The sequence below is a fragment of the Canis lupus genome, chromosome 10 (assembly GCF_003254725.2).
Source record: "Canis lupus dingo isolate Sandy chromosome 10, ASM325472v2, whole genome shotgun sequence".
In the NCBI taxonomy this organism is placed as follows: domain Eukaryota; kingdom Metazoa; phylum Chordata; class Mammalia; order Carnivora; family Canidae; genus Canis; species Canis lupus.
Window position 1 is genome coordinate 27,998,101 of NC_064252.1, and position 69,124 is coordinate 28,067,224.

The window sequence follows — 69,124 nt, forward strand, 5'->3', positions numbered from 1 at the left end:
TGTCTCTTATGAATAAATAAATAAAATCTTTAAAAAATAAAAAAGGGAAACCTTCATAAATACTGCCTTCAAGGGCAAAAGTGACAGAGGCCTTAGCTCCTGCCTGGCCCCGTGGGTGCAGAAGTCTGTCAAGCTTCTTTGCTCTCTCCGCCCCACCCCTACCCCTGCTGCTCCTGTCCAGCCTCTGTGGGTCCCTTCCCCTCTGCTCCAGCCCCCTGCTGCCCTGTGCCTCCTTAGTCCCCTGTAAACAGCCAGAGGGACCTCCCATTAATAGCCTCCAGCCACTTGTGGGAGCCCTTCCCTGGCTCCAGGCGCCCAGTGGTCTGCCCTCTGGGTACATCTCTCCTCTGTGCCCACTGAGCGCTTTGGGGGGGCTCCCCAACAGGCCACGCCTCTGTGCTGGGGCTCCGAGCATTTCCCGGAGTGGCCCTGTCTGGCAGGTGTCCTTCCCTTCCTCCTCTCAGGCCCCCTTCCCACACCCCCCCACACACCCTCCCCTTCCCTTCCCACACCCCCTTGCCGCCCCAGTGCTTTGCCCCTTGAGAAGGTCATTTGTCCCTCCCTCTTCTTTCTTCCCTGCCTCTGGCCTCAGACTCCATAGATGCATCGTGTTTGTCCTGGAGCCCAGTGCTGGCCTGGAACCAGGTACCGGAAGAGCATATTCTCCCCCAGGGAGGCCCTGTGGAATCTGGCTTTTCTCCTGGAGGGAAGTTGGATTTTCGGAAGAGGAGGCTGTGCTCACAGCTGCCTAGAGGAAGCTGAGTGGAGTGGGGTGGGAACGATACCGCCAGACGGGGGTGGGGGGTGGGGGGGGAGGAAGGGCTGCTGGTGGGGCCTGGTCGTCTCTGGTGGATGTGGGTCCAGAGAGGGTCAGCCACTTGTCCAAGATCACTCAGCAATTTGGGGCAAGGCCAGGGCTTTGACCTAGATGTGTCTTACTTCTTTAGCCATCCTGGGGGGATGTCTGGCAGGGTTGGGGAGGGGCATGCAGGCTGGGTGGGATGGCTGGGTCTCTGCTGCCCTGTCAGGTCAGGGGACAGGGGAGGGGGGGCTTTCGTGGGTCGGGGGAAGGAGGGGCTCAAAGCCGGCTGCCAGGGTGGGAGGAGACCTGTCTCTGATTCTTTGATGTTCACACTTTGCCGACCCCTGGGGAACGCCTGAGTCATCGCTGAGCCGGCAAACATATTTAGCTCCTTTCATTGTCCCTAGTAAATCAATTTCTCCAGGTCTCTCACACCTGCCGGCTGGACTCCTGGCTGCCCGCCCCCCATCTTCCGCCTGCTGGCATCCGGGCCCAGGGACCCTGCGCCAGCTCCGGGTTACTGGGTGAGAGGCGCTCCCCCTCCCCAGGCAGGGGGCAGCCCGCCCCCTTGCTTCCCAGAGCCCCCTTGCTCTTTCCTACTCCGTCCCAGGGCATCCTGCGCCAAGCCTGTCCTCCCTTGTTCTGGGATGGCCTCTGTTCCACAGCCGGGTTGCTGGATCCCCAGTCAGAGCTTCATGACAAGGGGCACATGGGTCTCAGAGACTCGGGGATCACACCTTTATTCCTGCAGCTCAGCCGGCCCTCTGCTTAGCTCATCTTTCATGGACACCTCTTCCAAGAAGGCTTCCCAGATCTTTAACTCTCCTGCCCCCCTGAATCTTTCCTCCTCCGATGGGCCCAGCCTGTTTTGTACCATGAAAGCACGTGCAACAGTTTGCCTTGTAATAATGATAGCACTTAACATAACTCTGAGTAGGTACCCAACACTGTTCTAAGTATTTTGAACATATTGAATTATTCCCATTTTACTGATGGGAAGTCTGAGGCTCAGATGGCTTGGGAAGGTTGCTTAAGACACAGGGCAGAGCTAAGCCTTGAACCCAGGCCCTCTGTGTGGCTCTCACTACTGCCCCCCTGTGGCTCTTCACCGTGAGTGCCTTTCCTGGCACCTTCTCATCCGACCCCGCCCCCCCACACCCTCTTCCCCAAACAGTCTCAATTCCCCCCCCCCCCGCCCCCCCTCGCTCCCCGGGCAGGGGCAGGGGCAGGGGCTGCACTGTGCCCATGTCTGAGAGTCCCTTGCACAGGGAGGTCCTCACTGGAGGTTTGTGCCATGGAAGTCACCCGGCCCAACCCTTCACGGAGGAAGATGGCATCCGGAGGGGCTAGGCTGCCCGTGGGGGTCCCACAGCCAGGTGGCAGAGAGCCAGGGTATCTGACCCCTGGGCTGAGCTGGCGCCACGGTGCCGGTGCCAGGGGAGAACGCAGGCCCGTGCTCACCTGCGCCCGTGGGGGCTGCTGGAGCCGCAGATCCCAGCTGCTTCCCTTTCCAGGGTGCTCGGCCCACAGCTCTGCTCAGGGCGGAGCCCCCCTCCGGCCAAGGGCAGCCTCGGGTTTGGCTACAAGGTGGAACCTCTCATTCACGTGTGGTGGGAGCCCCCTGCTGCCCAGAGCGAGGAGTGGCGGACCTCGGGGGAGGTGGGCCGAGGCGGCCCCTGGCCCCAAGTCAGAGCCCTTGGTCCTTCCCGGATTGGGATGTGGGCCCTGCCTTGGCCACTCCCCGCACCCAGGGCAGCACCAACTTGCTCCCAGTACCCCTGCCCCTACACACCTGCTCCCGCGGAGGCTGAGGCCCAAGGGAGCCTTTTCAGTTGTTTCATTCTAAAAATTATTGTGCACCTACTGTGTGCCAGGCATGAAGCAGGGGTGGAGCAGGGACAGTCCAGGCCAGAGAGGAGGACGTTCACCGTCAGTGTGTGTGGGGGGGAGGTGCGGGCAGTGACCAGGTGAGCTCACCTCACCGCAAGATCAGGTGTGTGTCCTTCCCCCAACCTGGCTGCCAACAAGCACTCAGCACAGCTCCTCGGAGAAGCCTCTCTGCCCACCCTCTCTGGCCCCTGTGCCCCCCGTCTCTAACGGCACGGGCTGGTCTCGGCCATCCCTGCTCCTTCACGCTTGTCTCCCCCACCAGCACCGTGTCCCCCTGAGGGCGACCGCCGTATCTCCGTCATCCTTGCATGCCTGGTGCCGGGCATGGAGCCTGGTGCATGGAAGGTGTGTGGGCCAAAGGAGAGAATGCACGGAGAAATCCATCAGTTCGGCAGCTTCAGGTCTTCAAGGAGCAGCTCAACGGTGGAATTCCTAGCGGGACGCTGGCTTAGGGTGTGGGGCCCTCTTCCTCGCCCTGCACGTCCAGAGGGGGGCCTAGAATCCTGGAATTCAGGATCCTCAGATTGTGAACCACACGTGGGCTTGTCCCCCATGCAGCGCCTGGAACACTCTACCTACTTAATAAAAATTGTGGGAAGTACAAATAAATGAAGGTTACTGAATTCAAGCTCAGAGCCCTGCCAGTGACCACTGGTGCCAGCCGGCACTTGGGGCCTCGCAGAGGCAGGCTTGTTACCTCCCTCCCGAGGCAGCCGCTCACTCTCCCTGTGGCTGGAGCTGCCTGTTGGGAAGTTCTTCTGCCTTTCTCTGGCCTGGGCAGAGCCACTTGGGCCCTGGCCCTGCCCTGAAGGGACCTCTGTCACAAATGCAGCCTCTGGGGACATCTGTCTGGGGTGACAGCCCTGGAGCCCTGAGGATGAGGGCCCAGGGCCCTCCGAAGACCCACACTTTCCTGTCTGGCCTTCCAGCCTTCATCTGGGAAAGAAATGAGGATGAGTGGGGTGGGGTCAAGGATGGGAGATATGGTCACAGAGAGGAGAGACCCCTCTGGTGACATGAATCATGAGCTTTATTCTCTTTTCTGAGTGATTCCGAGAACAGGTGCTATGCCTGGAAAATCACTGCTTCCACCCTCTCAATGATGGGGGAGGCAGCTGAGGACCAGAGCGGGAACGGGGAGGCTGAGGCCACCCAGCCAGCCTATGCCAGCTGCGGGAGAGGACTCTGGAGCCCATGACCCTCAGCCCAGTGCTCCTTCCGTGGCCCCTGGCTGCCCTTTCAGGGGCCAGAGGCGGTGGCAGACGTGGCCCTCAGTCCCCAGGCTGATGTGGGGTCTGCGGAAGTCCTCAAAAGTCCTCCAAGGCCCCCTGCAGATGCCCAACCCGGGCCCTCTTCAGCACCATGTCCTTACCAGGCACTCGCACACCTCCAGTGACGGGGATCTCACCACTTGAAAGACAGCTACTCTACCCTGACTCCATGAAAGATGTGTGCGTGTCAGTGGGGGTGGAGGGGAGGAGAGCTCGCCTCCCGTGCCCTGGGGAATCCACCTTGCTCTGGCTCGCCCACGGGCTGGCGCTGGGGCAGAGGCAATCACGTATCCTGCTTTCCTGCTGGGGAACCGCCCTGCAGGGACTCCCCCAGGGCCTGTGCGATGGGGGGAGAAGGGCTTCTGGGAAGGCGCCTGTTCAAGGCGTCCTCCTCCTGGTTGGGGCCACCCTGGAGGCAGTGCCTGCTGGGAAGTCAGCTCAACTCTCAACGGCCCTACTGCGGGTCTCAGGATGCCGGGTCGCGGCTGGGGCAGCCCCTCACCTCCACAGGACCCCTGGTCAGCGCTCAGCCTGGAGGCTACGGCTGAGACTCTGCCACAAGCTCCTATGTCGCTCTGTGGCATGGGTGCTGCCTCCAGGCAGCCCTCCTGGTAACCACAGTTCATGAAGCTCTCTTTTCTGGGCTTCCTGGCCATACCACCAGCCCCGCATGAACATGTGTCTGGGATGCTCCCCTTTCTTCAAGAGTTCCACTTGCTCTTCCTCCAAAATGGACATCCTTGCGACTGGAGCCCACTCTGATCCTGGCTTCCCTGCAGCCTTGGGTGCGAGCCCCTCCCGGTGATCAGTCCACAAGCGCAAACACCTCCTGCCAGAAGCTTCTTGGGTGGATCCAGTACAATCTTGTGCTTACCGACAGGAAGTGGCCCGTGAGGAGGGAGGGGACGGCTTGGGCAGCACTGGGATCTGCCGTTGCTGGGGGCAGGGGGGACACGGAAGGGACCAGGACATTTCTATCCCAACCCCACAGTTTTCCAAGAACCAGAAGAGTGTGACCTGGCAGCAGGCACACATCAAGTTGGAGACCAGCTGCGACCAAGACCACGGGCACTGGGCTCCTGGCGTCTGCCAGCGGTTCCGTCCATGGGTCTGAGCTGTGTGTGTGTCCCTCAGGCAGGGACGGCTAAGCCCCTGCTGCAAACAGGGGAGGGGCTGGCTGAGAACCCCCTGAGCGGAAGGAAGAGGCATCACCACGGCCAAGGGCAGGAAGCACTCGGGATCCCCGTGGCCCCTCCTGCCTCAATGGCCCACAGCATTTCAGGTATAGGAGATGTTTAACAGAAGGGGAAACTGAGGCCCAAATGCAGGACAGGGTGCTGGGTGCTGGGGCTGGTTCCTATTCGGCTGTTTCCCTTGCTCCTTGCTGCAGTGACTCGGGGCAGGGAGTGGGGGCCTTTCCTAGCGGTGCCTGGGTGCCCAGCGCCAGGGGATCCGAGTGCCACCTCTGAGCCCTCGGGGTTTCCCACCCACCCTCTGGAACCCTGCCGCCCCTGCCATGCTCCTGTTAGCTTAAAGTAATGGGGACGGGGGTGATGTCTGTGACCCAGGAAAGGGTGCCCTGGGGTGGGACATGTGTCTCCCGGGACCACAGGTGGTAGGCTTCCCGTGAGGCCCCGCCCCTGGCCACCACCTCCAGGAAGCTCAGTGCTTGCTGGCAATCTTCTTCTTCCGAGCAGAGACCAGGTCATAGAAGGGGACACAGGTGATGCTGGCTCTGAAATGAGAGCAGGTGAAAAGATTGCAGGGCTGGGCTGGCTGCCAAGGGGGTGGGGATGGGGTGGGGGTGGGGGGCGGTCCTCAGCTCCCAAGGCTCGAATAGGGGCGTGGGTCTCCCAGGGAAGGGACGACCTGCCCTGCTGCAGGAGAAAGGCCAGATGGCCCCACCAAGGGCCAGGCTGCGGTGAGTCAGCCCCGCCCAAAGTCCCATGGGCGGGGGTAGAGGGTGAGGCTGAGAGCGGACAGCCTTCAGAACTCTGCCCCCAAAGTTCTGTGGACCCCTCTTCCGAATCCCGGGAGGAGGGTTGCCTGGGGGGCTCAGTGGTTGAGCGTCAGCCTTCAGCCCAGGGTGTGATCCCCGAGTCCGGGGATGGAGTCTCACATCCGGCTCCCTGCAGGGAGCCTGCTTCTCCCTCTGCCTGTGTCTCTGTCTCTCTCTGTGTCTCTCATGAATAAATAAATAAAATCTTTAAAAAAAAAAGAATCCCAGGAGGAGGTGGAAAGAGCCCTGGTGGAGCCAGCAGACCCCCTTGTGGGTCTGGCTCTGCCCCCACTGGCTGTGTGGTGGGGCAAGTCCCTCCCGTGGGGGGCTCAGGGCCTCGTCTGTGAAATGGAGCTAAGGGTGGGTTTGGCCTGGCAGCTTCACAGGACTCCTGCCAGGCTGGATGGGAAAGACCCCGCAAGTCCCTAGGACACAGCCCCTGGCCCAGTGACCGCTCCGGTGGCTTCCTCTGGCTGACAGGACCCACTGTCACCCATGTCTCCACATTGCTCCTGCCCCTCACCTGGCTCCTTTCAACCTGCCCCTTCACTGCCCATCTCTGAACCCCCGAATCAGTCCCAACACCGTGGCCTTCCTCACCTGGCCACACCCCTACTGTTTACCAGTCTCCCCAGTGCCCTCAGGAGAAACCCACACTAGCTGCCATGGTGGCGGAGTCCTTGCTATCCTGGGGGGCCTGGTCTCCCACTGCCCGATCCCTGCAGAGCCAGCTGCAACCCCCTCCCCCCGCCCCCTCCTACCCCTGCAATGCCCAGAGGCAATGCCCAGGCCTCTGGGGTGGTGTCCAGGGAGGCCACATGCTCACCTGCCCTCTTGTCTTTGCCAGTCCTGGTCCTCGCCCCTAGAAAGCCCTTCCCTCCATCTCTACTAGGTCTTTCCAGGGCCCCTTTGGATCCTGGTGCTAATGAGTGTGCCATTCACGGGCACTTACCACCGGGCAAAGAGCTTTATATGCAACATCTCTCGGGATCCTCCGGCCAGCCCATGATCTTGGGGCCTCACCTTCTTGTGTCCCCCGTGGGGCCTGGCCAGGGGCTGGCACCAGAGGAGGTGTTTACACCATATGGGCAGGAGGGATTTGCATCCCAGAAACGAGGGGGAGATTCTAGATTTAGCCCCTTTTACAGAGGAGGAGACAAGGCCCAGAGAGAAGCAGAGGCCTCCGGAAGGGCCAGGAGGCCCCGGCAGCCCCTACCTTATGGCCTCGATCCACTGGTCGCGCTCCTCGGCACTGGCGGCAGAGATTCGGTAAGACTCGTGCTTGCCCTCCACCACCTTGCCCTCACCGTCCGTCTTGCAGGCCTTGATCTTCTGGCCCCGGCAGCTGGGGTTGTAGAGCTCCAGGCAGAACTGTGGGGAGGCGGCGGGGTGAGGGCCGGGCAGGGGTGGCAGGAGGGGGCGGCGGGGCTGTGCTTTGCTGGGGGTTCAGTGAGGACCAGCCCCTTGGGGCTCGGACAAACAGCAAGACCCACCCCACCCCGGGCCTGCTTCCCCGGCTGGCAAAGGGGCAGGAGCTGCTCTTCCTCACACTGAGGGCTTCCTATGTGCAAGGCTCCTCCTAAGTCCATCGTTCCCCTAAGACCCCCGGCTGACGGCCGGGGAAACTGAGGCTCAGAAAGAGGCAGAGACTTACTCAAGGTCATTCACCAGTGTCAGAGGCAGGCTCTGAGAGACCATGAGATCGCGCCCCTTTGATGACAGTGACCCGCCCCCAGGGTCCATGGCCTCAGGAGGGAGACAGAGGCGACCCCCAGCCCGGTGGAGGACCTCCTGGAGGACCCAGGCCAGCTGCCCTCTCCTCCCACCCCATTTCAGAAATTTCCCTCCCACCTCCCCCACCGCCTCTCGGCTGGCTCTCAGGACCCCGCTGTGCCACCTACTGGCTTCTTGGGGTCGTCCACCTTCTGCACCGAGAGGTTCTCCAGGGGTATGATTCCCCGGGGCTCCTTGTCCTGCAGCGGTGGAGGGGGAAAGGATCAGCAAATGCAGCCTTGAGACCCAGGGCAGGGAGTGAACTCGAAGGGCCCCCCAAACCCACAGAGGAGTGCACGAATCGTCCCAGACTCTGTCCAGCCCTGGTGGGGGGTAGGGAGCAGGGCACAGCTCGGATCTGGGAGTCACCGGGCCAGGCTGCAAGCTTGACCCTGCCCCTCCTGCTCTCTGCTGCACAGTCTTCCCCTCTGTGAAATGGGTGCAGAGAGGGGCTGAATGATCTCGAAGGAGCCCCAAGCTCTGTTAGTGGACTGCTTGGTGGGAGTCTGGGAGGGGGCGGGGCTGGGGAGGGACCCCTTGCTCACAGTTGTGAACTCAAAGTAGTAGAGACAGTTGTCGGTCAGGATGAACCAGCGGCGCTTCCACGTCTTCACGCGGCCGCCTGCAGGAGCCAGCGGCACAGTCAGCGGACTTCTCCCTGGGCCACCAGCACTTCCTCCCAGGAGAGCAGGGCCTGGAGAGCCTTCCTCTGCCCCCTCCTCTCAAACCTCCCGACCCCTAGCCCACTACGCTTCCCCCCCAGATCCGTCCCTTGGTCACTCAAACACCCTGGTGGCACCCATCACCCCAGGCCTCCCCTGGCCACTTGACCTGGCATTCAAGGCTCCTTGGCAATCAGGCCCCAGGACCAGTGGCCGCCCATTCCCTGTGCTTTTCTGCCATCCTTCCCCCTCAGTTCATCCCTTGGCCTACTTCCCCACTGGCACCGTGCAAAGCATTTCATCTTTTGCCTGACAGGCAACATTCTAGAAGTTTTTAGAAAATGTTTGCTTATTAATCCCTAGAACTGCTTATGAGGAGGGGACCGTTATTAACCCCATTTTACAGATGAAGAGCCCGAGGCATAGGGAGGTACCATTGTCTGTGCATGGCCCTTCAGCAGAGCTCAGATTTGAGCCCGGTGTCCCAGCTCTTGAGCCTGGGTGCTTGGCTGCTGTGACACACACTGAACCCCCCCGGGGACTGTGATCTGACCCCTGGCACATGTGTGGAGGAGCTGGGATCCGCGATTCAGAGCCTCCCTGGGGCTGAGAATGGTCCAGAGGGCAAAAAAGGAGGCTGAGTGGTCCGCGCAAGGGTCAGACTGGGATACGGGCACAGAGATGTGGAGGGCTCTGGGGGCATGGGGATGTGGAGGGCTTGGGGTGGCACGGGGACAGGGAGGGCTCAGGGGGGCACAGGATGGGGAGGGCTGGGGGGCACGGGGACGTGGTGGGCTCAGGCAGGCACAGGGATGGGGAGGGCTCGGGGGGAACGGGGATGTGGAGGGCTCAGGGGGGCATGAGGACATGGAGGGCTCAGAGGGGCCACGGGGACGTGGTGGGCTCAGGCGGGCACCCCCAGCCCAGGTCTCTGCTCCAGCACGAGGTATCTGTCCTTGTCCTTACCTGTCTCCCAACACCCCAGTCCCTGGCTGGGCTGGCTCTGCAGGAGAGGCACCCAGGAGTGTGCTTGGGCAGGGCAGACAGGCCTGCAGCTCCCCTGCTGATTCTGCAGCCAGCCCGGGCACCCCAGCCCCCACCAGGCTCCTCTCTGCAGGCTGGAGGCCCTCCCCCACCATCATCATGCTGAAGGGAAGCTCCCCGGAACCACATCCTGTCCCACTCCCTCCCCCATCCTGCAGGGACACCCAACCCTCTGCCCACCCGCTTGTTGGCTGTGTGGCCTCAGATGGGCACCCCAACCTCTCTGGGCCTGGCTTCCTCAGAAACCTTCCAGGAAGAGACAGAGCTGTGGTTGAAGGCCCGTCAGCCTCTCAGCTCCTCTTCCTGCTTGTCCTCCCCTCCCCCACTGCCCCCTTCTCCCCCAGGACAGACAGATGGAGGGATGGGGCAGGCAGATGGCTGCACTGGGGTCAGGACAGCGGAGGGTTAGCCGGCTCCACCCCTGAGGCCCCATGTCCCGGTGTGCATGTGTCCCGGGCGTGCATGGGAGTCTGAGTGTGTCTGCCTCGTGCCCACGTGTGTGCCCATGTGCGCCTCACCCAGTTTCAGCAGCCAGCCCTCGCGGTCGGGGTTGAAGAAGGTGTGAGTGAGGTCGTTGCCGTCGTCCTCCGGGATGGAGAAGGGTTCGCTCTTGATGCTGTCGAAGAGGTTCTGTCCTCAGAGAAGGGAGGGAAAGGCCCGGCTGTGACATCCATCCCAGTTGGGAGCCTGGGCCTGTGTGGCAACGCTACCTGCTTCCCCCGGGCTGCTGGTCTGCACCTCCAGGCCCTCCGCAGGCCAGGCTCCCCAGCTCTGTGGCCAGAGCACGGTGAGTGGAGGCGGCATTGGCATTGTCTGTATGTCCGCTTGCTGGGGAGGCTCTCCCCCACTGGGCAGGGCGCTCCCCTAGGGCAGGCCTGGGTGTCACAAGCCCCAGGACTCCCCCAGGGGCTGGCCTAAAACAGACTAGCAACTCCTTAGGACCAGGTGGTTGATGCCCATCCTACCCCCCTCCTTGTCCCCCTGACACCCCACCCCCACCCCTGTTGCTGGAATTCCAGCCAGTGGCATGTCACAAGAGCGTAGGCTTGGGTGTCAGGCTCTCTAGGTTAAACTCGCGGCTTAGTCACTTGATGGCTGTGTGACCCTGGGCATGTGCCTCAACCTATCTGAGATGCTGGTCCTTTTTTTAAAAAAATTTTTTTTTAAATTTATTTATGATAGTCATACAGAGAGAGAGAGAGAGAGGCAGAGACATAGGCAGAGGGAGAAGCAGGCTCCATGCACCGGGAGCCTGACGTGGGATTCGATCCCAGGTCTCCAGGATCGCACCGTGGGCCAAAGGCAAGCGCCAAACTGCTGCGCCACCCAGGGATCCCTGAGATGCTGGTCCTTAACAGCAGAAAGGTGCTGATCCCTCAGAGTTCTGGGTGGGGGGCGCCCGCTAAACGGACTACACAGGGGTCAGAGCCCCTCTGTGCTCTAAGTCCAGGGGAAGGTAAAGAGGAGGGAGGAGTACAGCTCCTGCCTTCACCCACCCCCCAGCACCGCTCTTACAGGTCAGATGAGGGAGTCAGAGACAGTCACCCCTGTGTCTAGAGTGTTGCAGGCAAGGATGCTCACCTAGGACCTCTAGACCCCCACATGTTCACCTGTGTGTGTGCACACATAAAGGCTCAGACACACACATACACACACGCACTGGGTCATAGCAGCCAGGGTCAGGGCCTCCTTATGTAACATCCATGAGGGGTGGAGCCCCCTTTTGCCTCCTTGCAGTCACCTAGAGACTTCCAGGTGTACCTCAGGGAGGAGGACACAGAGGAGCGACTAAGGAGGTGGGGATTGACTGCCCATGTCGAGAGGCCCGGCCCAAGGAAAAGACTCAAGGTGGGATGGATGCCAAACTTGGCTCTCAAGGGCAAGGGGGACCTTTGCTGGGTGGACGGTGATCACAGGGGGAGAGTTCCCAGAAAATAGATTTCAGTTCTCCATGCAGGACCTTCTAGCAGTTAGAGCTGCTGGAATATGGATGGAGCAACCTGGTGTGGTAATGACTTCCTCGTCACCAGAGGTACACAAGCCAGGGCTGAGACCTCCCCGTGGGTGAGTTGTGGATGTCTGCAGCAGATCATCCCTGCATGTGCTGAACCCCCTGCCATGGGGCTCTGTGTTCTATGGCCAAACCTGCCCATATTTCCAAGTGTTTGGAAAAACATTCCAAACTGTCTCTGTTTATTAAAACCAATGCTGGATCTCCATCTCGAAGATAATTAAATCATTTCCTTCTGTTGCATTTGTGTATACTGCTGTTCAGATGGTTTCCTTGAGATTTTAAATGAACAATTTCACAAGCACTGTTTGATTCCCCCAAAGTTTTGGAAATGGTGTTTGCTGGCTTTTAAAGGCCTTTTCTGACCTGATAGCTCAGGGCCTGGGGGGTTGGTTACAATTCCACCACAAGCAGGTTTTCTTGGGCCTGAGGGAGGTGTGTTCTGCCCAATCCCAGAGTCCCTGGCTCAGCCTGGCTGTGCTGGGGTGGGTGTAGGCAGCAGCAGGGACCGCTTGCTCTTTTGGGGGAGCCCCTGCACCTCAAGCGCATCTGGGAAGCCCTGTTGCCCCTCCTGCCCAGGCCCAGCCGGGCTCTGGGAAGGCCTGAGATGTGCTGGCCTATCGAACAAAGGCCAGTGGCAGAAAGGCCTTGTCAGCAAACCTGTCAGCGCAAACATTTGGGAGGCCCAGGAGGCAAGCAGGGTGGCAGACAGGGGTGGGGGGCGGCCTCATCCTCCGTGGTACCCACAAGGGGCCCCCTGGCAGCTTCTGCGGGTGCCAGGAGCCGACCGGCTCGCACATTCTGCCCCTCACCCTCTCCGCAAAGGAAACGTCTGGGCTCTGTTCCTGCCCTTGTAAACACCAGCCCTCCCCCGCAGGTAAACACCCCTGCGGGTGGGCGGTGGGGCGGCCACCAAGCCTGGCTGGGTGCACTGTGATCAGAAAGACAAGGCCACCTTCCAACGGTTCTGCTGGTCTTGTATCCGGCTCTCTCGCTGTACCGCATCCCCCCCTCCGCCCCCTTCTCTGGGGACTCACCAGCCCAGACACTCTCTGTCCAGGTTTCTGGGGCGGGGGGGGGGTTGACACCTACTGCCTCTCCCCTAGGCTCCAGGAATGAGAGAACGACTCCCACCTGGGCAAGCAGGACATTTCCTCTTGCTGGCCACAGTGACTGGTGCAGGGAGGACATGTGACCCAAGCCAGCCAATACGCTTTAATTCTGGGACTTTAGTTTTAGCTGCTAAGCTGCCTGGACCATCTCTGCTGCAATTTGAAGACAGTCTGTTGAGGAGGAGAAGGTTGCTGAGAGCTGGAGACACTAGATTGAGTCCTGACTTCACTGAGCACCTGGATCTAGCTGAGCCTGAAGCCCAAAGATCTGAAGCCAAATGGATCCCTGATCTTTCCCATTACGTGAGTTGCGATTCCTTTGGCTAGAAAGCAACGGGTAGCTGGGATACATGGCCAAGTCCTCCATCACAAAACCTTGCCTCCTGGTCTCTGCAGGAGGAAGGGCCCTGGAGTCAGACAGACATGGGTTCGAATCCAGTGTCCTCACAAACTATGAGACCCCTGGCCAGCTACTGCTCTTGGAGGTAAGTTTTCTTTGCTGGAAACTGGGATTGGTACCCACTGCCTAAGGGGGTCAGGAGGACTTAGTGAGAACACGGAGTGCCACAGCTGGGCCCGGGACGTGGTCAGTGCTGACGGAGACGTTTGGACAAGGAGCCAGGAGGTCCAGGACTGCCCGCAGCAGAACATGCCCTGACCTGGGAGACTGTTCCCCTGCCTGAGCCTCAGTTTCTCCACCTGTAACACCAGATGCCAGAGAGCCCCACTTCTTGGCCTCCCCCTCTTCCCCTCTTCCACCGGGAGCTCCCTTTCCGGGCAGGGGAGTGGTTCCCTTCCTGGTGTTTCTTGGGCCCCTGCCATCTGCCGAGCGTCAGGAGCTTGCGCGCATTACCTCTGCTTCTCAGGAGAGCTGCCCAAGGGCGGCGGCACCTGCCCACTTGGCAGGTGAAGAAACCGAGGCTCATGCTCACAGTCACACAGCCAGAAAGGGCCGAGCCGGGATGCGATCTCCCATCCTGTGAGTCCACACCGCGTATACCCTGGCCCTGAGTCTCTCAGGCATTGGGCCTCATCCCTATCAGGACAGCCTGGGGAGGGGGGCTCAGCTCGCCGCCCCCTCCCTCCCGCAGCGCCCCCTCCCACTTGAAAGCATTATGATCCTCGGCAGGGCCCCAGCTCCAGGGCCAGCACGGGGAATCCTGCCACAGAGCGGCCCACTTTGAATACCTGGAGCTGCTTAAAGGTGAGTTCTTGCTTTACAAACAGGGAAGGTGAGGCCCTGAGAGAAGGCTGGCAGGTGCCCCCCATTCCACACAGCACCGGGGCATCCCGCCCCCCGCCCCAGACTTCTGCAGGAAAAGCCCTAAACAGCAAGAACCAGGCTTGTGTGGTTCTCTTTGCCCCTTGGGAAGCTTCTGGAATAATTAGCCACTCTAACGACACAGGCATTTTGCTCAACGCCTTACGGTTCTACACCAGTCCTAAGAGCTGGGAGCTCAGAGGTCAAGCCACTTACTAGAAGGCTCGCAACCAGAGAGGGGGCAAGCCAGGACTTGGATGTGGCTGTGACTCCCACGCTCTGTCCCCTCTCCCCCACCTCTGCGCCTGCTTCTCCGGCTGCCCGGCTGCCCGCTAGGATAATAAACCCTTCCCAGACCTCCCAGGCAGAGTGTGAGGCTAAATTGAGATTCTAGACCCTAAAGCCCTAGAAAGTTACAAGCTCTGTACAAATGTAGTGCATTGTTACTAACAAAAGGCTTGAATAGGAAAAAACCCTTGGGAGGGAGGTGCCCAGGGCTGGGGGGGGGGGGCGGGGGAGTGCTGAGCCCCAAATGCTGGTGTGTCATTAACTCATTATCTGCCAGACCAGGACAGCCTCCTGCCACCAGCACCATATGAGATGAGTTACCGACTCCCCAGTGCATTTTAGATTTGGGGCATTTTACTAAGCGCCAGGGTTTTTAAATTATTATTAATTATTCTTCATAGTGACATAAGCCACCATTTGGAGCCCGTGCTCTGTCCCTGGCATGGGCTATGCCCTTTACATTTTTACAAATTGCTGCTCCCGGCAGCTCCGTGACACAGGCGTCATTATCCTGGTTGAGAGAATGGTGGCTTGGAGAGGTGGGTGAGTCATTCCTCAAGGTCACGGGCTGGCAAAGGTGGGGGAGGGAGGGGAGACGGGATTTGACTCGAGCTCTAACCAGCTCTCAAGCCTTCATTCGGTGTTGTGGTTCCCCCCACCCCATGATAAACTTTCCCCTCTGGGGACCAAGGAGGGTGGTGGGCTGAGGGCGTGGCAGTTCTCAAGCACGGAGGGGGGACACCGAGTGCTTCCAGACCCAGGCTTCCCGCAGACCTCGCAGGGTGCTCAGCCGGGAGGGTGGGGTTCCCACCTTCTCCTCCCTTCCTCTGGCGCAGCTGTCAGTTCATTTCTGCTGCACCAGGCTCTGAATCTCACTCCTGTGTTTGCAAAACTGTTCCTATCTCCGTGTTGCCCGTGGTTAACCACGCAAGCTCCTGAGGCTGTCATTGGAAGCCCTGGATGCTCTGGCTCCACTGTGCCCCCTGTCCCTGGCCACACACCCCACAACCTCAGCCAGCCACTCTGGACGCTTCTCCTTTTCCAGCCAGGCGAGGCCTGGGTTCTGGCTATTTCCCCCCTTCTGGAATGTCCTTTCTCTGTTTCACTCTGTGAAAACTCCCATTCAACCTTTAAGGCCCGGTTCAAAAGTCACCTCCTCTGTGAAGTCTTCCAGGATGGCACCCTTCCTCTGCCCCCAGGAGAGTGATAGTAGTGCCCTCTGCGTCTCTGTAGCTATGTTCTGTAGCTAGCACCACATGAATCACACAGGGCTATAACTCACATGTGCATCATCTTCCCGCCAGACCCTGAACTCGGCCTGGACAGGGCCCTGGTTGACTCATCCCAGGGTGCCCCTCACCGGCACAGGGCCTAGTGCAGTGTGGCAGCAGTGGGGGCTGTTTGAGGAAGAGATGGGAGGTGTGTGTTCTGCTTGGCTCACGAGCTGCCTTGTGGAAGGCCTCAGTTTCCCCCTCTCTGAAGGAGGGAAGGCTTTTAGCAGACCCTGAGGACTTTCACCTCTGACATGCTGACGGGGTGTAAGAACCTGGGATTCCAAGCAGTATACCTGAGTTGGGTGAAGCACCCCTTCTGGAAGGTGCGAATGATGGGTGCCCAGAGTCCCCCCAAAGGGTGAAGGCGGAGAGGACCTCCTGGGTGGACTACGATGAGGGCCACCGGGAACGCCCCTCTGGGGACCAACCCCTTGTGGTAGCCTGTCTGGAGACGGCCGCCGACCTGGGCGCTCCACCTCAGAGGAGCCCCTCTCGGCTGTCCAGGTAAGGATGGGCCCCTCCCGGATCCTGGGACCAGGCGGGTGTGGCCGTGCCCCTCTTACCCGAAGCTGCTCTTCAGGCAGATCACCACCGTCATTGATGCCTCGGTTCATGGACACGAAGCGCTCGAAGGGTGGCCTGTCGCGGACATTGGGGTTGTGGAGGCTGGTGTTCAGCATGATGATGGAGAAGGACAGGACGTAGCAGGTGTCTGTGAGACGGGACAGCGGTCACGGTCCTGGCCCTGGTCACTGTCCCCTCCTCTGCCCTGACCCCACTTCCAGGGGCCAAGCCTCACCTGTCTCAATGCCCCAAAGGGGTCTGTGCTGTCCTAGCTGGGTGTTCGAGGCCCGGCCTCCTCCCCAGTGTCACAGGCCTCCCTGCTCCAAACAGACCTGGTCTGCCACCTGCCACGGTCCTGAGCCCCTCCCACGCCTCCCCGCCTGCACTTTGGCTCCTGCCGGGGTGGTGGTGGGGCCCCCTGCCAGGCACGCAGGCCCCTTCCCTTTGCTCCCCATGTCAACCCTCCCCTTCCTGCTCCAGCTCCAGCCTCTCCCCAGCCCTCCCAGCCTCCCTGCCCACTCTGTTCTCTGCCTCCTCAGAACTCGGAGGACATTTATTGTTGGCTACACTGTTCAAGGCTTAGTCACATGCTGCTTGGCAATCTCACCGGCGTGGCGGAGCTCCTGGGGCCCAGGCCTCCACCCCCGCCCCCCCCACCGTTCCAGTCTTCAGACCTCACCCAGGGAGGGATGAGCCTGGGTTGAGCACTTGGGAGGGGGGGGATTGCTCCTCTGGGGGCATTTTTAGGCCTTGGGTCCCGAGCCAGCCAGGTCCAGCTGTGTCCCCAACTGTCTGGTGGCCCTTGAGAAAGTACCTGACCTCCTCAGCTTCTCCATCTGTGACATTATTAGGTTGAGCTTGAAGTATCTTCACGCCCTAGAACATCGATGATCTTACCTCTGAAAACAGTGATACCCACTGGAACAATCTAACAGTGGCTGGTGCCTGTACTAGGCTGAGCTCCCCAGCCCCCCTGAGACCCTGTGACTAACCCCATCTTACAGAGCAGGAAACTGGGGCACAAGAAGGTCCTGTTACATGCCCGAGGTCGCAAACATCATATTGTTAGAATGTGATTCAAACTGGGGGCTTTAAAATTCCGTCCCTTCTGCACATATTTACTGGGTCCCCGTGAAGTGCCGTGGACTAGGGCTTCGTTGGTGAATAGATTTGATATGGTCCCTACCCCATGGGGTATTTAGGCTAGTGGAGGTGACAGATGGTGACAAGCACACCCCCAATTTATTTATAACTACAAGGTAGGACCCGACTACGGTCGCAGAGCCATGGACAAGCCACGTCTCTCCTCTGAGTCGGTATTACATGCAGAGAGGGGAACATCGCTGACCTCAGAGTGGATGCAAGGATGACCTGCCTTTGCACAGGTGAATGGCACACAGGTAGTGCTCAATGAATGGAATTCGTTATTGTTGCCATGGTAACTTCAGGTACAGAGGGGAGGCCAGGACAAGCCTGCCGTGATGACTTCTTGCCCGCCCTGCTGGGGGCCGGGTGGTGGTCTGGGGTACTCATCTTTGTTGATGTCTCTCTATACCCTGGGCTCCCGATGTCCTGCCCAGAGTGTTTCCTGCTTCTGGCCTTTGCTCAGATGGAAACTCCTGCCTGAAAGGTCCTTTCTCCACCTTGACCTCCTGGAGAACTCCTATTCATCCTTTAAAGCCCTGGTGAGCCCCCACTGCCTCTAGGAAGCCGTCCTGGATCTGCGACCCCCCCATCGCTGCCCTCAGACGGGGGTCCTGTGCATTATTTCCTGCCTCCTCTCCCAAGGACCGTGCCCCGAGGCAGCTCTGCCTGACAAGCACCCAGCAGAGGGCCTTGTCAGTGAAGAAGTCTGGGCTCCCACGGTCTGGATGCTTGGGGTGGAGGGTGGGGAGACCCCAGGGGGGGGTGGCCATGGTGCCTACAGATCCCGAGGGGTCCCGTGGCCCTCGGTCCCCTCCCACACGGTCACCTGTGGACTGGAAGACGCCTGGGTTGCAGAGGCAGTAGCGGGTGGCAAACGTCTCCATCATCCGGTCGATCTTCTGGGCCTCGCCTGGCAGCCGGAAGCTCCACAGGAACTGTCTGGGGGAGGAAGGGGGCTGTGGGAGGTGGGGCGGGTGCAGATCTCCGGGCTATGGGGTCCGGGGACCCCAGGGAAGCTGCTCTGTCTCTCTGAGCTTTGGTCTTTATCCTCTAAATGGGAGAGTCTGTCGCTGTCGCTAGGCTCACGGGGAGGTGCCCTTGCTTTCAAAGTGCAGGAGTGGGGCAGCTGGGTGGCTCAGCGATAGAGCGTCTGCCTTGGGCTCAGGTTGTGATCCCGGGGTCCTGGGATTGAGTCCCATTTGGGCTCCCTGCAGGGAGTCTGCTTCTTCCTCTGCCTGTGTCTCTGCCTCTCTCTGTGTGTCTCTCATAAATAAATAAATAAATAAATAAATAAATAAATAAATAAATAAAGCTTAAAAAAAAAAAAAACAACTACAGGAGTGGAGTGTGTGCTCCCCTCTGCCCGTCTAGGACCGAGCACCCTTTGTGGTCCCCTCTGCCTCGTCCGGGGGGGCCTCTGTCTGCCCTGGGATCTGACTGGGGACTATTGGGCAGGTGCCACCCCCTGCCTGGACTTCCTGTTCTTCAAACCTAAGCACTTCCAGAGCTTCAAACTTAGCTCCTCAAGGGCAAGGACTTTCTGTGCTGCTCCCCTCACATCTCCAGCTAGGTCTCATCCCGGCCCAGGGCACTCATGGGCTGCTTGGTAATGAGTGAAAAGAAGGAAGGAATGGATATTGGAGACTCCCAACCACCTCCCCGTCTCCCTTAAAGAGAATGGGAATTGGAGGGAAGGCCACATTGCTTGGATGGTGGTGGCTTCTTCCTTTTCTGCCTTGCAAACTCCTATTCATCCTTCAAAGCCCAGGTCAAATGCCCCGGTTCAGGAGCTGATTTTCCAGGCATGACCTATAGCAGTAAGACTTGCTAAGCCAATTCTAAGTCCTTTCTGTTTGGTTCTAAAGCCCTATGGATTTGGTACTATTATTATTATTATTATTAGTTATTTATTTAAAAAGATTTTTATTTATTTATTTGATGAGAGAGAGCGAGAGAGCACACAAACAAGAACATGAACGGGGTAGAGAGGCAGAGAGAGAGGGAGAAGCAGACTCCCTGCTGAGTGCAGAGCCCGATGTGGGGCTCAATCTCAGGACTCTGAGATCATGACCTGGGCTGAACCCAAGAGTTGGATGTCCAACTGACTGTGTTACCCAGGTGCCCCTAATTTGGTATTTTTATTATTTCCATTTTACAGATGAAGAAACTGAGGGACAGAGAGTTTGTGTGTGTGTGTGTGTGTGTGTGTGTGTGTGTGTGTTTGTGTGTGAGACTTGCCCCAGGGGTGAGTCATAGAGCTGGGATATGAGCCGGGCAGTCCGGCTCCAGAGTTTAATATGTAATAGTAAAGGGAAGACCTACTACGCTGTATTAATAAAATACACAAAACACTGAGCTCAAGAGTGTGGGGTGGGCGGAAGTAGCAGTAACAGCACGATTGTTAGGCTATAATGACGCAATGTAATAACCCGAGGGGCACCCGGGAGGCACACCCATGAGCCGCCTGACCTCAGCCCGCGGGGTGGCTGCGCTCAGCAAGAGTTCCTGCTCCTTGCTTCCTCCTTTTGGCTCCTGATGCTGTGTTTGTGCCACTAACCTGTGTGGCTTCTGATCCCCCTGCCTCCCCAGCTGCCCCCTGCCTGGGTCTCCTCTCCTGATCCCCCCGACCCCCAGGCTGCCCCCCTCTCAGCTGCCCCCTGCCCAGCTCTCCTCTCCTGATCCCCCTCATCCCCCCATACCCCCAGGCTGCTCCTCCCCAGCTGCTCCCCACTCCTCTCTGGACCACTCACCTGAGGGCCTGCACAAGGTTGAGGTTGGCAAACTCGTGGCAGTCCACGAAGGCCTGGAGGACCTGCAGGTTGAAGGGATCCCTGGAGAGGGCAGGAAGGAGGGCACAGGCACTTGGGAACTTGCTGGACCCTCCTCTGGTCCTCCTTCCTGATCCAGCACCTTCCAGTCCATTCACACCCTCTGATCCCACATCATCCCACCCCCCAGGCCCCCATGGCTCGCCAGCCCCGTTCTCACTCCGAGGGGAGCTCCCGCTCTGCAGCAGCCTGCGCTGCGTCACTTCCTGCCTGGAGGACCTCCCCGAGGCCCAGTGTCCTCAGCTGTAAAACGGAGAGACCGACCATGCCTGCTCCTATCTCTTCCTTCCCTCTTCCCAGGTCAAATCTGGAAGCTCCATCCTTTTTTGCCACCTGCATCTCTCGCTCTCTTAGGAGAAGGAATGTGTTCACTGGGGGGCCGGCCTGGGAGAAGGGCTGTTACACTAGCTCCCCCCTTGTCACCTGTAGCCCACCTGCCATTCTCAACAGCCAAAGGGGTCCTTGCTCACCATTTCTCTGCCCAGAACCCACCCATGCGGCCCTACCTTGTCACCTACTACTTCTTCCCTCCCTTGGCCTCTTCTAATCTCACCAGCCTGCTATTCCTTGAGCATGCTTCTGCCCCAGGGCCTTTGTACCTGCTGTTCCCTTTGTCTGGAATGCTCCTCCCCCAGATGTCTTCACTGCTCGCCTCTTTTAAGCCTCCAACATCACTTTCTCCATGAGACCCTTCCTATCCACAGTTTTTAAAGTCACAGTCCATGACCTGCCATTCCCCATGCTTCTCATCTCCCTTCCCTGCTTTATTCGCATTCCACAGAACTTACAATTTTCTAACATACATTACATAGTTTGGGATCTGTCTTTCTCACTAGAATGCTTCTCCCTGAGGGCAGGAGTTTTTGCCTTGTTCACTAATATAAATCTGGGGATTGGACACTGCCTGGCACACAGCAGATACTAAAAAATATTTATTCATTGAACAAATGGGTGAATAAAGAAAGGAAGGAAGTCAGGCTTGGAGGTGGAGGGAGTGATCAGTTAGCCGGCTCAAGTCCAACAGTTATGACTTCCCTAACATAACTCACTCCCTCATTTACCTGCACACACACACACACACACACACACTCACCTGTGTGCACCTGCACACCCTCATCCCTATCCCCCTGAGGCCATGCCCCACCTTACCTCTCCCCCAGATAGGTGCCGATGGCTGTCTTATTGAGGCCCTCACCCTTATACAGGAACTGGGCGATCTCCTGGACATCGGGGGTCAGCAGTTTGTGCTCGATGAGGTACTGGATGCCCTGGAAGGAGATGCACAGAGCCCACCATCAGCCCCCACACAGCAGCTGGCCTGAGGGGAGGAAGGGAGGGGGCCAGGCGGTGGGTGGGGTACAGGGGCCTGGCATCCTGACATTGGCCCCGACTGTTCTGAGACTTTGTGTCCCTCCTTAGTAGACGCTGCCTTTGTATGGTGGTGAGTTCCCCGCCACTAGAGGCATGCGAAGAGAGACAGCATTTCAGCAATGAGCCAGGTTCACACCACATGCTCCCCAGGTCTCCTTCAGTCTGAACTCTTGGATTATATGCTTCAATGATTCCATGAATTTATAATTTTAAGAGTCAATGATTCAGACACTTCTTTTGTCCCCTTAATACTCATCTATTTAAAAATAGTGTTTCTTTTTTTTTTTCTCACAAGTAATCTATGTCCATTGTATAAAAACTAGAAAAAAAAAAACCCAGCTAAATCAAAGGGAGAGGAAATTGCCAGGTCCCACAATGGGGAGGGAGGAAGACAGTGTCTATTGTGGCAACTTTCAGAGGGAGACAGTGTCCATTGTGACAACTTTCCTTCCCTTTATACATGAAGCTGCTTTTCTGACTTGATGATGTCACTAACACCTCTCCTCCCCAGCTCAGGCACTCAGAATCGGTCCTTCTAATTTTGGGAGTTTGGGGGGGTTGGGCTCTGGTTTTCAGTGAGGGCCCTTTCGTGTCCCGCTTGACTCAGGGAAGACGTTGCTGGGAGAAGAGGGGCCGGGTTTGGGGGGCCTCTCAGTGACTGGCAGAGGGTCTTGGGGACCCCTCAGGGGCCCCTCCCGGTGCTCTGGTGGCCCGTGTGCACACATCCACCTGCGTGCACGTGTGTATTCCGTGTGATGGTCTTGAGGCTGCAGAAGGCACATGGGTGTGTGACCCTGTGAGCCTGTGTCACTTGATGAGGAAGAGGCAGCCGTCTCAGCCAGAGCAGTAAATTTCCAGGGACCCCTTGGCTGCCCTGACCCCACCTCTGTGTGTCAGCTCTGGCTTCCTCTGGTCTTTGTTCCAGCAGGAAGGGAACTGGCTGCCACCTCGCTGGGTGGGGGAGGGAGGGCCGAGCAGGGGCCAAGCCCTGAACCCTCCATGCTCCCTGCCCGCGCCCCCAGACTGGTTGCCCCCAGCAGAGAGGCTGGAAGACACTTCGGGGCACTGAGCCCCAGAATCTCAGGGCCCCACTGTCCAAAGACCGACTCACAAAGGAGGAAGCAGAGGCTCGGCCAGGAGACTCCAGGTTGGTGAGCTTCACAGAATGTGCCCACGTCCTCCTGGCTCCCACCTCATGCTATGTTTTGGGGTGATAGCCCTTCAGCCATGACAGGCTGTGGACACTGGACGGGGTACCGGGCTCGGCTGGGCCTCAGTTTCCTCATTTGTAAGGCGGGTAATGGTCAGTTGAGGGCAACAGGAGGACATTGAGAAGGGGTCCAGCACGCAGCTCCCCCAGCCCCATGACCCCCGAGTCCCCCTCAACTGCCTACCTTCATGGGATCCATGTTGAACTTCTTACGCCCGATGCACAGCTCCTTCTCCTTCTGGGCCAACCGGCTGCAGACACAAAGATGTCAGTCTGGACTGCCCCTAGGACCCCAGGGCTCCCCGTCAATGCCCAAGGATGCTTTTCTCAACTAGAGCCAGCTTCCCCCAAGAACCTCCAAGTGGGGTCCTTGCACCCGGAGAGCTTGAGACATGCAGAGTCCGGGCCCCTCCCAGAGCTACTAAACCAGACTCTTCCCATGGGCCCTGGGAACCCAGAGTTGCCCACCAGGGAAAGCATTCAAAGGCCCCTGTGCTCCAAGTGGGGGCAGGATTACAGGGAGGCTGGGGGTGAGGGCACAGGCTCTGGGGCCAGGCTCCTGGTGCAAATCCTGCTGCACTGCTTTGTTAGCTGAGCCACATCAGGCAAATCACTTTATCTCAGGGGACTTAGTTTTTTCATCTCTAAAATGGGGACGACACCATCCCATGCCTCCCAGCATTGTTGAGAGGTTCAAGAGTTCAAAACAGCTCGGTGGTAGGTGCTGCGTAAGTGTGATGCTGTTGCTGGAGCCGGAACAGAGCACCTGGAGATGCAGGGCAGCCATGCGCGTGCCCATGTTTGCCTGCGTGCATGTGAGGGGTGTCGGGCTGGAATGGTGACCAGAGGCATTGGAGACCAGGGGGTGGCAGGAGCAGGGTGTGATTTCCTGAGACACATATGTAGGAGTCAGTGCCTGGGGCCTTAGGGAATTACGTAGGGACCAGAGTTGTCTCTCTCTTTTTTTGAGAGAGAGACTGCGAGAGAGCACCAGTGGGGGAGGAGAGGCAGAGAGAGAGGGAGAAACAGACTCCCCACTGAGTGGGGAGCCCAACGTGGAGCTCCATCCCTGGATCCTGGGATCATGACCTGAGCTGAAGGCAGACGCTTCACTGACTAAGCCATCAAGGTGCCCCACAAGTGGGGAAACTGAGGCCCAACTGGGGGTCAGGGACCCACCCCAGGTCACAGAGCCAGTGGGACTCTCCCCATAGGAGGGGCAGTGGATGGCACCCTAGGGGGGGTGGTGAGGTGCTCCAGCCTTGGCCTTGCCATGGGCCAGGCTCTGTCCCCGTGAGGCCTTGGCTCTTCCTCCTCCTCCTCAGGGCTGAGCTCTCATGATACTCCTGGCTGACGATTGATCACGGTCTGGGTCAGGGTGGGTTGGGAGAGACTCTGTGTGGAGGGGTTGAGGGAGGAGGTATCTCCCAAGAGAGGGGGCTGCTGGAAGTGCAGACCAGCCCAGACCACGTGGTGGAGTCTAGGGCCCTCCCTGTTCCATCCTGTCTCCACCGCCTCCTCCTCCAGGCGGACCTCTGACTTCACCAGGGCATGGCCCTTGCTTCCTCATGCTGGTTCCTGGTGTGTGGCAGCTTCCCAGGGGCCCCTGGCCTAGCCCCTCACCTCTCCTCCGTGGTCTCGAAGCAGTCAATCTGGGCAAATACATCTGCGATCTCATCTTTCAGCTTCTGTGGGGTGGCAGGGGGCACGAAGGGTAGGAGAGTCAGGGACGGAGGCTGGGGCGGAAGGGGATTCCTGACCCCCTCACAACCACTTCCACCGCTGGGCATGACCCCTGACTCCACTGAGAGACCCTATCTCTGTAGATCCCTTTCCCAGATGTTTCTTATCCTCACAATCCCATGCCAACCTGTTGCCTGTTTATACCCAATTTCCGCAGGCTCCTGTCTTGGGGGAGGCAGTCCCCAAGGCCCACCTTTCGCCCCACTCTATTTCCAGCCTTCGATTTCCCCTCTGCAGCTGTGAGGTCGTCTGCCCTTTAACAGAACCCACTCGACAAGCCCTCCTCCACCAGGTGCCAGCTTCCTGAAGCATAGCTTGGAGCCCACCCTTTCCCAACTCCCTCTGTGGTTCCCTACTGCCTCCCGAGTCAAGGGGCTCGAACTCCCCACCTCAGACCAGGCCCCAACTCCTCTCTGGCTTCCATTCCCCATCCATTTACTCTGTCGTTTGCCCTTGACTTGGTACTCGCTCTGTGCCAGGAGTTATGGGTATACCAGGGTGCCAGTCAGTAAGGCCCCCTTCTCAGGGACCCAGTGGGATTTCCCGAAGAGGACACTGAAGTACAGGGTGGTGAAGTGACATGTCCAAGGCCTCATTCCAAGTCCATGTCTTCCCCATGCCTCTTAAACCTCCGGGGGCAGAGGACCCTCTAATTCCGCCAACCATGACCACTGGGCAGACAGCAGAGGGGCACCTGTCCAGCTTCCCCTTCAAGGCTGCACCATGAGCACCTGGCAAGAGCCCCTAAAGCCCACCCAGCCCTTCCTCATCTTCCACTGGAATCTCTGGGGTGAGAGTGATCCCCAGGCTTGTCCGGGACCCCAGGGGCAGCGTGGGGCCTGGAGACGATACCTGAGCCCAGTCAGCATCTGTCCATGTGATCTTGGCCAAGTCACTGAGCAGCTTCCCCATGATTCACTTGCAAGTATTAATTGAGCACCTACTGTGCTCTGACTATTGAGCTGGGGATATGGTGGTGGGCAAGAGAAACCCAAGCTTTCATGGTGGGGTTGGGATCATGGTGGTCATGGGCAAATGATATGACTGAGCAAAAAAGATCAGAGTAGCTACACTCGAGCAAGCACAGTGTAAGGGACGGGCTTGTCCAATCACCATGTGGTACCTGAAGATAATGGAACATTGTGTGTCGATTATACTCAAATAAAAAAGAAAAATAAAATGATCTGAGTTATGGTATAAGGAGAGCCTGGCACATGGTAGGTCTCAGTAAAATAGTTGCTGAGTGAATGACTTTGTATCTTCTGCTTTCTCAGGTATATAGGGGTGGGGGGTAGGGGTGGGGTCCTAGCCACAGCCAGGGGGGGTCAGGGCAGTCTTTAGGAGGCGGCACTCGAGCTGACAATGACGTAATGAGAAGGAGGTGCCACAGAGAGAGCTTGGGAGAGTCCCAGACAATGGGATTTTGAGTTCTGCGTGTGTGTGGACATGTGGACGTATGTGTGTGATGCAAAGGCCCAGGGGTAGGACTGAGCTCAGCACATTTCCAGGAACAGAACCCGGGCCTGCCTCGGGGGTTGCTAAGAATCCGATGAGGAAACGTCTGAGCAACTGGTGCATTAGCAAGTGCTTGGCACGTACCGGTGTTATCTTGACGAAATGGTTTAAATTTTAGGGGGGATGAAACTAAGGCCCAGTGTGGAGATGAGAGCTGACGGGAGTAGAGCCTGCTGTGCCGTGAAGCGTATGGAGCACCGGGTGGGGCTCGGCACACAGTAGCTGCCTCACCTATTGCCCTTCCTCCCTCCCCCGTGCTCCTGGCTCTCTCCGGATCCTGGTAGCCGGGCCTGGCAGTGGGGAATCCTCTCCTGGGATTCTGGTCTCCCCACTCCCGGGGGCCGGGGCTGAGGCCAGGTGCGGGCTGGAGTCCAGCCCCCCTGTCCGACCAGGCTCGGGTCAGCGGTGAGTGGGGAGGTGTGTGCGCTGTGGGAGGGTGTGTGCGTGGGTGGGTGTGCTTGGAGGGAATGTCAGCATGAACATGGGTGTGCACACACCTGGATATCTTCCAGAAGCTGCTTCCGGTGCCACTTGATCCGCTGCAGCTCCTCTGTCTCCCCGCTGCTCAGCTCCGTTGGGTCTGGAGAGAGAAGCTGCGGTCACTGGCCCATTCACCACTGTCCCCTCCATCACTCGGCTCCAGCCACACAGGCCAGCCCTTGCTTCCCCAGGGCCCTCTTCCCTCCAGAAAACCATGGCTTCCTTGCCCTCGTCACCCAGGCTTTAGCCCAGATGTCACCTCCTCCAGGAGGCCTTCCCTGACTACCCCCTAAAAAGCAGGCCCTTCCTCCATCCTCCTGTTCGACCAAACTTGGTACCTTCTGGGTACAGGCTCCCTGGAACCATCTTGTTTATTTGCATCTTAACAAAAAAAAAGGTTTTATTTATTTATTCATGAGAGACACACAGAGAGAGGCAGAGACACAGGTAGAGGGAGGAGCAGGCTCCCTGTGGGGAGTCGCAATGTGGGACTCAATCCCAGGATCCCAGGATCACGCCCTGAGCTTAAGGCAGCAGATGCTCAACCACTGAGCCACCCAGGCGCCCCTATTTGCATATTTTCTGTTTTACGCATTATACTCCCAGCACCACGGAAGCAGGCACTTCAGTGTTGCTCACTGCTGCATCCTCAGCCCCTAGAAAGACCCCGACAGATAGGCGGTACTCAAAATACTTGCGTTTATCCTTCCTTGGGACTTTCATGTACTCTTTCCCTGGATCACCTGTTTATCACTTATCCACTTATTTATTTGCACAACCAGGAAGTGGTGTATCATTTTGCCTCTCATGCCATTGGCCAGATGGAGCTATATGACCACACCCAGCTTCAAGGGAAGCTAGGAAATGAGCTTTTAGTATGGTGGTCCTGATACCCTTACTACGTAAGATGGGGAGACTGGGTTTAGGGAGACCATTCATAGTTCCTGCCCCAGACACTGAGGCTCAGAGAGATGAGGTGGCCTGACCAGGGTTGCACAGGACAAGCTGTTGAGCCAGAGAGGAACTTGGATTGGGCAGGCTACAAAGCCTGGGTTTGTTCCTCATTGCCTAGAAATGAATTAAAGGAGACACATGGGTGCTGGTATTCTGTGAAAGGTGCTATGACAATTCCCACCCTGGGGTCAGTTGACCCACCTCTAACCCATCGTGCTTCCTGTTCCATCCACAACATTCACCTGATCAAAAAATCTCCACAGACTCCCTATTACTTAGAAACACGGTTCTCATTTGGTTCTGGCCTCCCTACCCAGCCTTATTCCCCACTATTCTCAGAAAGCACCTGAGAGTCCAGCCTGCCTGCTCCTCACTGTCCCCAAACTGTCTCTCAATCTTGTTTCCCACTTTGGCCTCTGGAGCTCTCCGCCCTGGGATGCCTTCTCCTGTCTGCCGTCCACTTGCTCCCCAACTCTTTAAGTCCTAGCTCTAGGGAATACCTGGTCCCATTTCTTTAAGATTTTGCGAGGACAGATATTATCTCTCCCAAATGAAAGCAGAGAGACTATTAAGGTCTCCTTTCCCTACCCCTCCTTCTCATTGACTGAGCAGCCACCTTGGGCTTTGTGATGGAAACTGGGTATGGAGATGGGGAGGCACCAAGCAGGTATTCAGTATACAGGGGGCACCCAACACTTGTATAACGGGTGCCATGTTGTGCCATCAGCTCTCCCCTTCAGGACCAAGGCACCCATTCTCTTGGGGCTGGGGGTTGGGTTGGGGGGTGATTTGCTGCTGTCACAGCTGAGTTCCTCCCCAGGAGCTTAACTCAGCCAAATGGAGGTGCCTCACTCAAGGATATGCCCCTCCCAAAGGACAGCCCACTCGTGAAAAGCCAAGACCTTTTGTCTAGTTTATGGACCTCTACCAGTATTCAGACCCAGACCCTGTCGACTGAAGGGGAAGCTGGGTCTCCAGAACAAAGGGTCCTGTAATGCTGGGGCAACTATATACAATAATGATACATTGATAATGACTGCCTTGGCCAAGCAGTCAAGGTGGGTCTGTGTGACCCACTGAGTCATAAAGTCAAATGAGCACAATCCTCCATAAGTGATTCATTCTCCACAGTGAACAGACCCAGAGGGCTCCAGTGGGCACCATGGACAGGTCACCCAGGCCCCTCATCTCACACTATGTCTACATCGGTAGGTCCTTTGGGATCTTTCTAGCAAAGGAACAAAACACCTGAACTTGGTTCCGGAATGAGTGGCTTCCTGTTTGGGGCTAAGTAAAAACTGGATAACTATTGAACCACAGTCCTGTTCGAAGGTGTCCTGGAGAGACAGAGATGAGAAATCCCCCCAAGGGCAGAACCGTGGAGGAGCACCTGCTCATCCACTTCATGGGCAAAGAGCAGTGGTGCCAAATAAGGATACACAGGCGTAGGTGGTGTGAAAATTAATTTAAAAAAAAAAGTCTTTTATAAGGAAGCCCGATGGCCAGCAGGGGGAGCTCTCACACACTACCACTCCTCCTCAACTCCAGCTGCAATGGGGGGGTTGGAGGTGGGGGACATGCTCCTGGCAAGTGGGAAAGATTTCAGCTCCTACTTTACTCTCCCAGCAGGAGGAAGGAAGCTTTTCTCTTCCCTCGGCAACAGCCCAGGGAATGGGAAAGTCACAGCTCAGCCCATAAAGAGCCACTTCGCCTCAAGCTCCCAGTTAGCTCCAGTGGACTGTTCATAGCAGCCTTTCCAACTCCTCTGAGTTCCATGAAAGAGCCTCTTCTCCTTTGTTCTGTGGACTAGCCTGGGGTTTGGCCGTAGCTTGCTTATCCTGGATCACAGTTCTGTACTATTTTGGAATAAACCCATCTTTGCTGGTAAAAAGAACCGGCAGTTTTATTTTTTAAGGTTAACGAGGGCCAGGAGAGGATGGCTTGACTTCTCAGTCAGAGGCTGGAAAGAAGAAATAAGATTGGAAGATCAGGAGCAGAGAGGTCTGGGGGTAGAGCTAGTGGATGGTCCTCTAGGAGTGGACATGGAGGGGGAAGATTTTTTGTTTTAAGATTTTATTTATTTATTTGAGAGAGAGAAAGGGCAGAGGGAGAGGGAGAGAGGATCTCAAGCAGACTCCCCACTGAGGATGGAGCCCAATGTGGGGCTTGATCCCACGACCCTGAGATCACGACATGAGCCCAAATCGAGAGTCAGATGCTTAACCGACTGAGCCCCCCAGGCGTCCCTGGGGGGTGAAAATTTTTGTGAAGCACACTAACGTTCCCCAGCAACCACCCACCACAGGAGAGGGCCTGCTCCACCAAGCAGATGGAATGACCCGGCTGGTGACCTCAGCCAGTCTCTGACCAACCGGCCCAGTGTTGGTGCCAGTGATCCATCTTGACTGGAAGCCACACGTACTCTGGACATGCAGTGGCCCTTTCTTCCCACAGAGCCCCGGCCGGGAAGTGTCCTCACCGACTCTTCACCACCAGAAGCTGCCGGCCTGATGGAGCAATGGAGCAGCTTCTGGAAGGTGCAGCTGAGGTGTCAGCTTGGAGCCGATATCCTGCTCGGATGGGGCACCGTGTACCAGGATGTAAGATATGACTGTTAGATAGTGTTCTGTCCCCAAAGGTCACTGACATGGACCCAGAAATGATAAAAGGCTCTGCATACCCTCCTCCTAGTGACCCACTTGGGTGTTTTCATCTCTGTCCCTGCAACTCTGAGCTCGGCTGGCTGGAAGATCCTGGTGTCACTTGTACCAGGAGACAACGCAAGGGTCCCTTCAGATCAAATACACCTACTTTATGCCAGCAGCACAGCATAAATTATGCCTTTTAATCCTCGCAGCTCCTGGAAGTGGCCAGGAGCCCAGGAGGCATGTTGACACGCAGCTGTCTCTCTTTCTCTTTCTCGCCCTCATGTCTCCCCCCGGCCAAGCCATGCCCTGTCCATCTCCTTTTCCCACTGCCCCACCTGCACGCAGACCACAGGTGAGGCCCTGGGTGACTGCAGGCCATCCCCGTGTTTCCCTGCCTCCCCTCTGCACCTCCAATCTGGTCTCCCACAGCATCCCATTGTTCTGGGGACAAGACCCCAGGTCTATAGGGCCCACTCATCCCACGGGCTCGCCCCCATCCTCAGCTCACACTGCACCATCCTGTGCCAGGCCTGAGGCCTCCCGGAGTCCTCTGGTTGCTCCCAGTGCGCCTGGTCCTAGGGCCTGTGTGCTTGCTGTTCCCCACGTCGGGAATGCCTTTCCTTCTCCCCTCCACCTTGTAGCTCCTGCTCATCCCCTCTTAGGTGCCCTCCCGTGCAGCGTCTGGGCCTCTCCCTCGGGTCCCTCCTGTCCCCACAGCAGTTCTGGAGACAGTTCTTCGTGGACAGCTCCAAGATCTTGCTCAACAAACAAGCCGCACTGTCCCTTAGGGGGTGGCTCGCTGCTCGAGCACCTACTAGGCGCTCCAGGCTCTTGCCGTCTTCTGTCTATCCCGTCTGATCCTGATGACAGCTCTGGAGGAAGGAACATCTGGTCTCATTCTATAGATGAGGTATCCGAGGCTCAGAGAGGTCAAGTGACACAGCTGGAAGGTGGTGGAGCTGGGAGTCACCCCCAGGCCCAGCTAGGACTCCGAGGCCACACCCGTGATGCTGATGATGGTCTGATGCCAGATATTTTCATGCAAATCATTGAAACCCCATCAGACACTAGCCCTGGTTGTCCTGACATGGAAATGCTGACCGTGGCTCCCTGTTTGAGAATGAAGGCCGGATGTGGAATGATGCCTGCGGTTTGTTCCTCTTTCCCTTTCTGGGGGGTGAGAGAGAAAACAAAGCCAACTTCCTAGAGCTGGGGGGACAGAGGCACAGGTACAGGCCCACGTGTCCTCAGGACGGCAGGATGGCGGGGCAGGGAGGAGGGGCTGTTGGCATTCCGTCTCCATAGGGCTTCTTCTGTGGCTTGACGGATGTGTCCATGAATCCTCCCAGGGCCCTGTTACCTTGACAGGATTCTGACCCCAACAGGTGGCCCCGGCGCTGTTGCAACTGTCCTGTGGAGCGTGGGGCCTTCGGACCCTTCACCTGTCTCAAAGCTGGGGTTCCTCCGCATTTCAGCGCAGAGGGTCCAGATGGTTCGGGGAGGGTGCCAAGGACACAGAGTGAGTGGAGGGTGACAGGGACATAGAGTGAGAGGGCCATTTCTGATTCCCAGCCAGGCGATGCTGGTGTTTTAAGCCCTGGAGCAGCTTAGGGGAGGTGTTTTTTTTTTTTTTTTCTATTTGTTTTTATTGAAGTTTGATTTGCCAAATATAGTATAACATCCAGTGCTCATCCCATCAAGTGCCCTCCTTAGTGCCTCTCACCCAGTCTCCCCAATGCTCTGCATCACTTGCCATCGGGGAAATACAAATCAAAACCACAATGAGATACCACCCCAAACCAGTGAGAACGGGTTTTGATGACAATAGTGATAAAACACAAACAATAATAACATGAGAAGGACAATAGCCACCACCATGAACTCTCTTGACTCCTCAGCTTGACTCTAATTTTCAGGCCTCACAAGGGCCAGTTTTGGACAACTGAGCCCACGCCTGCTGCAGGCTGTGGTTGCCCTCTGCACCCGTGCCCAGGCTGCGGGGAGTGCCCGGGGGCCCACCCCGACCACCTCCCCAACTCCTCCCTGCTTCCCCTTTGTCCTTCCTCTTTCCCATCATATTTTTAGAAATCATTCTGCTTGCAGCCTGGCTTCCAGGACAGCTGGCCTTGCTTCCGCTTTCCAGGGCGAGAGGAGGGTGCTCTCCTGGGGCCCCCCCCAGGGGGCAGAGGCGCCTCAGAGTCTCCGCGTGAGGGGCACCCAGGCAGGAGGGGGTGTCTGGCGGAGCGGCTCCGCCCCAGCCCCTGAGGCTCTGTGGGTGTCCGTGTGGCTTCCTCCCCACCCCCAGAGCCAAGCTGTCTCTATTTTTAACTGCACCCTAGCCTCGCTGCACCAACCCCAAGTTGTTGTCTTTGGTCACGTAGGGGCTTTGCTGCCTGGACCTCTCAGCTTCCCAGCAGGCCCTGGGGGAGGGGGCTTGATCTGCTTCTCTGCAGGACAAGCTGGAGGAGGCCAGGTTGTCCTGGGGGAGCCCGGCCCCATCCTATCTACGGCAGAGGTGAGGAAGCAGAGCCCACAGAGGATAAAAGGCCCATCATGACCACTGGTGGGTTGGTGCAGAGCTGGGCCCCCAGCCAGGTGGGGTGAGTCCCACCCCCCACTCATTCCCCACTTTCCCAGCTCAGGCTGGGGGTGGAGGGGCCCTTATGGATGATGAATCTGAGCTCAGAGAGGGAAGTCACCTGGCTGGGGAGGAGCTTTGATTAAGACCCACTCTGGACAATGGGGGATGACCTTCCTTCCCTCCCTCTGACTCCTCCAGGAAGTTTTCCCAGCTTGTACCCCCCCAGGTGGAAGAAGTCGCTTCCTCATCTGCCCTGGGTCATTGTCTGCAGGATCTGTCTCCCCATCCCCCCGCATCCTGGACCAGCAGCTCCCCCAACAGCTGGGTCCCCACTGTCCCAGCACCGCTCAGCCAGCACAGGACCTGCACACCGGAGGACTGTTTGCAGCATGAGTGAATGAATGAATGAATGACCCAATCCATGGAGATCTCAAATCTCCCAGCAGACCACCTGCATTGACCTTCCTCAACCCACTCCCACCCAGGGCCAGCCTAAAGCTAAGCGGCGGCCCACCTTCTTGGTGTCCCGGCGCCTCCCACAGCCCGGGCTGACCCCTGCTCTCTTTCCTCTCAGGTTCACGTCCCTGGCCACTAACAGGCGAGTCAGCCCTCTCGTCCACTTCACCTCTTTATGGAGACGACCCTCCCTGTTCTGAAGGACCTCGGGCTGTGAGAGCAAAGTAATAGCGGTGGGAAGACAGGCAGTGTGGGCTCCGTGACTTCAGCGTCTCCTATCACCTCCCATCTGGCGAGTGACCTGGAGCCAGGTGCTACTCCTCACTGGGTCCCCTCTTGCCTTCTGGTCGCCACCTATGACATATCACGGAGCCCGTCCAGTCTGTGAGCCACCTGCCACCAAAAGCCCAAACGGGGTTGAAGGGATGGGTGGTTCTGTGTGTTCCCCAGAGCCCGCGGAGCCAGGGAGGCTGGGGGGCGGGGTCACACGGCTCTGCCTTCGGTTTTGTTGGAAGAAAGGGTTCTCTTGCTAACGGGGGTCGATGTCATCTGAAGCTTGGGGACTGGACAGCTCCCGGCAGCCTCGTCTCCTGGATCTCCAGGCAATGCTGGGATATTCTGGTTGCAGGGCACAGAGGCTTTGTCCCTCTTCTCCCTGCCTTGCAGAAACGCAGCAGGATCCTGTTGTCTCCCCTACCAGCTGCGTAGACACCTCTCCTCTTTCCCCCGGACATGCTTCTGTTCACTGGGGAGGGTCTCCGCTGCTCCTCCCTGGCCTCCACCAGCGCTCTAGGCTTGCCCTCGGCCTCCCCATCCTCAAAGGCCAGACAGGAGCTTGAGGACCCTTGTGCCACCCAGACAGCCATTGTCACCAACATTATCATCCTCAGCTCTTGCACTGCTGTCCCTTCCCCCTGGAATATTCCTTCCCCAGAAACCCATATAGATCACTCCCTCCCCCCTCCAGGTCTCTGCCCAAATGGTGCCTCCTTCTGAGGCCTTCTCCAGCACCTCTCCATCATCCTTACCCTCCTTGACTGTTCTTCCTCCTGCTTGTCACCTCCTGACATATTACATTAATACCTTTCCTGACAGTCTCCCCCGCTAGAGCGTGAGCTCATGGGAGCAGGGACAGGGCCTGCTTTGTTCACTGCACTCCCAGCCCCTGGAGCACAGCTTGGCCCCCAGCCTGAGCTCATAAACATTCATTGCATGCTTCTGCCTTTCCCACCTTATATCTATTTACATATTGATTCCTCCCAGGGTCCTGCAAAGCAAGCACAATTGTCCCCATCTTACAGAAGAGGAAACTGAGGCCCAGAGAGGTTGGCCCCAGGTGCTTACCTGGGTGGCACAAGTCCATTCTGAGGCCCTGAGGAAGGGTGGCCTGTGCTCCTGTCGCCCGCTGAGCCAGCTGCTGCTCGAGCTGGCCAGGCAGAGAGGTGTCACCTCAGCTACATCAGGCCCCTTCCGGGTCGCCCCGCCCAGCCCCGTGTGGGGAGGAAGTCCTGTCTGCTAGGATCTGGTGTGTAGGCTCTTGACAAAGCAGCACTTCCTAAAACTGGCAGAATTTCGTGTAGCAGGGACTCTGCATTTTTGGGTGCGGGCTAGGGAGATTTAGAGACAACGGAGACAAACAAAGGGAGGGATTGGGGGGATAAAAAGAGAAAGTGAGACAGAGTGGCACACCACGGGCGCGCATGCGCACACACGCGTGCAGAGAATGATGGCTGCTGGGGGACACAGCCTTCTCCAGGGGACGTCGGGCATTTACTTACCAACGTCCCCAGATGTCAGCTGAAGGGTCACCCTTGGACAACGGGGCCCCAAAGATTCTGCCCTACAAGCTCTCTTCCATCTCCTCAGCCTTGGGAAAAAGAAAATGGATTCAGTGCTAGGAAAGGCTTTGCTTCCCTTTGATGACATGCCTGGCTCTTTCCTGTCTAGTGACCAATTGGCAGTATGTTTAGTTTCTCTTTTCCCCCAGGCTGCTAGGAAACTCATAGTCAAATCCGAAGCTCCTTTACAACTGTTCCACTGTAACACATGAACTTTGGGGCCAGACTCAGCTGTGTGGCTCTCAGCTCTGCCACTTGGGTCCTGTGAGAACTCCAGCAAGGTCACTTATCTGCAGCCAGCCTCAGTTTGCTTACCTATAAAAGGGGAATAAGAGGGGTGCCTGGGGGCTCAGTCAGTTAAGCAGCTGCCTTTGGCTCAGGTCATGATCCCAGAGTCCTGGAGATGGAGCCCTGCATTGGGCTTCCTGCTCAGTGGGGAGCCTACTAACCTCTCTGGCTCCCCCCCCTCGCCCCCACCTCTTGTGCTCTCTCTGTCTCTAATAAATAAATAAAAAAAAATTTTAAAGGGAGAATAATAATCCTCACCTCAGGGTTATAGAAAAGGGGGTGGAAAGAATGTGCTTAAGATGCTTGGGACATAGTGGGTGCTTAATGAACACTATCTTCTTTTCCTTTTGGTTTTAGTTTTCTTTCTGGTTAAAATTCCCAATTTAATGCTTGTGCCTTTTCCAGCAGGTTGATCCAATTTCTTTGTGGAAAAAAGTGTTGTGTAAAGAAATATCTATTTAAAAAATGCTCACTCTGTGTAACTGTGTGTCACACATGGATTTATTCGTCTGTTTCCCTACCAGTCTGGAGGCCCCATGAGGACAAGTTCACCTCCATGTCTTCATGTCTGGTAAAAGCAATGAATGAATAAGTGAATGAATAAAAGGAACATAGGAGAAGTAGTATGGTTGATGCCAAAGTTGGCTACACTTTCCACCCTTCCCTGTGTGCACACACCTTTGCATGGTTACGCTGCCCCTCCTCCCCTCAAGAGGTGGAGTCTATTTCTCTTCCCATTGAATCTGGACTGGGCTGTGTCTGTCTCTGGCCACCTGCCTGCCCAGCTGCTGTGAGAACCAGCCTGGGCTAGCCTGCTGGAGGGTGGGAGGCCACACAGAGAAAAGCCCAGCTATCCTGACTGCGTCCTGTTGCAGCCTCATGAGTGAGTCCAGGGAACACCAAGAGAAGGACCACTAAGTGGAGTCCAACCCACATGGCTGTCCCATGGAACTGTGAGAAATAACAGAAGTTTGCTGTTTTAACCTACCAATTTGGGGGGTGGTTTGTTACGCAGCACAAGCTCACCAGTACAGGTGAAATCCAATGCCTTCATGTCATTGAAGTGAAAACTGAGGCTCATTTCTGGAACATGCTTGACCAACTTGGATTAGTGGCCATCCTAGGGCCAGAAGTCAGGCCTACCTCCTGTCAGTCTTGTGCTCTCAGGACTCTTGGAAGCAGCCCCCCTTCTGCCCTTGGGCTCTTGCATAACTCAAGGTCATTCTCTAGGAAACCTGTTGAAGTGGTCTCCAGAGGAAATAGATTTTTCTCTACACATTTGGGTCTGAGGCACAACAGCCCATTTCCTGGGTCACTTCAAAAACAGAAACGGGGAGGAAGGTGTCATTCCCTGTGCAGAAAAGTTGACCCAGCAGGACTGGGACGGTGATCCTTTACAAGGCCTGTTTGCAGGTTTGGCCTTCGCCTCGGGTCTGGGAACTTGGGTTTCCAGAGGATTCCTGCTATTCTCTGATGAGAGTGGCTTGCTGAGCTTAAACTGTGCAAACGCCGTGGGTCATGCTGAACCCTTGCTTTCTTTCTGGAAATCTGGAAGCGTGCAGTATGCTGGACAGAGGGTGCATCCATGACCAGCTCCCAATAAAGAACCCTGGGCACTGAGTCTCTGCTGAGCTTCCCTGGTTGACAGCATCTCACATGCATTTGCACATTTTGCTACTGGAGGACTTAGTGGCTCCTGCGTGACTCCAGCAGGAGAGGATTCTTGGACCCCCATGCCGGGTTTCCTGTGGACCTCACCCCAGGTGATTTGACTGGGTTTGTTTGTACCCTTTTGCTGTAACAGATCATAGTTGTAGGTAAGGCTGTGGGCTGAGTTCTGTGAGTCCTCCAGGTGAATCACTGAATCTGAGGATGGTCTTGGGGGCCCTTGAAATATGTTCTAATGCTGCCGCCAGGCCCAGTGGATGTACTTTGCCCGGGACCACAGGCTGGCATCTGGGGCTTCCCGTTCTGTCTGAAGGGCTGGTCAAATGGTTCAGTTATTATCACTAACTCATTCTTTAAGACTCAACTCCAATGCCACTTTCTCCGTGAAACCTTCTATGATTGCATCGCCCTTCCCTCTGTCCCCCTAGCCCTGGTCACGTCTAACAGCTTGTGTGCAGGTAGTCTGGGAGGGAGGGACCATTGTGGGTGGCAGTGGGTAGAATCAATAGCAGGGGAACTGTAGAGACCTTGATTCAAACCCCAACTCAGTGCTGGCTAGCTGTGAGAATTTCTCCCATCTGACACTTGTTTTTTGTCATCTGCAAAATGGGGGCAGACCGAATTCAGTTTCTTTATGTGAAATAGAAAACCCAAATAACAATGGGTTAAAGAAATTAGAGGTATATTTACCTCTTATGAGAATGAAGCCTGAGGTAGGGAATATAGGGCTGTTCTCACAGAAGCCTGAGAATCGGGCATCCAGGCTCCCTCTAATTTTTTACCTCTATCCTCAAGGTCTCCCCATGGCTCAAAGTGGCTGCCTGATTTCCAGCCATTGTGCCTGAATTTCAGGTAGGAAGAAGGATGAAGATGGGAAGGGCTCCCCTTAAAGGCCTCTTCCTGAGGCTCTTTCTGGCCTGGGATCAGCCCTTTTCCCTGAAATGAGGCTCTGCTTCTTCCATGTGAGCTACGTGGAGGTCCATAGTTGGTCCACAGTTGGTTATAGGACAACACACGGCAGTCCCCGGACATAGGGGACTTTAGACAACCACCAACAACAACCATCATTTATGGAGTGCTCACTACATGCCAGGCACTGTTCTAAGTGCTGCCAATCCTCTCATTTAATCTTTTCTTAATCTTTTCCACAACCCAACAAAGTGTATTACTATCTCTGTTTAATAGATGTGCAAATTGAGTTCAGAGAGGGTAAGTTACTTGCTCGAGGTCACACAGCCAGGAAGAAGCAAGCTCAGATTCAAGCTCTGTGCTGCCTGACTTCATTTGCACTCTGAACTTATGCAAGCATGACTTCAAACATTTAGAAAGAAGTTTAATGGCCTGCCCACCATTAAAGGGGAGAGGTAGGAAAGGCCCAGCACTTGAATTCCATTGTAGTAAAACCATGTAGATGATGCTTTCTGTGCCCCAAAAGCTCAGGATTCCTCATCTGTGTTGGTCACAGTTGGTTTGAGAGCAAGAGAGCTTGCAGGAGCTTAGGGCTGGTCTAATTCAATGATCTCATTTACATGTAGGATAACGGAGACCTGGAGAGAGAGGGTTTTAATAGAGTGAGTATTAAAGAACCTGCCTTTGGCTGCACAGCTAGAGCCATCCTTCCCTCCATCCCTCCATCCCTCCATTCCTCCCTCCATTCCTCCACCCCTCCCTCCTTCCCTCCCTCCCTCCCTCCATCCATCCCTTCATCCAGTAGATGTGTGTACATTCACTACATTCCACATGCTATTCTTGGCACCCACCCAAGAGAGACAAAGATCCTGACCTTTGTGGGGTACATGGTGGAGTCATCTGGGATGGTTGGGATGTGGCAGGCAGTGGGCACGGTGTGTGTCTGGGATGAATCATCTCTGAAGTCCCTCCCTTTCATAATTTTCTCTGATTTCTAATTTTTTTTCATGACTCGGAACTGGAAGGGAGCCTCTGCCTGGCAGATGGAATGCCCCTGAATCTTGGGACCACTGAGGCTCTGGCCTGTGAGACCCCAGCTGCAAGTGGGACTCTGGAGGAGCCTTTACAAACATGCTTGATGTCCCCCAGTCCCCCATCACTCCTTGTCCAGGTTTGGCTGCAAGACTTACTGGGAGCCTGTGGCACAGAGGGATGGGGGAAGCTGGGGGACAGTCCATGACATGTAAGCCAAAGGCAGGGATGGAGGTCAAGGGCATCTGAACATATTGTGATACTCAAGTTCATGTCTAGAAACTGCCTCTCGTGAGATAATTGCACACACTTGGAAAAGGATAAGCACAGGATTGGTAATAGGGGAATTTGGGTAGAGTCAAACACCCATCAGGGACTGAATGGTTAATAAATTATGCTGAGTCCAGATGAGGGGCTAGTGTGAGTCATTAAAGAAAATAATGAGGATGTAGAAGTCAAGCATCGTTTGGTTTTAAGTAAACATAACTCAGTCTAGCTTAAGCCGGAATTTACTGGCTCAGTTCCTGGAGAGTCAGGGATGTGGTTGACTCCGGGGATATGGGTACCAGAGACTTAAGATGTCTCTCTCTCTCTCTCATCCTCTTGCCCATTCTTTCAGTCTAGCTGAGCTGTTTCTTTCTCTGGCTTAGATGAGTTTTCTCCATAGGGCAGCCAGCCCGGCCACAGACAGCACCAGTCTCATTTCGGATCACCTTTGCCTTTGGAAAGACAGCCTACCAAAAGAAAAAAAAATCTCAGGGAAAGACTCTGATTGGCTAGGCCTGGGTCATGTACCCATCTCTGGACCAATCCCTGCAACATTATGGGAGGAACACTGTGATTGGTCAGGCCTGGATCACATGCCCCACCTCCTGGTCCAGAGGCAGGTGAGAGCGGAGGAACAGCCCCACCAGAACTGCCAGGAAGAGGGAAGTTCCTTAAAGGAAGGATAACTGGGTGGATAAAAGCAACAAATGTCTACTCTTGCTATTTTTGGGGGGGTAAATATTGATTTTTTTAGTGACTCTCGTTTTTCTGCTGCAGATGATCCTGGACTATATGGATCGGTATAGAATGTGATCCTCAACCCAGGGCTGAGTGTGTGTGTCTCTACATATAGTTCCGGGGTCAGAGGCAGACTCTGGAGCCAGACTGCCCGGGCTCCGATCCCGACTTCGCCGCTTTCTCACCATGGTCTTGAGCAACCGATCCCCAGCTGCCTCATCTGTAAAATGGGCATAATAACAGTGCCTACTTCATATCATTACTATGAGAATTAAAGAAGTTAACCTGTGTCAAGTACATTTGACTGGTGCTTGATGTGTTGTAGGTTTTGGATAAATGCTAGCCTTTGTAGATGCCTAGAGCAGAGGTTGTCAGCCTGACGGGGGTCAGGTAAGCTAAATGAGGGACACGGACCTCCTTGCAGGCATAACAGGAAAGGAGGGGGGGTGCTTGTGGCAAAATGGAGAGGCTTGCCCCGTGTGAAGTGGCCAGCTGACTGTTGCCTTGAAAAGACAAGAGCCAGGGATGGTCAGATCTCTTTTTCAAAAGGATCACTGGATTTACACATTTGTGTGTGATATTAATAATCAAGTCTTTTTTTTTAAATTGCAAAATGCAAAATGCTGAGCTGCACAGCGAGGTGAAAGCCAACAAAATGGGTGGATCTGGCTCATGGTTCACCCGTTTGATGCCTCAGCTATAAACACAGGAGGGAAGGATGTCCACCAAAATGTTAACAGATATATTGTTGCTGGGTTGTGGGAACTGGGGTGATTTGAATCTTCTTTGCATTTTCTCTGTTCATCTGAGACTTGGACTCAGATCCAGCCCTACCCGTGTGGCCTGGGCACATGACTTTACCCTGTGAGTCGGCTTCCTTATTGGCAAAGGGGAGATAAGAATGCCTCCCTTTTTTGTGTGGAGGAGGTTGCAAAAGCAAAACCTGTAAAGGGTCGTGGCCCAGTGTTCGTGGTGCAGGTGCATATGGGATATAGAGCCAGCTGGAATCTAGGTGTGATGCCCAGTGCAGGCATCTGAGGACCTGCCCCCCTGTGCTGGAGAGGTGTGTGTCTTCAGGATCCCCAAATGGTTCAGTATGAGCATGGGACTCGGGAGGTAGAATTTTGAAGGAAGGGGAGATGTTAGGTGAGAGTCATCTTTTCACACTGAGTAGGTGGCCAGGAGTTCCTGGATGCAGCCTAGTGTGTTCGGTGGTAGGGACAGAAAACTCAAGAGCCACCAGCAATACTCAGTGGCAAGCCTGGGGCTTGAGGGGCTCGGAACCCATTCACTGAGGGCTTCCCAGAGCAGGGGTGCCCATCCAGAGTCTTGGGTATTTGTTCAAGAAAGGAAAGAATCCTCTGGAAGGTCAAGCAGGAGTTTGTGCTTCAGAGAAGGGAGCGGTGGGAGGTGTTCTAGGTTGAAGGAACAGCATGAACAAAGGCTCAGAGGTCTCTTCCTCCCTTGACTCCTCCTCCCAGGCCTCCGCCCCCTACTTCTCCTTTCCAACACAGGAGTTTCGGGTTGGGGTTGGGACTGTAGTTTCTTCTGGGGACCAGAATACACTACTGCATATGAAGCATATGTATACATGCATGTCGTGTGCACACAGAAGGCGGCCCCAGGTTCTATCCTCCTTGAAGACTCCCTGGAGTGGGGCCTGGAAGAAGCAGAAGCCTCCAGGGGGCCTGGGGGGCTGTGTTGTGGGGTGGAATGGAGCCGAGGTCCATGTCTCCCCGCACTCTGCCTCCTTCGGGTTTGCCCGATGGCTTTGACCGTTTCAGGTGTCTCTACCTGTTTGGCCACACCCACCAGAGCTCTAATCATCCCATTTGGTCCAGGCAGGTCAACCTGGACCTCACATCTGGATGCAAGGAATCCTGGGAGACAGGACACTTGGCATTTGGAGCATGTAGGTGGGAGGTGGGCTCCCCCAGCCAGGGAGGTGGAATGGAGGGGGCTGCTGGGTGTTAGCCTGTGGGGCCTTGGAGGGAAATGTTGCCACAAGGCTGGTTGCGGAAAGGAGGGAGCTGAGGGAGGCCCAGAAGGAAGCCGGGCATGGTCCGAGACCCCAAGATGAGGGCCTTTGAAGAAGTGGTCAGCAGTGCCTCTGGTGGGTGTTGGGGAAGTGAAGGTCTCTGAGCACCCAGTGCATTAGCAGCTTGGGGTGGGAGGTGGTGGGGCAGGGGCCACAGGCAGGAGGAGTTGAGGAAGTAGAGGCAGAGAGGAGGGATGTCGAGAAAAGATCAAAAAGTAGAGTCCACTGGAGCAGGGATGGGGTGGGCAGGGTGTTTTTAAGAAGGAGCAACTCTATTGGGGTTAAGTCGCAGAGACTCAGGCGTCTGTGGCTGGAAGGGCTGCTGGCAGGAGGGGACAAGAGCCCCGAGGAGGGGGGCTCGGGCCTCAAGGGAAAGGCCAGAAGGTTCCCCTGGCCCGAGCAGACATCTCCACTGCCTGCCTTACCGACCAGGAAACAGAGGCTCCGAGGGGCTGCTGCCAACACGCAGGGATTCCGGCCCAGAGTTTGGTTCTGACTTTTGTGTTCTTGTGGTTAAGTTTGAGTCATATTTCTGGGACATCAGTTCTAGTTATTTTGGAGGCCACTCCTCTAGAGTTTTTGTCTGTCCTTCAAAGATTGAAATCTGATACTTGAGGATTTAAACTTATAGTAGGTTCGGTCTACTGTGGAGACTCATTTTTTTGTTTTTTTGCAGAAAAAATGTCATTAATGACTTGAACAAAATGATCTGTTGACACATGTTCTCATGGGTCCCCTTTCTGCCTTTTTGGTGTCATCTCTTCAGCTCCCGGGGTCACGTTCATGGGCGCAGAGGCCTGGGGAAAGGCCGGGGCTCCCCAGCTACACCTCGTGGGTTGCAGGCCTGGTCTACCAGTTGCCACGCCATCCAGAATCTGGCCCCTCCCCTACCCTGGGGCAGTGATGGGGCTCCCTGGGACTTCCTGCTTTGAAAGCCAACTGGTCGCATCACTCTTCTGCTTAAAAAACCATCCGGGGCTTCCCCCCACCCTCCAGATGGCATTGAGACTCCGGAGCATGAGCTGCGAGTTCCCCTGGAGGCTGACTGCTGCCCACCACTCTGCCCTTTGCCCTATGCTACAGCGCCATGGACCATCCTTCCTTGTCTTGATCGGCCCATGTTCTCTCATGCCCCAGGGCCTTTGTAGATGCCACTTCTGCACCCTGACTTACTCTTTCTCCTCACTGTCTCTGGCCAGCTCCTACCAGTGCTTTAGGCCTTGGCACAGAAAACTGTGCTTTCTCTGGGCACTGTGTCCTAACCTGAGTGCTCATGGCTCCTGCACACTCTGCCGGAATCTTAGAACCCATCACCCTAATCACTTGCTCAAAATTTGTTTTCATCACTAGAGCATAAACTCTATGAAGGATGAGGCCGGGTCTATCCGACTGGCCTGTGCTGTCTGGCCTGGTGCTAAGGTAGGTTTTGCTGAATGAATACTAGCTGACGTGGGGGTCAGGGATCTCCCGCCTCAGCTTGAGGGGCCTATGGATCCCCGACTTATGATGGCCCGCAACAGTCCAATGCCATTCAACTGAAAGGCAGCCGCCCAGCTGGTCGGAGTCCGAGCATCTTCCCCCCCGCTAACCTGTGTCAGAGGTGGTGACACTCCCTCCCTGTGCAGCCCCGGGAAGTGAGAGCAGAGTCTGGCAACAGTTTCCAGCCAGGCTGGAAGTGTGGGGCTTGGGTCCTCACGCTTGCCCTGTGGTTGGCCATCCCCATATTGGGGGGCGACCCCGGTCATCAGGTAACCTTAGGTATCCAGGTGTTGGGTGAAACAAAGCAGCCTGGGATGGCAGTGAGCTTGTGACCCAAGTCCCCAGACGTCCTGCTGGAAAGTCCTCAGGGATCGTCTGAGGTCTGTCCCCTAATGAAGAGAAAACCATGGCAGGAGCGGGAGGCCGGGGACCTGAGCACCCCGAGGCCTCCTTTTTATTCCCTTTTCCTATTGCCCTTTCTATTCCCCTCAGCTACCCTGGGAGGAGGCCACTCTGGTTTCTCTGTGTGGTCCCAGGTCCCCAGGGTCCCAACACAGCCTTGGCACAGATGTGGGATGCAACTTGCCCAAAGTCAGCACAGAGGTGGGAGGGACAAAAGACTCCTGAAGCCCACTTGCTAGAACCTTCTATCTTGACCTGATTGTGTTTTGAGATCAGGACATGGGGCCTCACAGGTGGGGGTCATATTGGGTAGCCTGAGAGCACAGGTTGGCACACAAAGAGCAGGGGGCTTGTGCTCAGGTAAAGCCAGCCTTGCCCCTGGCTTTGTGCCTCCCGGCCGTGCGATGGGAGCTGATCACTTGGCCACGCTCAGCTTGGTCTCTAACTCTGCAGGATGGGACTGTTCATTCCCTCAACCCTCAGACATGTCCAGAATGCATGCCCTCTCCCTCTCTGGGCTCCGTTTCCTTTCCTACAAAACCGGGAATAATGACGGCACCTCCCATGAGGATAGGTGTGAGGGGGGCATTGGAAGGGCCTGGCTTGGGTCCTCAGCTCCAGGGAGCCTGGGCCGGAAGGAGGAGCCAGACGGAGGTGGGGTAGGATGGAGTGGGATGGGGGCACTGGAGGGTCGGTCCCCTAGGTCACCCCCTTCCTCGGGTTCCCTCACAGACCAAAGGCAGCCCGCGGGCTCCTCCCTGTGGTGGCGGCAGGGATGCCACTCAGAGAAGCCACAGCCTGGGATTCCCTGGGGGCGGGGGTGGAGGAGTCCTGGGGCCGGGACTGTGGCGGGACTGGAGGCTGAGCAGAGCCTGGCAACCCGGTCCTCACTCCATTCCTCCTGACTCTCCATTACTGGCCTTGGGGCAACGGTGGGGGTGAAGTGGTGGTGGTGGGGCGGGCGGCAGGAAGGTTCTGGGTTGGTAAGTAGGGCCTGGACCACGGTGAGGTGGGTGAGGTCACACCAGGGCTGGTTCACATCCTATCTTTATTTAAGTGGTGGATATTTTTCCCACCATGATTTATTGCTTTGATTTTGATTTATAAAACTATCACAAATTATTATTTATCTTGATTCGTGAAGTTTTGGCTTTCTCTTAGATTCTGAGGTTAGTGTCTGAGGTTAAGTGTTAGTTAAGTGTCTGCTCAGGTCATGATCCTGGGGTCCTGGGATGAAACCCACAACAGGCTCCCTTTGGGGAAGAGTCTGCTTCTTCCTTCCCCTGCTCATGTGCACACTCTCTGTCTCTCTCTCTCCCTCTCAAATCAATAAATAAAATCTTTAAAAAAAAGAAAAAAAGATTCTGGGCCTGAGTTGATGCCTTACCTGCCTCCCCCTCCCCTAGCCCTGTTGGGGGGTGGGGGGAGCAGGGGGGGAGTGGCTGGGCTGCAGCTGGAGTTTGAGAAGGCCTCTCATGGAATCCCCCAACTGTTCCTTTGTCCTCTCTCCCAACCTCCCTCCATCTTCCACCATCCATCCCTTCATCACCTGTCCATCTGTCCATGGTTAAGAACGTGCATTCTCCAGTTAGGTGGTCTGCGTTTGCATCTTGGCTGCCCATCCTGAGCGAGCTATGAAAATTTAAAATTTGGGATCCCTGGGTGGCGCAGCGGTTTAGCGCCTGCCTTTGGCCCAGGGCGCGATCCTGGACACCCGGGATCGAATCCCACATCGGGATCCCGGTGCATGAGGCCTGCTTCTCCCTCTGCCTGTGTCTCTGCCTCTCTCTCTCACTGTGTGCCTATCATAAATAAATAAAAAAAAAAAAAAAGAAAAGAAAAAAGAAAAGAAAATTTAAAATTTTGTGTGTAAAATTCACCATCAGAGTAAAAAGGCAACCCACAGAAAGTGAGAATATATTTACAAATCATACATCTGATGAGAGATTAACATCCAGAACATACAGAGAAATTCCCAGACTCTGAAAATAAAAAAGCAAGGGCACCTCGGTGGCTCAGTTGGTTAAGCATCTCAGCTCAGGTCTCCATCTCAGGGTCATGAGTTCAAGCCCCATGTTGGGCTCCATGCTTGGCATGGAGCCTACTTAAAACAAAACCCAAGCTTGATTAAAAAATGGGCAAGGCCTTGAATAGATCTTTCTCCAGAGAAGACATACAAATGGCCAAGGAGCACATGAAAGGATGCTCAACGTCATTCATCATGAGAGATGCCAATCCAAACTCCAAGGGATATCAGCTCACATCCATTAGGATAATTTTTAGTAAACAAACAAACCACAAAGAAGTGTTGGTGACGATGTGGAGAAATTGGAACCCCGTGGGCACCTTGGGCTGGAAGGTAAACTGGCGCCAGTGTTGTGGGAAACAGTATGATGGCTCCTCAAATAATGAAAAATAGAATTACCAGATGATCTAGCAATTCCACTTCTGGGGACACACCCAAAAGAATGGAAAGCAAGGTCCTGAAGAGATATTATAAACCCGTGTTCACAGCAGGATCATCCACAGTAGTTACAACGTGGAAACGCCACACGTGCCCCTTACAGATGAATGGATAAGCACGTGTGCCTCCTCCTTACACTGGAATATTTTTCAGGCTTAAGAAGGAAGGAAATTCCACCATACGCAACAACGTGGATGGACCCTGAGTTCATTATGCTCATGAAGTAAGCCACAAAAAGACAAACACTGTATGATTCCGCTTATATGAGGTATTTAGAGTGGCCAAAATCAGGGAGGCAGAAAATAGGAGGGTGGGGGCCGGGGGCTGGGGGAGCAGGGGGTGAGGAGTTAGTGTTTAATGAGGACAGAGTTCCAGTTTTACAGGGTGAAAAGAGCTTTGGGGACAGATGGCATTGCTGGTTGTTCAACATCATGACTATATCGAATACCACTGAACTGTCTGCATAAAATGGGTAGGATGGGAAATTTGATGTTATGTGTATTTCTGGCTGTGGCAAATATTAAAAAATTGGCTCACTGAACGGGTCTTGAGCTCCACAGCAAGATCTAGTTAGGAGAAATGTATCTGGGTGTCATTGACATGTATCCGGGTGACCATGAGGTCGTAGGACTGCATGTGCATGTTCGTGGAGGCTTTGGACAATTGAGTTCAGATCCTCACAGAAACCAGCACTGTGGGGTCCATGCTGCAAGAAGGGCCCAGAGCTGAGGATGATGTCAGAGAGGTAGAAGGACCAGAGGAGACTACTCAGGGAAGGCCACGGAGGGAGTTAGAGGCATTTGTCATTGATGCTTATCAGGTATCAGATTCAGAGTGTCTTTTGGGACCACCACACCTTCACTTCCAGTCCATGTGATTGACGAGGCTGACTCCATCCCTAGATCTGGGAAGGAGAAGGCAATACAGAGATCCAGCTAGTATAATATTCCATTTCCTTGCTGCGGTGATTGGCTCAAGGGTGGACCTGCAACCAACATAAGGTCAATGGGATTCAATCCTGGGATTTTTGCTGGAACAACTAGGAAAACCAAACTCCTTTCAGCTGTGATTTCCAGGCATGAAGATGATGCAAATCTGGAGCTGCTAGTGCCACCAGAGGGATCCTGACAGGAAGTAAGTGACAGATGGAGAGCAGGAGATTGAGTCTGGATGATATCCTATGGAGCTTCTGGATCTGCCAATGCCTGAAGCCTGGACAACTTGCTTCCATAAGCCAATGAATTCCCTTTATGACTGTGTCAAATATTAAAAATTGGCTCCCTCAACACCTATTTTCAGTTTGTCTCCCAATTTTTTCCTTCTCCTATAGAATTTGGAAAGCTAAATTATTTCCCAGTGTCCTTTGTGATCAAAGTGGCCATCTGATTCTGACCAATGAGGAAGTCCCTGGGGAGGGGGGTCCCTTCCCAAATAGAGGGAGATGCTCATTGGGAGAATGCTATTTGGGCCTCCCTTCCCTTCCCCTTTCCTGCCTCTTGGCATGTGGGTATGAGGCCGGGAGCCACCATCTTGCAGCCAAGACAGCAAGCCTGAGATGCAGGATAAGAGCTAAGGACGGTGGGGACAAGAAACAGGATGAGTCTGAGTTCCTGATGGCTTCACAAGGCTGTTGCTCCAGGCCTCGGCTGCCTCCTCCAGGCATCTTGCTGAACAAGGGAATAAACCCCTGCTTGTTCAGGCCTCCGCTGCTGGGTTTCTGTTACCTGCAATTGAGAGTCAGCTGGGCCCCTTTGGGCAAAGGAGCCCAAAGCAATGCAAGGTGAGCGCATCAAAAGTACTTCAAAGGGGGTCAGGAGCCCCCCAGCAGGTGATGCAGAGAATCTGGGAGCAGAGGGCCTGAGATGAAGCTGTGGGTTGGCTCACTGGCCTTCTGCCCTTCCTGCTCTGCTGTGCTCCCATGAATACAGGAGCCTGTAGGGCTCAGAGCACCGTTTTTCCTGGGTCCCTTCCAACTGTGGTTTGGGACACCAAGGCAACTGCACCAGCTAGATCCGCTGTGTGGGTCTGGAAGGTGTACGTGCTGCTCCTGGCAGCTGTGCAAGTGGAGGAGCCGCTGTAGCCGAGGAGGCAGGGGCCAAGGGGGGGAGGCTGTGATCACACAGGTGCCTCCAGGGAGGGGCGGGCCAGTGCTGGAGGACAGGGCCGTCTCAGGATGGGTTTGGGTGGGGTGGAAGCTGAAACCATGTTCTCCTGAAGGAGAAGTTGGGACTTCCAGAATGGGGTCAGGGGAGGGTGTGAAGGAAAGCACTGGAGGCTTGGTAAGGGGATTGTTGAGTGCCTGGGGCCTTGCTGAGCCTTCCGTGGAGTCCACAGAGGGGGATGGGGTGGGTCAGGAGGTCTAGGCTCCTGGGTGGGGGCCAGTCAGGTGTGTGGAGACAAGGACAAGGAAGGAAGACATCAGGGTGGTCTGGGGAGCTCCTGCAGGATGAGGAATCTAAGAACGGGCTGCAGGCTGGGGGCTCAGGGGGAGGAGGCCCTGGGCACGTGGCTGGGGGCAGGGCCGGAAAAGTCTGGAGGGGGACACAGAGAGGCCCCAGGTAGGTGGTAGAAGGGGCTTTCTTCTCTCCTAATCCCTCCCAGTTCCTCTGTCTGGATGGGGAGGCTGGCAATGGGAGGGAGCCTCGGCTCATGCAGCCCAAGGCAGAGAAGGAGGCAGCCCCGAGGAGGGCCGTCGGGTGGTCCTGCCTGTCTTGAGGGGCACTCCTCCCCTGGGTGACCTCCTGCCACTTTGAGTACAACTGCCTCGGGACAACTCCAGCTTATGTCCATCCGGGATCTTTCCCCTTGCTCCAGCCTCATCCTGCGACTGTGCACTTGACATGCCCTTGTCTAAAACGCTTCTCAACAGGGGCGCCTGGGTGACTCAGCCGTTGAGCCTCTGCCTTTGGCTCAGGGCGTGATCCCGGGGTCCTGGGATCCAGTCCCACATCGGCCCCCCGCAGGGAGCCTGCTTCTCCCTCTGCCTGGGTCTCTGCCTCTCTCTTGTGTCTTTCATGAATAAATAAATAAAATCATAAAAATAAAAATAAATAAAAGGCTTCTCAATGGAAACCCTGATTCCTGACACTGCAAACTCTCCTCCCAGTCGCTCCTTCCTGGTTAAAGGACACGTCCGTCTTCGCGGTCGCTAGGAATCGAACTGGCGCCACCGTTGACTGCATCAGCAAATCCCGTGGACCGACGGAAGATACCCGAGGTCCCCCCCCCCGGCCCATGTCCGATGTCCTACCCTCCACACCACCTCCCTGCTCCCGGTGCTGCCGGCCTGGACGCGGCAGGGAGGTGAGCGCAGGCTCTCCCCGCGGCGCCCTTGTCCCACTGGGGTCTAGTCCTCAGGCGGCCGCCAGGGGGCGCCTTCTCGATGCGGATGGGGTTTCTCGCTCAGGGCAGGAGGGCGCGGTGGTCACGGGGCCTCCAGGCCCCCAGCCGCTCTGCTGGTGCCCGCCTTCTTGCCGCCCCTGAAAACGCCCAGCGCCTCCCCGCTTCTGCCCCTGGCGGGTCCTTCCGCCCGCTGTACCCTTCCCCGACGCTGCAGAGCGCAGTCTGGCTTCTAATCCCATTGACTGCTTCCCTTCTCCGTCTCTCTCTTCTCCTCGGCCTCCCCTGTTAGCTTTTTGCGGCACTTTCACCACCTGTATTACCATTGTATGCATTAACCTGTGTCTTGTCTGGGTCCCTACCAGCATGTGACCTTCCCCGGGGGGGAGGGGGGGGCAGGGACTTGGTTTTGCCCACTGCCATTTCCCCGAGGGCCTAGCACCCAGGACTAGTTTGTTAAATACGGGTTGCATGATGCCTGGTGTGTGTTCCGAAAAGGGCCCAGGGGCTCGCAGACAGGAGGCCATCCTCCCCGCAGCCGCGCGCCCCGGAGATTGCAGGTGTCTTCCCCTCCCTGCTCAGATCCGAGTCCCCTGGCCCACCCAGCAGTGGAGCCAGCAGAACCAGAGGGCTGGCATCCAAGGCCAGGCACAAGGAGAAAGGCAGGAGCCAAGGGGTTTAATGGCCTGGGGGTCCTTGGAGGAGGAAGGAGACTATGAAAATCAAAACCCAAGACCCATGCTTGGACAAGATGGGGAGGATGCACTGCATGGCATGGAGAAGTTGCCCCCAGACTCCTAGAGTCTGTCTGTCCAGGGCAAAGGTGTGTCCCTACTTTGGCTTGTTCTGTGCCCTTTATGTGCCTGCCTGAAGGCTACCGGGCAGGCTGCGGTTGAGCTCTCTGCTCCTGCCCTTCCGTGAGAAGGACTGAGGTGTGGGGAGGTAAGCAGAGGGTGCGGGGCTCCAGCCAGGGGGGACACCCAATGCTCAGTCTTGGAGGAGAAACAGGATTTCGTCAGGTAGAGGGGGAGGGCGGGGATTTTGGGTGGAGTGAATGGCAGATGCAAGGCCAGACTGAGTGTGGCTCTGAAGACCTACCAGCGGTCTGGTCTGGGCCTGGTGGAGGGACAAAAGAGTGGGGGTGGGGACAAACATGGGGACCTTCCCTCCTTGAATCGGAGTGAGCCTCCCCTAGGGCCAACATGATCCCATTACCAGTTGGGAAAGCTCCTGGCCTTCCTCCCACAGCCCCCAGCACCTGCACTCACCTATCTACATTCTTAACTAAAGCTGTGGAGGAGAGGGGTGGGAGGGTGCAGCACCTGGGTGGCTCAGTGGTTGAGCATCTGCCTTTGGCTCAGGGTGTGACTCTGGGGTCCTGGGACTCGATCCAGGCTTTTCACATTGGGCTTTCTGCAGGGAACCTGCGTCTCCCTCTGCCTGTGTCTCTGCCTGTCTCTGTGTCTCTCATGAATGAATAAATAAAATCTTTAAAACAAAACAGAATTAAACTAAAGCTATGGGTGGAAAGTGGGAGCCCAAGTGGAGAAACAATAGGAGGGAAGAACTGCAGGGCCCTGCAGGGGCCTGGTGCTGGGTGCTGGGACTGAGCAAACAATGCCCCATCAGAGGAGTATTCAAATGCATGAGCAAACTTAGGGGAGGTCAAGGTAGCTTCTCAGTCAGCCGGGAGAAAATCCACTGTTTGGTAAATGGCTCTGCTCGATGAGTAGCCATCTGGAAAAAAAAAATAGCATTTGCTCTGTAGATATGTAGCAAATAACCAAATGTAAAAAGGTAAACTATAACACGGTGCACAGAAACCATAGAAGAACGTTTCTTAAAATGTGATTTCAGAGTGGCAAGGCCTTTCTGGGAATCACAAAGAACCTAGATGCCATAAAAGAAAAGCCTAATGAACTGAACAATATCAAGATGAAAAAAAATCTCCATGGTTCAAATCACTATTTAGTGAAGCCAATGATGGAGCTGGGAAAACACGACTCTGGCGATGGAGGGAGAGCTAATTTCCCTAATATGGAAATCAATGAAAAGCCCCAACGCCAAAGAAGAAAATGAGCTAGGGTATGAAAACACAGTTCACAGAAAAGGGAAATACAAATGGCTTTTAACCCTCTGGAAAAATGCTCACTCATACTAAAAGAAATGCAAATGAACGCTCCATTGCAGTATAGCTGTTTTTGTCCTGGAGCATCAGAAATAAGAAAGTCGCCTGAAAGCCTGTGCTGGGAACGTGGGAGAGGAGCTTTCGGGTGCTGCTGGTGGGAGGGTGAAGGGGTACAGCCCCCGTGGAGGGTATTTGGCACAAAGGATGCCCCTGTCACCCAGCAGCCCTCCCCAAGGGAGGGGCCTTCAGATACTCGCACCTGGGGGAACTGTGCAAGTGCACTGTTGTACAGGCCACGGGGCAGGAGGAACAAAAGGTGGGGGGAACCTACCTGTCCTTTCTTTAAAAGATCTTATTTATTTATGAGAGACAGAGACACAGGCAAAGGGGGAAGCAGGCTCCATGCAGGGAGCCCGACGTGGGGCTCGACGTGGGGCTCAACGTGGGGCTCAACGTGGGGCTCAACGTGGGGCTCAACGTGGGGCTCAACGTGGGGCTCGAAGTGGGGCTTGATCCAGGGTCTCCAGGATCAGGCCCTGGGCTGAAGGCGGTGCTAAACCGCTGAGCCACCCGGGCTGCCCCTACCTGTCCTTTCATCGGAACTAATCAGAATAACTCAGGCCAAACAATGGGATTCACCTGCAACAATGAAGCAGGAAGCTCTTTCTGAACCAAATTCAGAACAAACTTCAAGGTACACAGTAAATGGAAACCAGCAAAGTGCAGCACACTGGGCATTCTGGGCTCCTTTTTGGGGTGAGAGAAAGGAAGTGAAGAATGCTTTTTTTTTTTTTTTTCTGCTTGAAGATCCCAGGAAGGACACACGCAAAAATGGCAATGGAAGTGACCTTCTAGGAAGGACTGGGTGGCTGGGCGGTGGGTCAGGAGGGTGACTTATCGTAATAAGTTCTTTTGTAGCTTTTGAATTTGGGGCCAGGTGAATGTATTACTCATTTAAAAGTAATATGAAAATATTAAATTATAACCAATAAACTTAAAAAGGTTTGCTGTCTAGATCCCAGGTTGGGGAGTGGGATGGTTGTGTTATCCTGGGAGGAGGATGGGGGAGATGTTGAGTTGGAGAGGCTGATGGGTGTCTGGGATCGGTTGAGGGCATCTCCAGCAGGTCTCTGGAATGACGATGGGAGCCCTGGAGTGGCTGGGGTGGCCCCGAGGGTGTGAAGAGAAAGGCCAAGACAGTGTACTAGGAGCAGGTGTATGAAGTAGAGCAGCAGAGTGTGCCTGCAGAGGAACCAGAAGGAGCCACTCCGTGCATCCATCCATTGGAGGAGGGTGGCCTGGGAGTGCTCCCTGAGGTCCAGGCAGGGGACAATGGGAACCTGGCTGTGCTGGGTCTCTAGGTGTGTCTGGGGCAGAAGAAAAGCCCCTAATGAAGAGAGGGGTCTGCACTCTGCATCTAGGGCTTCATGGGAAAAATCCCCTCCTTGAATCTGGAATTTGCCCTATGGAGCTGTTAGCCTCAAATATGGTTCCTCTACCAGGAAGGAAGGAGATGGCTGGAACTGACCAGTGGCCCAGGGAGTTTGGTTGCAGGTGGATGCGTCGGGTGTGGGGGAATAATCATCAGCTTCTATCTGAATCCACCTTCAGTAATTTGACCCCAGAGCTCAGTCACTCTGGGAGGACCCTGCTAGACTGGGGACCAGACTCCAGCCCCTGGGGGCTGCTCTTAGAACTGGCCACGTCTCTTTGGTCACTTCTCTTGGTTGTGACACTGAACTTGTAGCTGATCCAAGGCAGAGGGGACCTCCACCCAAATGGCTTCCCAGGATGCCTCCAGGGGGCCTACCAGAGACACCAAGGGCACCTCCACCTCCCAGGGGTTTCCTCATGTTTTTTTTTTAAGTTTTTATTTCTATAATAATTTTTAAGTGCTAGCTTAAAATATAACATAATAAATATAATAAAGTCTTTAAAAATGCTGGCTGCTATTTTAATAAAAGTTTACATATTTTTAGTAAGATAAAGTAATTCTAGAGTTTTATGCATATGATAGTAATATAGCCTAAAGATTTATAAAGGAAAAAGAAAAAGTGAGGACAGCCCAGTGGCTCAGCGGTTTAGCGCCGCCTTCAGCCCAGGGCCTGATCCTGGAGACCCAGGATCGAGTCCCGTGTCGGGTTCCCTGCATGGGGTCTGCTTCTCCCTCTGCTTGTATATCTGCCTCTCTCTCTCTGTGTCTCTCATGAGTAAATAAAATCTTAAAAAAAGAAAAAGAAAAAATGAGAGAATTACAAGGAGAATTGACAAATTTACCATCATGGTGGAAGAACTGACATACCTTTCCAGTAGCTGATAGATCAAGCAAGAAAAGGAAAACAATTTATAACGATATAAAAGATTTGAGCAGGGCAGTTAATACCTTTGGTTTATTAGACATATAGAGAACACTGATTATCTACATATTTATGGAAATATGAGCCTCGTACTAGCTCACAGGCAAGTCTCAACAAATTTAAAAGTATTGGTGTGATGCAGTCCATGTTCTTTGACAATACCACTAAGAAAACGGTAACAAAAAGACGATTCCTTCCTCCAACATTTGAAAATTAACACACTTTCAAATAACTCAATGATCAAAAAGAAAATCAGAATGAAAATCTTAAGATATGTAGAACTAAAACATAATAAAATGTTACATATCAAAGTTGTAGGTTGTGACAGATATTATGTATATTTTGCCACAACTAAGAAGAAATGGTAGGCTGCAGCTAAAGTTGTATTTGAGGAAAATTTATAGCCATAAAAAGTTGCTATTAGGAGCACAAGAAGGCTGAAAATTCCTGGACCAAGCATTCAAAATTGAGAAGTAAAATAACAACAATGCAATAAACCCAAAGGAAAAAAATAAAGGTAAGAACAGAAATTAGTTAAGTGAGGAAAAATTGTATAATAGGGTTAAAACAGCCAAAAGTTGGTTCTTTGAAAAGCTCAGTCAAACTAACAAATCTGGGGACCAATTCATAAAAAAGTTTGGAAACAAAAATAATCAATATAGGATGAAAAGAAAGAAGAGCTGTAACAGAAATTAAAAAGGAGATGTTAAAAGTTATAGAATACTATGAAGAGCTTCCTATCAATAAGTTTGAGAACCCAAACAAAAAAAAAAAGGCCCACACTTAGCCAACTGAGCCCCCCCAGGTGCCCCCATATGGCTTTGTTAATGGTAAAAAATATTCTAGTAGAGACAATTTCATATTATTCAAATTCCTCTAAAAATAGAAAAAGAGATAATGTCAGGGGGTGCCTGGGAGTCTGCTTGGGGATTTCTCTCCCTTTCCCTCTGCCCCTCCCACTTTAAATAAATAAATAAATAAATAAATAAATAAATGTTTTTTTAAAAAAGAAAGAGATAAGGTCACTAAACTCTTCTAGTGAAACTAGCACAACCTTGATTCCCTCCCCCTGCCCGCAAAAGACAGTATGAGAAAAGGAGGAACATAATGTCCAATCGTACCCATGAACAGGGGCCCCACCCCCACCCCATATTGACAATTTGAAGTTGGCTACATACGCAAGACAATCATCCCGACTGCATTCCTAAGGGTGCAGTTTAAGCTGTGATAACAAAAAGTTGATAAAGCACAGGGCTTGAAAGAAGGCACGGTGTATTTCTTTTCTTTTTTTAAAAAAATTATTTATTCATCAGAGACACAGGCAGAGGGAGAAGCAGGCTCCTTGCGGGAAGCCTGATGTGGGGACTCAATCCCAGGACCCAGGGGTCCCGACCTGAGCCCAAGGCAGACGCTCCACCACTGAGCCACCCAGGCGACCCAGCACAGTGTATTTCTGTCTCAAGTCCAGAGTGAGCCACCTCCATCTACCATCCCCCACCCGTCCAGGATTGCACCAGCATTTCTATTTCATAGCCAGTGGGGAGAGGGGCAAAAAAGATGGACAGGACAAAGGGTTTAAACCTTCAAGGAGATGATGACTCAGAAATTGCCCGCATTAATTCCCTGTGTGCCCTCCTCTGCCACACTTAATCATAAGGACACATATCGCTGCAAGGGACGCTGAGAAATTTGGTTTTGAACTGGGTGAGCCTGTGGTGGGGCTGCAAGCCCTGCAGCTCTGTTACTAAAAAGAAGGAACAGAGAGTGGCTAGTGAGGGACCGCCAGCAGCACTCCCCAGAGTGACTAAGTTGGGTTCATGCAGGAATGCACGGGTAGTTGAACACTAGCAAAATGGATTAGTGTTATTCACATCTCCATAGACACAGGGAAAAGAAAGCATTCGATAAAATTAAACACTTGTGATAAAAACAGAACAAAACTGCTGTTACTAACAATAGCAGGGAGACTTCTTGAACTGATAAGAATATCTGCCAGGAGCCCACATCATCTTTAATGGTGAAAAGATAGAAGCACACTTTTAGAAATCAGAAATGAAACAGAGACACCCATCATCACTCATTCTATTCAACACTGTGGTGGGGGCTCCAGACAACCCAAGGAATTAATATTGTAAGGCTTAGCAGGAAGGAGTAAAACTGTCCTGTTCCACAAATGAAGGCTATCTACAAAGACAGTCTTAGACTTGCTAGTAGCAAAATCTCCAGATAAATTATAATAAGAATTTCTATCCATATGGCCATATATAAAGGTATAATATATATATAAGTCCAATATGCAAAATTTGACATTTTTCCTGCATAGAAGCAACAAACAGAAAATGCAATTTTAAAAGGTGTTCGTTACGATGCCAGTGAAACTAATAAGGTATCAAGGAATAAATCTCATGCAAAAATGTGCATGACCTTTCTGGGGGGAAATTATAAAACTTTATTGAAAGATATAAAGAGGAAATATAACATGTTAATGGGTAGGAAGACTCAATATTACAAAGATGTCAATTTTCCCCAAATTCCTCTATAAATTGAACCGAATTCTAATTAGAATCCTGACATAGTTCTTCCCAGAACTTGACAAGCTTATTCCGAAATTTATACGAAAGAGCAAATGGTCAGTGATAACCATTATGAAAAAAGTTCAAGAGAGGAGAATTTTTACCCTGCCAGACATAAAGACCTAGCATAGGATTTCGGTAATTAAGGCAGCGTCATGCTGGCTTCAGGGATGACAAATAGGCCAACAGGCAGAGGAGCTAGGAGCAGACTCACACCCGGGCAGACACCTTCCAGGAGACAGGTGGGCAAGCTGCGGCTCCTTGGGGAAAGGCAGGCAGGGTGCCTCAGCCAATTGTGCCAGAACAGTTGGTTATGGAAACAACACAGTTACATCCATATTTCATCATATCCTAAAATCCATCCCAAGTGTGTAAAGGCTTGAACATGAAAAGCAAAACTTTAAAAGCTTTATTTTTTTTAAAAGATTTTATTTATTTGAGAGAGAGAGAGAGAGCACGAGGTGGGGAGAGGGAGAGGGAGAAGCAGACTCCTCTGCTGAGCAGGGAGCTGATGTGGGGCTGGATCCCAGGACCCTGAGATCATGACCTGAGCTGAGGCAGACACCTAACCAACTGAACCACCCAGGCACCCCCAAATTTTAAAAGCTTTAGAAGAAAACACAGGAAGACGTCTTTATGAAATGGGAGTACCTAGAGAAGGATTTCTTACAACTCACTCCATAAGCAATGTCACCAGAGAAGAGGTTTACAGGAGACTACATTCAAATAAAAACTGTTGAAAAGTCATGACTACTGAAAAGACACCTCCAAGCCTGGAAAAAAAGATATGCAATGCACTTGGCAGTTTGGGAATCAGAGTATACAAAGAACTTCCTCCAAAGAGATATAAAAGAATGGAGGAATGGACCAAGAAAAAAATATGAAGAGGCAGTTTAGGGAACAGGACACACAAATATCCAATAAATACTTGCAAAGATGCTCGATGGCACCAGAAGTAAGTTAACATAAATTAAAGCCAGCATGAGATGCCAGTTCACATCCACGAGGTTGAACAAAGCGTAAAGCCTACAAGGCCGAGTGTGGACCCTGAGCGCCCCTTAAGCATGACTCCTCGCTCTTTTGGGGGAAAAGGTGGACGTGGCCTCCAGCTCTGCGGCTGCATGTCTAAGGAAACCTCACACACCAGCTCCAGGAGTCCGCATGCATCATAGCAGAGCTGTTTGTAAAGCAAGCTTTGCAAACCTCACACATGTCCATTCACAGGACATTGGATAAATATATTCTTCATATCACGGAAGATTACATCCCAGCAAAGATAACCGAACTAGAAGGAGAAGTTAAACATTTACCAGCACATGGCTGGGTGGAGGCTGGGCCTCCCAAATCCTCAGGCTTCTGGTGAGGAGGGAGTGTGCTGACCTGAGTGGCCTCAGAACCAGGACCTCAGGGCAGCCCGGGTGGCTCAGTGGTTGAGCATCTGCCTTTGGCTCAGGGCGTGATCCTGGAGACCTGGGATCCAGTCCCACATCAGTCTTCCTGCATGGGGCCTGCTTGTCCCTTACTTGTGTCTCTCTCTGCCTCTCACTCTGTGTCTCTCATGAATAAATAAATAAAAACTTAAAAAAAAAAAAAAAAAAAAGAACCAGGACCTCAGCGAGGACAAGCTAGGGGGGTGGACTGGGGCTGAAATGAGCTGGGGTTCTACAATAGGCCCAGGTACCTGAGGATGGGAGAGACTGTCTCCTAAGGAAATGAGTTCCCCATCACTGGAAGTATGTAAGCAGGGGCTGGGCAGCTGCCCTGTGGAGCCAAGGGCTGGATACCACCGATGCAAGGGCGGGGTTGGGTAAACACGGCCTTGGTGCTCCCTGCACGCATGCTCAGAGGCCCCGCGGTTCTGTGATTCAGGGTGGTCAGGGGGACAGGACTGACTGAATAACCAAACTGTGACACATCCCGGCGATGGAACCTGCCTGCTGCTGAGAGGGGACAGGCCCTGGCACATGCAGCAACGTAGATGCGTCCCCAGGACACGCTGAAGGAAAGAGGCCTTTGCAAAAGGTCACATACTGCGTGATTCCCTTTATGCGAGATTCTAGAAAGTGCAAAGTAGTGCACATCACAGCTTCTGTGTGGTGGGGGGAGGGAGGGAAGTTCCACAGTGGTGGAAGTGTTCTGTGATGATGTCCGGAATCTTGATCCGAGGCGGGGTGTTTAGATCTGTCAAAATGAATGGGATCGTGTACTCTAAATGGACCCATCTATTGTGTGTAACCTACATCTCAATATAGACTCTTAAAAAGGAAGAAGAAAGAGAAGGTGGAGAGGACTGGAAAGGAGGCCAGGGCTGCTGCATCATGGCTGTGGTCACACGACTAGGGCCTCAGTGTCCCTCTGAAAGGAGGGAGCACCTAAATTCATTTCCAGTGTATGGCCACAAAAGTCAGCGAGTCTCTCTGTGCCTAGGTTTCCTCATCTGTAAAGTGGGGGGAACAACAGAACCCCCTCCAGCCCCGTGCTCAGAGCAGTGAATGTCACGCTGGAAGCATGCAGCCGTGGCTACCGTCCCTCAGCCCTGTGTCCACCCGGATGCTGAGTCTGGGCTGCTCACCTCCCATCTTGTTCCTCTGCCAACCCTGGCCTCTCCACAGCCTGAGGGCCACCTGCAGCTCGGGACCTCCCAAAACAGTGGTTGCAGGGTGACTGGGTCGCTCTCACTACATTTCACAAGTTATTAGGGGCCAGCTTTCTTTTTTTTTTTTTTTAATTTTTTTATTTTTTATGATAGTAACAGAGAGAGAGAGAAGAGAGAGGCAGAGACACAGGCAGAGGGAGAAGCAGGCTCCAAGCACCGGGAGCCCGACGTGGGATTCGATCCCGGGTCTCCAGGATCGTGCCCTGGGCCAAAGGCAGGCGCCAAACCGCTGTGCCACCCAGGGATCCCTCGGGGCCAGCTTTCTAATCTGGTTTTGTGTCCCCTAAAGTACCAAGCCCAGGGCTAGGTATTCAAGTGGTATATAATCAATGCATGCAGAGTGAAGGAGGGAGTCTGACTGCCCTACATCAGGGAGAACTTTGCTTGGGTTTTTTTGGAGTGGCTTTTCCACACGGAGGGCAGGTGCAGTTGGAGGGCCACACTCTGTATAGTTGGGCAGGCTGTTAACTGCATAAGGAAGCTCCGCCCCGGAGGGGTGAATGCGGGATAAAACCCAGTACATATACCCCTTTGCAAGTCATATGTGTCTTACCAAAGAGGTGCATTCTTCTTCTTTTTTTTTTTTTAAATAAACATTTTGTTCTGGAACAATTTTAGATTTACAGAAAGTTTACGAAGCTAGGAAGAGAATTCACCTATATCCTTCACCTGGTTTCCCCTTACATCAACATCACTTACACAACCATGGTCCGTTTGTCAAAACTAAGAAACAAACATTGGTACAACGCTGTCCACTCAATTTGAGATCTGATTTGGATTTTACTACTTTTTCTGCTAATGTTCTTTTTCTGTTCCGGGATCCAACCCAGGACATCACATTACATTTAGATTTTTGTTGTTGTTGTTTAGATTTATTATTATTGTTGTTGTTGTTGTTTAAATTAACAGAGATTGCCCCAGGGACTAGCAGTGCATGGGAAAAAGAAGGTGGGCACAGGGGAGCACCCGGAATAAAGTCCTTGGGTGATTTGTGAGGGAGGAAGCCCAGGGTGGGTCACGGGGGAGGACACTGGCCTTCCTGACCCGGTCTGAGCACCGTGAAGTGTTTTCCACGGTCTCAGCTCAGCTTATGCAAAGGGCAGAGGAAAGTTATCAAAATTTGTGGGTTGGTTTTAATCATCGACTGGCCAAGTATTGGAGCAGGCCGCTGTCCTGGGGTTTCCTGGTTCGTCCTCAGTGACAGTCGGGGGTGGGTGACCAGTGGCTCTGCTTACTTCTTTGCTTGGGTGTGGGGAGCAGTGACAATGAACAGTAAGATCCAGGTGAACTCGGATCCCACAGGGAGGCCCAGGGAGGCCCAGATTCCAAGTGTACTCATGGCTAAGGGGGAGCACTCCTCCTCCCCACGAGCTGCAGAACTCGGGCTTCTGTCTCCTTCTCTTCTCTGTGGCTGGGATGCCAGAAAAACCTGGAGTCACCTGGCCCTGGGTCCGATTTCAGCCAACTGCCTTCTCAGACCTTCCATTTGCCCGCTGTTAAAATGAGCCACGGATCCTCGTTCTGGGGTGCCTAGTCCCCCAAGGCAGCCTCCAGCACAAGACTGGCTCCTGTGGGGTACTGCCCATCACTTCCCTTTTACTTTTTCTCCATCAGCTGGCCTCCACCCCCTGCCTGCCCCAGCTGCCCCCCCCATCCCCCTGTACCTCCCATCCTTCCACACTCCAGGACCCCCACACTCGCACCTGCTTGGGGGAGCCTTGCACTTTGCTCACACAATCCCTCATCTGGAGTGCCCTCTCTCTGGCACCACCTCTCAGGCACTGGCTCAAATGCTCAGAGGCCCCAACTCTCCCTCTGTGTAGCTCTGAGTTCCCCTCCCCAGAGATCCCCCACCCTGACCCCATCACTTCCTGCCTTGTCTTATGGACACATGTGTCAGGTGGCATCTTCCCCAGGGATCGGCTGTACCTTTTGCACCCTGGACTCGCCAGCATCTGACACTATGGCTGGCATACAGCAGGCACTCATTAAATGCTTGACACTTAGAATTAAGATGAACTGAATTTCTGGAAGCTTAAGTCTTTGGAGAACAACTGTGGCCCTACCCCAAGGGCAAGCGGGGAGGCCCCAGCACAGAGGGTCCCCAGGTCCCCTGCTGGCGTCCCAGCCCAGCACCTGAGGGGCCCCGAGTCCTACCAGACCGCATGCTCCGCCTTCTGCAAACGGCTGTTGGGGCAGCAGCTTGGGTAAGTTCCCCTTCCGCTTCCTCCTGCCTCCTGTCCTGCTGCTGCTGCTCCTCTGGCGGGGCGCCTTGCCAGGCTCTCCAAACCCCTGGAGCCCGCAGGAAACGCTCTGTGCCCTGAGCTGTCACCGGCGCTACCTCCCAGGCCCGGAGCGAGATGCAGGCCATCAAGTGTGTGGTGGTGGGAGATGGGTAGGTACCTGGCTGCACCTCCTCACCTGGCAGAAGCTCTCTCCTGGGCTACCCCTGAGGCCCGCCTGCCCTGGAGTCTCTGGGGGGCAGCTGGGAGAAACCACTGCTCCCTTCTTGTCCTGGGGCCCAGGGAGAGCCCCCGAGGTAGGGAGAGGACAGCTTCATCCTCTTTGCCCACTTCACTCCGGAAGCTGCCTGGGTGGAGGTGGGTGGAGGTGGGTGGAGGGCACAAGACTGAGGGTGGAGGTGCCTGGGGCCCTTCACTTGCACCCTGAGAGCTGGAGCAGGTCTCTTACGGGAACCATCTTCAACTCTGTGGATGCAGGTGGGGGGTGGCCTTTTTCATCAGGCTGGCCTGGGCTCCAGTGGCTGGCTTGCATGGCTGTGTGTCCTTGGGCAAGCCACAGAGCCTCTCTGAACCTCAGCTCTGCCATCTGGGAAGAGACCACGCCCCCGGGATTGATGTGAGGGTCACCTGACATATTTTGAGTGGCTGTCCTGTGCAGAGAGTGCTCAAGAAGTATTAACCCCCCTCCCCCCTCCGGTGCTGTCCCCTCCGCCTCAGCCTGCCTGGTTGGGGAGGATGTGCGGGGTTTGTGGGCGAGGAGCAGAAGGGGGAGGGGGACACGAAAGGAAGGTGCAGCAAGGAGGGACAGGAGGGTGATTGGGAGGGTCAGTGAGGGCCAGGCTGGGCTGCGGGGGGGTGGGGGGGCAGGGGAGGGCCCTCAGCTGTCAGGTCTCAGTGGCCTCAGGTTGTCAGGTCCCCGCGGGTCTCTGTGTAACGACTGGTCTAAGCTGCCCATCTTGGTGCTGGCCAGCGACAATGTCTCTGGGTCCAGCCACCTGGGGTTTTCCGTGAGTCCAACCCAGCAAACCCCCCAGCATTTCTAGCTGGGCGGGCCTCCCTTGCAACTCTCCCATTCTGCAGAGGGGCAGCCTGAGGCCTGAAGAGACCCAGATCTTCCCGGGCCCGGGGCCCCGTGGCCCTGACCTGTCGGCCTGACTTGGGCTCTGATCAGTCTCATGGGAGCGGGTGCATTACCAGGCAGCCCTCTGCTGATTCTGAGGCACCGGCTTGGCCTTATCTGCCCCCGGCCCAGCCCCGCTCACTTCCTCTTTGTATCTGATCTGAGGAGGGGAGGGCAGAAGCCAGCATTCAGTCATTCAGAGTCACCTTGGTGGCAAGCTCTGGGGAGGGCAGCGGTGGGGAGAAGGTGGCCAGCCTCTTCAGCATAGGACGTGGCAACACCAGAGTGGAGCTGGAGGGGACAGGGCTGCCCCTCTGGCTGCTGGACTTCCCACTGCACAGCCCAGGTCCCCTCCCAGCCCAGCGGCCCCGCAGGCCCAGGGAAGGCAGCGCGCCACGGCCATCGCTGGCACTGACTACGGGCCAGGAGCTGGACCCCCTGGAACCCCTCCCATTTGATCTTCCCACCAACCTAACACTAGGCCCATTTTACAGGTGGGAAAACTGAGGCTCAGAGAAGTCAAGTAATTTGCCCAAGTCCTCGTGGGATTTGAGGCCAGGTCCCTCTGACTTCAAAACTCAGTGCTCTTAACTGCTGCTCTCTCGGGTGTCGGGTGAGGTGGGACGGGAAGAGGAGGGAGGTCAAGTAATTTGCCCTCATGTAGACTGGCTGCTACACTGTGCCAGACGTGGGCTGGCTTCTTCTATGGGCTTTTTTTTTTTTTTTTTTTATTTATTTATGATAGTCACAGAGAGAGAGAGAGAGGCAGAGACACAGGCAGAGGGAGAAGCAGGCTCCATGCACCGGGAGCCCGACGTGGGATTCGATCCCGGGTCTCCAGGATCGCGCCCTAGGCCGAAGGCAGGCGCCAAACCGCTGCGCCACCTAGGGATCCCTCTATGGGCTTCATCTAATCTACCACTCAGCGCGCTCCTAGGAGAAGTAGCTCATCTTCTCCCCATTTTCTAGATGGAGAAACTGAGGCTTCTGGAGGCTGAGTGCCTTGCCCGAGGCCGGAAGGTGGTGGAGCTGGTGTCTGGAGCTCTGGAGCCCAGGCGCGTGATCGCAGAGCCCTGGTCAGGCACTGTGGCTTGTCCCCTTCCGTTCAGTGGTCTCCTGGGTATCTCCCCGCCCCCTGGCCCCTTCTTTTTTTGGGGGGGGGGGCTGCACACTCGCATTATTTTATTTTGCTTTTCCAGTCTGAAGCTACTATCATGGGCGTTTAGTTATACAAATGACACAAAAAATAAAAGACCAAGACACCCAGAGTGAGATGTATGGCCGAGATGAACTGGTAGGGGCGGCTGGCAGGGGCAGGGCTGGGAGCCAGGGGCCTGGGGATTCCCCATGGGGCTCCCGGTGGAGGGTGACGCCCAGCTACATCCCACCCCGAGACCCGAGGAGTCCAGGACGGGGAGCACCGATCACACCGGGGGTTCTGGCTGAGGCGGCGAGGGGGCTCAGCACCACCAGATGGGGACAGAGGCCTAGGCAGCCCCCGGCCCCTTAACCCTGTGCCCCACATCCGGGTCACCTGGGAAAGCTGGTTAAAAATACAGATTCTGGCAGCCCCGTGGCTTGGCGGTTTAGCGCCACCTTCAGTCCAGGGCATGATCCTGGAGTCCTGGGATCAAGTCCCACGTCAGCCTCCCTGCATGGAGCCTGCTTCTCCCTCTGCCTGTGTCTCTGCCTCCCTCTCTCTCTCTCTCTCTCTCTCTCATGAATAAATAAATAAAATCTTTAAAAAAATAAATACATAAATAAATAAAAATTAAAAAAATAAAAATACAGATTCCCAGTTCGACCCCACCCCCCATGATCAGAATCTCTGAGGTAGGACCCTGGAGCCTGCCCTTTAACAAACACCCCCGATGACTCTCAGGACTTGGGTTCGGGACCATTGAGGTTGGCATCCGCAGGTGGGGACACTGAGGCCTGGGGAGGTGGGCCTGGGTCTTCCCTGAGGGCTGGGCTCGGGGACGGGGCGGGCACCCAGAAAGCTCCCAGTGTCAGGGGCAGGGCCATGACCGCTGTCCTCTGGAACTTCCTGTCTTCCAGAGCCGTGGGCAAGACCTGCCTTCTCATCAGCTACACCACCAACGCTTTCCCAGGAGAGTACATCCCCACCGTGTGAGTCCTGCGGATGCGCGGGGGGCTGGGAGGATGGGAGACACATCATCGCCAAGCCCGCCTCCTTCCCAGGCACGTCCTGTGTGCTGGGGCCCAGGGTGGGCACCTGGGGGTCTCTCTGCCTGGCGGGGCTGCCTGGTGATCCTAATGACCAGTGTTGCAACTTTGCGACGGCCAGTGAGGACCAGTGCTGAGGTCCCCGGCCCCCGGGTAGGGAGAGACTGGACGTGGTGGGGTGAGGCAGGAGGCGAGTGGCGCCTTGATGGGCCTGGGCCAGAGTGGGACACCGGACTGGGGTTGGGCAGTGGGGGGGGGGGGTGAGGAGGCGGCTGTCAGGGCCTTGACACTAGGGGACAGACAGCAGGACAGGGGCTGTCGGTGGAGAGGGCCCAGGGAAGCCCTGCCCTCCTGTCGGGTGTGGAGGCGGGTGTCATTGCCGTGTTAGGAGTTTGTGGGTGGCAGCCTGGGTGGGGGAAGGGTAAGTGGGGAAGCACCAGCCCTCGGAGGCCCCAGCACTCACTGGACAACTTCCCCACCCCAGCACCGCACTCAAGGCTCCGTGTGGGCTTCTCCCGACCTCGCCTTCCTATGTCACAGCCCTGTCACTGCTTCATGTTCTGTCTGCTGGTCCCCACCAAGCACTCCCTGGGCATTTCCTCTTCAGGGCCTTTGCTCAGGCTGTTCCCTCTGCCCAGAGAGCCTTTCCTTCCTACGTGTCTAAGACGTCCAGGCCAGCTCCTCCTCCGGGAGCCATTCTCATCCAGCCCCAAGGACCTCTCACCCCCTGGAGTGACTATATCTGATCTTCCCCGTGACTCTGAGTCTCTGCAGGGCAGGGAGCCTCACCCAGTTCTCGGGTGCCCCCATGATCTTATGCACACTACGATCTACACATTGTCTTATACACGATGGACGCGTTTTGAGTTGACCTGAATTGAACTTCATGGAGAGGCCCCCTAGGAGGATCCATCAGAGCTGCCCTCCATCTACTGAGCACCTACTGTGTGCTGGCCCCCACACAAAATGTCACCCATGTGTACCCTCATTTGATCCTCAGGAGAAGCGGGTGTTCTACCCAGGTCACCCACGAGGGTGAGGCTCAGAGCAACTAAGGGGCCTGTCGCCCAGGACACTGGCCAGCACCTCGACCCGGGCCGGAGGAAGGAGGTAGCCAGGACCCAGCAAAGAAACCAGGGCAGGGAGCCTGCAGCACTGGTTTTAGCCCTAGCTTGGCTCCTGAGTCCCCAAACGCCTGGTGCCAGTGCTTGTCCCTCTCTGCACTTGCCCTATTTGCACCTTTGCCATCAGTCATCAAACGTTTATCAGGCACCTTCTAATGCTGAGGGAGGGCTGGCTCGAGGTGGGAGGTAAGGCGGTTCCTGCAGAAGCTCATTGTCACCAGTGGCATGACTGTACCCCTGCCCCTGCCTGTCCCAGCTGGGCTGGGGGCCCATGTGCTGAAGAGCCTTAGACCAATCACTTCCCCTCTCTGAGCCTCAGTTTCCCTTTTATAAGGCCAGGGCTGGACTGGGCAACCCCAGGCTCACTGCCAGGGTGCCTCCCGTGGCCAGGGAGAAGAAAGGCGTGTTCTCTGGTGCAAGATGGTGGGACTAGCTAGGGCCAGTTGTTCTCAGCGACTTGGAGAACAACTCGGGACACCGGACGCCCTTGCAGGACAGACAGAATGAAGCAGGCAAGGTCTATGTTCCCAGGATTCTGGGGAGTTGGGCAGATAGTAGGACAATCTTGAAATTCTTAACCTTTGAACAGGAGGTTTTGCATTTTTCATTTGGCATCAGAGCCTACAAAGGATGGTCCAGTTGTGCATGTCACCCTCCTTTGTCATCTAGGACAGAGTTGCTCAGCTCTGGACAAGCCCTCCGAGGGGCTCCTGCTACAATGCCTGTACTCCCATTGTCAGGGGGAGATAAATCATGCTGAGCCCTTGATGTTGGAAGTTGGGGGTCACTGGGGAGAGCGGAATTGGGGAAAACAGGGGATCTTTAGCACAGAGATAAAGGTGGGGGTACCTGCTGCGGCTTGGGGCTGGGAGGGTTTGCTGGGGGTGGGCGGGTTTCCTGGGACCTGGAGGCATGTGCTGCTGCACACGATCAGATAAGCAGGTGAGCTGAGCTCAGCTCATGGCCAGGGTGGGGGTTAATAGCTCAGGGTCATACCCCGTTTCCTCAGATGGGGGGACTAAAGCCCGCCCTGTGGATGGTCTTGTGCTGGGTGTCAGGGATACCAACACATGGCAGGAAGACCCTGTGATCTAGGGGCTCTCCCCTTCTACCTCTCCCCTGTACATTCTCAAAAGGAAGCCCAGATGAATTTTCAAAAATGAAAATTAGATGCAGCCATACCTAGGCCTAAAAACCCCCCAAGGGTCCCCTTCACTCTTGGGACCATCTCTTCTCCTGGCATGTGAAGCCCTGAATGGCACCTGCTCCAAGCCTCACCTCTGGCCATACCCCCCCTTACCCACCCTCTCCAGACTCCTGGGCTTCCTTGCGGATCCCAGACACACCTGTCCCCACCCCCCATGCCTCTGTCCTCCTCCTTCCCATCACTCAGCTCCCTGCTCGGGGGTCAGCACCCTGACCCACCGTCCCTCCTGGCACCCAGGCCCCCCCATCCCACTGCTCCATGTTGTTCAGGCCCTCTTCCTAATCTGACTTCCCCTGCTGGCAGGGAAGCTCTGGGAGGACAGGGCCCTGGTCTGCCCAGTTCACTGCCATCACACCACCTTCTAGGGCAGAGTGAGCACATCACTGGTGCTCTGCAGTGACTGGATGTGCTGGCCGGCTCTGAGAAGGTGCCAGAACTCAACCTCCAGTGGGTAGCTCAGGGGTGGTAGGGAATGTTCGCGGTTAGTTTAGGTCGGATTGGCCAGTACTTGGTGTTCGCCTTCATTTCACCTCCTGGCAAGTGGAGCCTGGTAATCCATGAACACGGAGACACCAGCGGCCCTGCTGGGCTCTCACTGCCCCTCACCCCTACGCCTACCACCAGGGGTGTGATTCACTCACTGGGCCCCGCTGCCTCCAGCCTCCCTCACTCATGCACCTTCTTCCGTCCCCTCGTGGTCTGCCTGGGACTCCCCCCTGCCACCCTCCCCTCTCGCTACCAGCTTGGTAAGACCCTCCGCACTGGCCCCCCACTGCCCCTCTGACCCTTCTCCCAGACTTCTCCATCCAGTGGCCAAGAGGAGCCTTTTTTTTTTTTTTAAGATTTTATTTATTTATTCATGACAGACACACAGAGAGAGAGAGAGAAAGAGGCAGAGACACAGGCAGAGAGAGAAGCAGGCTCCATGTAGGGAGCTTGACGTGGGACTGGATCCCTGGTCTCCAGGATCACACCTTGGGCTGAAGGCGGCGCTAAACCGCTGGGCCACCCGGGCTGCCCAAGGAGCCTTTTCTAAAGGCAAATATGATCACGTCACCCCCTGCCTGGTGAAGCCTCTCAGCAGGGCCCCGTTGCCCTGAGGACCAGGACCAGAGTTCCAACACCCCTCCTGAACGGGTCAGTCCCCCCGGTCCCCACGTCACCAGCCATGCATACTCCAAGGTCTCTGGGTTCCTGAATACACCACCTTCCTCTCTGAGTGTGGGCTTGGGTGGGGGTCAGGTGATGCTGGGTGCAGAGCCCCCTTCCTCCTGCCCCCAATCCCCTCCTCCTCTCCATGCCAGGGTCAGGGCTGGGCCTGGAGCCCTGGGGATGCAGAAAGAGGCTATGGACACTCTGGGTGAAAACACTCCATCTGTGTGACCTCGGACAGGTCACTCCTGCTTTCTGAGTCTACACCCTCAAGTATAAAATGGGGACAATGGTGGCATCTGTTAACTGGGCCCACTTAGGTGGTCTAAGTAGGAAGGGCCTGGAGAAGTCATTGACACCCGCGGGTGCTCAGCAAACATGAGCCATCTGGGAAGCCCCATGCCCAGGCTCAAACCACCCACCTTCCAGCCATGAAACAGCCCCCGTGTTTACCATGTGGGATTTTCTGAATTGGGGAACAGCACTTAGTCCTTGCTCTGCCACCAACTGACTATGAGATCTTGGGCAAATGCCTTCCTGTCTGTGGGCCCGTTTCCTCATCTGGAAAAAGGGGTGAGGACTGGCCAGGCTGGTGTGAGGTTCCTCTGGTGCTGGCCGCCTGTGAGTCTCAGGAAAGGAGACCCCCGGGAGGCGCGGGTCCCCGCTGGCTGCCTGCGGAATCTCTCTGGCTCTGGAGGCTGGACCTCTGGGGAGGGACCAGTGGGTATGTGTGAGGACGTGGAAAATGAGATCACTCAGCTCCTCAGCATCTCCCCTCCGGGTGGCTTGAAAGTCCTTTCTCTTCGGATCTTCCTAAGGGCCACACGAGAGAGGACTTTTTTGCACATTGAAGAGCGTGAGGCTCAGAGAAGCTAGGTTACTCACTCAGGGTCACACAGCCAGGACGAGGCTCATAAGGAGCCTTGTGCCCTCCTAGCTCTGGGTAACTGTCCCTGTAGAAATCACAGCCACGCCCCCAGGTCATTTGTCCACTTGCTTACAAGAGGTGTCACAGAAGGAGCAAGGCTCAGT

General features: G+C 55.1%; 2 protein-coding genes and 2 long non-coding RNA genes across 6 annotated transcripts in view; 3 read left to right on the forward strand and 1 right to left on the reverse strand.

Moving 5' to 3' along the window:
* Window positions 1-449: 449 nt before the first annotated feature.
* On the forward strand, window positions 450-3,301 carry LOC125755920 (uncharacterized). The gene is made up of 2 exons (XR_007413477.1): window positions 450-645; window positions 2,955-3,301. It is a non-coding gene; the product is annotated as an uncharacterized LOC125755920 (long non-coding RNA).
* Window positions 3,302-3,704: 403 nt separating this feature from the next.
* Window positions 3,705-34,417, reverse strand: CYTH4 (cytohesin 4). 2 transcript variants are annotated; one of them, XM_025460799.3, is made up of 13 exons: window positions 34,228-34,417; window positions 26,262-26,344; window positions 24,130-24,194; window positions 22,691-22,757; window positions 21,075-21,193; window positions 19,848-19,928; window positions 17,924-18,036; window positions 15,951-16,099; window positions 9,960-10,071; window positions 8,281-8,357; window positions 7,864-7,935; window positions 7,179-7,333; window positions 3,705-5,698 (listed from the first exon to the last, which is right to left on the reverse strand). In XM_025460799.3, exons 1-13 carry the CDS (start codon window positions 34,244-34,246, stop codon window positions 5,626-5,628), a joined length of 1,185 nt encoding a protein of 394 aa, XP_025316584.1. In that variant the 5' UTR covers window positions 34,247-34,417; the 3' UTR covers window positions 3,705-5,625. The 2 variants fall into 2 exon arrangements, with proteins under 2 accessions (XP_025316584.1, XP_035552342.1); XM_035696449.2 differs by lacking the exon at window positions 24,130-24,194 and having other exon boundaries at window positions 34,228-34,262.
* LOC125755921 (uncharacterized) lies at window positions 16,097-18,400 on the forward strand. Its single transcript, XR_007413478.1, has 2 exons — window positions 16,097-17,336; window positions 17,561-18,400. It is a non-coding gene; the product is annotated as an uncharacterized LOC125755921 (long non-coding RNA).
* A 26,850-nt stretch (window positions 34,418-61,267) lies between the features above and the next one.
* The window catches only part of RAC2 (Rac family small GTPase 2), a 16,245-nt gene continuing 8,388 nt past the window's right edge, over window positions 61,268-69,124 (forward strand). The window contains exons 1-2 of one of the 2 annotated variants that reach the window (XM_025460822.3): window positions 61,268-61,454; window positions 64,481-64,552. In XM_025460822.3, coding sequence (XP_025316607.1) covers window positions 61,420-61,454; window positions 64,481-64,552 — 107 coding nt within the window. In that variant the 5' untranslated portion in view covers window positions 61,268-61,419. The remainder of the gene's footprint in view (window positions 61,455-64,480; window positions 64,553-69,124) is intronic. The other variant, XM_025460812.3, reaches the window with a different exon arrangement.

Excerpts from the sequence above, each read along its gene's own strand:
- CYTH4 (XM_025460799.3), bottom strand. Across the intron at positions 16,100-17,923 it reads AGGCGTCTTCCAGTCCACAG|ACACCTGCTACGTCCTGTCC; the intron begins GTGACCGTGTGG and ends CCCGTCTCACAG. Across the intron at positions 5,699-7,178 it reads CAGTGGATCGAGGCCATAAG|AGCCAGCATCACCTGTGTCC; the intron begins GTAGGGGCTGCC and ends CTCTCATTTCAG.